Source organism: Strix uralensis, chromosome 33, assembly GCF_047716275.1.
Source record: "Strix uralensis isolate ZFMK-TIS-50842 chromosome 33, bStrUra1, whole genome shotgun sequence".
Classification (NCBI taxonomy): domain Eukaryota; kingdom Metazoa; phylum Chordata; class Aves; order Strigiformes; family Strigidae; genus Strix; species Strix uralensis.
In genome coordinates this window covers 374,171-435,118 of record NC_134004.1, presented here as the reverse complement: position 1 = coordinate 435,118, position 60,948 = coordinate 374,171, and the positions used below count along the sequence as shown (strand labels likewise).

The following is a 60,948-nucleotide window of genomic DNA, read 5'->3' as shown; positions in this document are numbered from 1 at the left end:
TCCCTGAGCCCGGGAGGTATCTCCAGCAGGTACCTTTAATCACAAACTGCTTCCGATGGATTCCGGAGGGAGACTGGGATTGCTGGGAAAGGCCTGAAGGAAACTGCTCTGCTGCCAGATGGCCTTGGCTGGGCACTGGGAGCAGCTTCCCATCCCTACTGCGGCACGGGGTGAGATATTGGTGTGGGGGAAGGAGCCATTTTATGGTTGAATCCCATCGCTGATGGCAGACAGAGCCCAAGGGAAAAACTGCCTGGGCTGCTTCTCCTGCCAGAGCTTAGGGCAGAGTTTGTCTAATTTTTTATGGCATCATAAAATTTTTATGGCATCAGAGTCTAATTAAGACTTTGAATTTACTTCTAGAATTTAAAAACCCAGAGGAAAGGGATAACAAAATCCCTGCCAATGTAACTGTGACAGGTGTATATATTTTCTCCATGTTGGCGATCCAAAACAACAACACAACAGTACTTCAGTCTTGTTAAAAGTGCCAATAGCACGTTGCTCCTGACCTGTGCAGCAGTTCCATTCTCAGCTTGTTGAGGTTCAAACGCTTCCTCTCGAGGCCCCAGGATCACACCCAGCCCTGGCTGGCTGGATGCACAGCGTGTCGCTGCCCGAGCTTCAGCCGCGCACGGACTGAGGGGCAACTTTCACTTCAGACCCTAAAAAACAGGCACTTATTGAACTTGCAGTGAAGGTGAAGCTCAGAACATGGAGTCTGTCCATAAGCTCGGTAGCATTTGTGCACCAAACAAGTGAATTTAGTACTTAAGGTCCAGGCTTCTGCAGTCCCTTCTTTGGACACAAATTGCGTGAGAGAATTTATGGTGTGTGGGCGAGTGGAGTCAGAGGTGGGGGTTTGTGGATGGCTGTGTTGGAAATGAGAAGTAGGAATTCTGCTGGGGTGTCTGAAGAGCTGTTGGGAGGCCTGTGCTGAGAGGGGTCTGGATGGCAGGACTGCTGCATCTGATCTGCCTCCACGAGGAGCTGAGGCTTTACTCACCTGCAGAACAACAGCACAGCCACCCAGAGAAGTGCTGGAGCTTTTGCCTTCAGGCGTTACAGGAGGAAAGTTCACTTCCTTAGGTTGCATTAATTTTCTCTCGCTCAGCCATGTACAATGGAATGCCAAACTGTCCCCATGTCCCCCCACGGTCCCTGTGTCCCACACTGTCCCCACTTCCCCCACGGTCCCCGTGCCCCCCAGGTGATCATCTTCAGCCCAAGCCCAGTGCTCACGGCCACCTCCCCTGGCACCACCACTGTCCCCAGTGTCCAGCCTGTGGTCAAACTGGTGTCAGCGGTGCCCACGGTCCCCAGTGCCACTGTCACCAGCAGCATCTAGAAGTACATCGTGGTGTCCCTGCCCCCCACCAGTGACACCAAGGGGGACACTGGGACCCCCATGGGTGCCCCCACCCCAGGACCCAAACTGTTCCCCTCTGCCACCACCTCCCCCACTGTCCCCCCCAAATCAGAGCCTGGGACAGTCCACAACCACCTCCCTCCTCCACTGGGAAAGCCAACAGGACCCCCCAGGTGGTGGCACAGTGCCCCCAGTCTGCCCAGTGACCCCACTGGGACCCCGCTGCTGGGGACAGGGGGTGACCTGGGGGTCCACCGCTGTCCCTGTGTCCCCCCTGCAGTGTTCCCAAGTGTCCCAGGACCTCTCTATGGGGATGGGGGTGGCCTGGGTGTCCCCCAGTGTCCCCCCCAGTGTCTCCCAGTGTCCTGGGACCCCTCTATGGAGACAGGGGGTGGCCTGGGGGTCCATCAGTGTCCTCATGTTCCCCCCCTGCAGTGTCCCCATATGTTCCTGGGACCCCTCTATGAGGACGGGGGTGATGAGGGGATGTCCCTCAGTGTCTCTGTGGGTCTCCCAGTGTCCCAGGACCCCTCTATGGAGACACAGAGGGTGGCCTGGCTGTCTCCAGAGTGTCCCTGGATGCCCTGCAGTGTCCCCATGTCCCCCCCTCAATGTCCCCAGTGTCCCCCAGTGTGCTGAGACCCCTCTGGAGGGGGATAGGGGGTGACCTGGGTGCCCCCCTGTGATGGTTTAGTCCCTGCCGGGGTCTGAGACCACGCGGCCACTGCCCCTCCCCCACAAAGGGAGTGAAATACAAACCCCGGGGCTGAGATAAGGAGAGGTTTAATACAACAGTGCAACAGTGACACAACAAACAACAACAATAACAATAACAGTAATAGCAATGAAGAGAGCAAGATCTGTACCGATCCAGCAGTAAGGAGAGCGATGGCACAAAACACACGTTCACCGATTCTCCCACGCTCCCGCGCTTCGGTGCGCGGAGGTGACGTCAGCATGGTATTGAATAACCCGGCTGGAGCTTCCCCCCACTGCCGGGGAAACTTAACCCTATCCTGGCTAAACCAGGACACCCCCATGTCCCCAAGGGTCCCGGGACCCCCTTCACGGGCCACCCACCCCAGGGGACCCCCTGTAAATACCTGCGCCCACGCGCTGTTAATAACCCAACAAACTCCCAGTGCCCTCTGGTTCGTCCCAGTTCATCCCAGTGCCCCCCAGAGCTGCCCAGTGCCCAGCAGTTCATCCCAGTGCCCTCCAGTGCTCTACGGTGCATCCCTGTGCCACATCCTGTCAGAGGGCTGTAACACTTTTCCTGTAGATATCAGTAGTTAGGAGCTACAGAGGCAGAAGAGATCCTGGTTCTAACCTGTGTGGATGGTATTAATGCACTTAGAATGCACTTTTCAGCTCAGGTTGAGGGTAAATCCTTGAATTCCATAGAAATCTGGATCATGTCAATTATTTCCTGTAAAAGGGTTTTAGCATGTGCCAGATTTGGTTGTTCAGGTAAACCAGTAAGGTTCAGACCCAGGGTGGATGACCCAGAGCAATCAGGATCCTACAGGCCTGTAGTGGGAATGAGAACTGTATCATCATCTTTAGTTTGATTCTGGCTTCCTGCAGAATACCTGGTTCGTCTGTCTGCGAATAGCCATGTAATGTCAGAGTCTTCAGTGAGGGAGAATATTGGACCTGCACAACTCTATGAGAGTTATAACAAGCAAAGCCATTTATTTTTCCAATAGTACATACTTATGCTCTCGCCAAAGCTCTTACTTCATCATTAGCAAATCAGCAATTAGACAGCTATCAACCTTTTCTCCTACCAGCATCAGACCCCTCTAACACGCGCTGTGCAGACCAATCACCCTCTCGTTCACGCGCTGTTCACGCGGCGGTAACTTCTCACAGCTCAGCACTTTCCCAGAGCTCAGTGTTGCAGCTGGCCGTTGTTTTTCCCCACCACCTTGGCACAACTTGGCAGTTTCTGATCTTTCTCCCAAGGCCTGTTTCTCATCAAAGCCTGGCTGCTTCTCAGGGGCTGTGCAGGGCTGACAGGCCGATGTCACCCACATCTCCCCCTTCTTTGTTTTACAGCTGCACCTGCAAGACTTGTTCCAGAGCTTTATCAATTAAGGTTTAGACAAACTTCAAAAAAACCCACAGTAGACATAAAATAATTCTACAAAAGGCTAAAAATAATACAGCAGTTACAGTTACTAGTTGAAAAGAGTAGGACAGTCTTTTTCACCATCACATTTCCAGGACACTGGGATACACTGGGTTGACTGAGGACCACAGCTGATTTCATTTACCCAGCATGTTCTCACCTGGCACAGTTCAGCACTCTTGTCAGACCCATCCTCGCAGTCCAGATCCCATCACACTGCCATCTGTTAGGCACACACTGACCATGATGCACACAAAATCAGATTCAGTACACGTCTTCTTCACACAAGCACTCTCATCACTGCCATAAAGCATATGACTAAGTGTTACAAAATAAGGAAGGTACAAAATAGCACACTTACTTAATGGGGCACTAACATTCAGATCCACAATTGCTGGGGAACCCTGGATGCAGCGAGAATTCAGAGTGCCCTTCCTCGCAAAGCGGAAATCCTACATGATGCTTCCATCCGTAGGTGAGGCATCCAGAGTCGCTGCAGGCAGGTCCAGCCTCTGAATCAACAGGCCAAAATAACTGGCAATTTTCTTTGAACGGAAACATCTGATCTCATCCTCCTCTTGGGTTCCACCCAGAGCCTGGCCACCACTCAGGGGGGAGAACCAAGGGAGTTTCTAATAAGGTTAAACACTTGAGTTCTTAATTCTTAATATTGCTAAACAAAGAAAGTTGAATACACACATTCTTACAGCATTTCATCCTTATTAATAACTACATTTTGTCTAAGCTACATCCTTCACTAGTGACTAGTAAGCCTATATATTTCATTAAGGAGTTGCAATTACTGTCAGCATTTTCTCTAAAAACAGTTGGCAACCGTAGTGTGATTAAGGACAGAGATAGTGTATTTGGTCCCATTGCAGCAGCAAGCATTACCCATACATTCTGCGTAAACGATCAGTCGAAGAGACCGCAAACTGTCAGCACAGGGGCATCCACAGCACCCACAGCACCCACTGAGTGTCCACCAAAAGCTGCCTCTCACGCCTCAGGTATGGTCACACCCACCTAGTGGTGAAGGGAAGGCAGTGGATGTAGTTTTTCTGGATTCTAGTAAAGGTTTTTGATACTGTCCCCCACAGCATCCTTCTGGACAAGTTGTCCAACTGTGGGGTGAGCAGGTTCACGGTGCACTGGGTGAAGAACTGGCTGAAGGGCAGAGCTCAAAGCCTTGTAGTGACTGAGGCTACATCTGGTTGGAGACAAGCCACCATGGGCGTTCCTCAGGATTCAGTCCTAGGGCCAGCTCTGTTCAGTATCTTATCAACGATCTGGATGGAGGAGTTGAACGTACCATTATCAAGTTTGCCAGTGATACCAAACTGGGAGGTGCTGATTACTCTCTTGAAGGACAGGAGGCCTTGCAGAGGGATCTAGATAGATTGGAGCCCTGGCAAATCATTAATGGGATGAAATTTAACAAATCAAAATGCCCGATTCTGCACTTGGGAGGGCGCTATGGCAGGCACAAGCATAACTGGGAGAGGAGTGGCTGGAGAGCATCCCTGCAGGAAGGGATGCAGGGGCGCGGGCTGACAGCAGGCTCAGTGTGAGCCAGCAGTGTGAGCCAAGCAGCACAGGCCGGCTCCCGCCCCCCCCCAGCTCCCCTGCCAGGCCCTCCCTGGGTCTCTGTGCCGGCCTCCACCCCCCTGTCCCTGGGGCGCTGGGGGAGCCTGCAGTGGCACCATCCCCGCTCCTATCTCGCGGGTCCCTCCTTGGCCTCGAGGGCCGCTGCCTTCCACCCCCCGCAGAGGTTGTCTTTCAGCACCCGACCACTGCCTCCCTCTCAGCCACCACGGGACCCTGGCCTGACCACGGGACCCCTGTGCCACGCTGCAGAGCGCCCCCGCGCAGTGCGGAGGCCTCCTGCTCCCACCTCAGCCCCGGCACCACCAGCCCCGCCGCTTCGGGCCACGCTGGGTTTACTCCAAAGTGAGCAGGTTTAGTCCAAAACTGGCAGTTTAGTCCAAAACCAGCACATTTTTTTACAAAGCCACCGGGTTTATTGCAAAGGGAAGGGGGTTGGTCCAGAGCGACCGCTGCAGCAGTAACTGCGCCCTCAGATCACGCCCCAACGGCCGCTGCGTTGAGCCTGAGGGGCGCCCGGGGGGGGCACGGGTCACCTGTGAGGGGGAAGGCCCCGGAGGTAGTGGACCCAGGAGACACCCCCTGCCCCAGGGCAGGACACCACCATCTCGCTGCTGACAGGGGCTGCGCCAGGGGCCAGGCCACCCTTGAAGGAGACGGAGAGGGAGGGGGTCTGCTTGGAGCGCAAGCTCTCGGGGCCCTGAGGGTGAAGGCCGGGTTCTCCACCCGGTACTGGAAGGCCATGGGCTGCAGGAAGATGTTCTTGAAGGGGATGGAGGTGCTGTCATCAGCCTGGGTGGGGAAGGGGCCCTGGGACTTGGAGGGGAGGGCCAGGCCGAAGAGGGGGATGCTGTATTCCCCACCAAGCAGGGAGGAGAGCTGCAGCGTGGCCCTGGCTTCGCCCAGCTGGCAGGGCTCCAAGGTCACGTCCACGCTCACCTCTGAGCCTCCTGGGCTGGCAGGGGCCACGCCAATGGTTTTCTCTGTCAGGAAGTCGGCGCAGTTGGTCTGCACAGGGGAGAGAAGATACCATGGGGGGGGTGGGTCACAAAAGCAGAGCCAGCACCTTGATACAGAGAAGTGACACAGGAAGAAACAGAAGGTCCCCACCGTCACATTGGCCAGGGTCCCTGTCCCTTGCCTGTCACTGCGCGTGGCCCCCCCACCCCCTGCCTGTGAGGAATGCCCATCAGGACCGTCCAAACATGCCCAGCAGGGACAACCCTGCACTCAAGATCTGGGAGACCTTAAACCCCAGCCCTGGCAGTAACGGGGAAGTCTTGCGTGGGCCACGGGACCTGCAAGAGCAGCTCCAGAAACGGCAGCAGAGAACATCTGCAAGTGAAGACAGGCCGGCTGGGGACAAGCGCAGCATTGGTGGGGAGACCCGCAGGCTCACGTGGCCACCCCAGCTCTGTCAGGCCAAGCCAGAGGGGCAGGATCCCTTGACAGAGAGGGCTGATGCTGGCCGGACGAGCTGCCTCCCAGCAAGGGCCCAGGGCAGGCTGGGGTCACCTGGAGGTGGTAGTTGGTCTTCTGCCGGGCGTAATTCATTATTGTGGTAGTGATGGTCTGACTAGAGCCCAGTGTGGTGTAGAAGTAAAGGGGCTTCTCCGGCCCGCTCACGGTGGCTTTCAGGTGCAGGTTGTAGTAGAAGGAGCCCAAGTCGCTGCTCCAGAGCACCAGGCGCCCGGTGCTCTCACCCACTTTCAGGGGCTGGTACTCAAAGACAAGATCAGCCTGGGAAGAACAAAAGGAGAAGCCACTGGGTCAGGCAGAGATGGGGAAGGCAGGACCTGCAACAGGGGAAATTGGTCCCTGGTGAGCTCCAGCAGTGCTGGAAGGCAGCCCAGGACCCTCCCTTGCTCCAGGTCCCTCTCTCTGGGGCAGAGCCTTGCCACATCTGGGGGACAGTTCACTCAGGGGCCCGTCCCCTGTTGGTGTGCATGCTGGCTTACTGAACTTTCTGCCCACACTGACAATGGAAAAGTACAACCAGCACTCGGGCAGAAGATTAACGATGTCTGAAAACAAGAAATAGTTACCAGAAGGCCAGAAGAAAAGAATGTGCTCGTTAAGGAAGAAACTGATAAAGAAGGGACCTTTTGGAATTGCAAAAGCAGGAACTTATCTACTGGCTGTGTGCGGGTAGTAATGTTTGTGGAAAGTACCAAGGGGAGCTACTTTTAGAATGCACAACAGTCTATAAGGGCTTGCTGCTATTTTTAGAAGGCACAAGAGTATGTAAGGGCTTGCTTGCTAATAAAGCTTTGAGCTTGACTTCCAATCATATTGATTGTCTGTGGTCTTGTCTCCTGTGACCTGCACGGGATTTCGTCCCCACAAACGGTGACCCCGACGTGACCTGCTATCAGTGTGATCAAAGTGATATACGGCCACCGACTCAGTCAACGGTGGGGACAACGCCCTTCTTATAGAAGGTAAACACAAGGCAGGGAGGGAACGGCTGCGGGGTGAAGAAGCAAAGAAACAGACGCGAAAGTGCGCACAAGGTGAGCAGCCAGGGGAAGCGCGGTATCCACGGAAGAAAAGTCAGTCCAGGGGTTTTTAATGAGATTAGCGGACTGGCAGGGTTTATCAACAAACCCAGAAGCGCTGTCTAAATTATTAAAATGGGGACAGCGGACAGGACTTTTTTTCAGACCACAAAATATGTTTGACTTAGGACTTTGGGACTCTTTGGGGGGAGAACTACGACAAGTGATCACTATAAGAAATTCTCAAACACCAAAGGCAGCTCAGACTTGGGGAATAGTTAAAAAGATGTTGGAAACCATGAAAGCTGACACTGCTTCTGATGCTGCTGTAGCTCAAATTTTTCATGCGGCTGCCGAAATGAAGGATTTGGGAAACAGAGAGTTAGGTACTACTGGGACAGAATCGCCCCCACCCATTGCTTTACCAGTTGGGGCCGCTGAATATGCTGAGTCTGTAGACTGTGATAATCTTTTAGACCCTGACACCATAAATCCTAAAAGAGACTCTGGCCTGTGTCCTCCCTTAGCTGGGGATGATCCGTGGGTAAAAGTGAGGCAAGAAGCCTTGGCGCAAGGGGATATGGACATGGTGAGAAAGATTGTTGCTCCTGTAATTTATGAGCCAGACGTCAGCCTCGTTGGGGAGGACTGCATTTTTCTGTTATTGAAGAACTACAGAAAAGCGTTAGTGAGGATGGGCTTCAAAACTCATTTACAGCAGGTATACTGGAGGCAATCGCTCATGGGTATCAATTGGTCCCATGGAACTGGCTGGCACTTTTAAAAACGGTACTAACGCCGGCACAGTATTCTATCTGGAAAACCGAGTGTTGGATCTCTGTACTCAGCATTTGCGCCCCCCCACCTGCAAGTGCGGAGTTGGCGGCGGCTGCCCCGGGCCTCCCCGAGCCCCCCCCGCCACAGGGCGACTGCCTGCGGCCGAGCCCAGCACCGTGCTCTCGTCCCATGCCCCCCCCCACCGCCAAAAGCGGCAGGTGCTGACACTGGGATGCGGCGTCCCTTGTCTGCCACCACCACATAATCAGTAAGCAATGGCTTTCTATATTCTTAATGGTGTTTTGATATTTGTAGTATTTGTCATTTTATGTTGTGTGAGTAATAAGTGTAAGGGCCCCTTTGTGTGGGTGTGTGACTGTTCTGCAGGTGTGAGACGCAGCCCAGCTGCGGAGTGCGGAGTTCTCTGACCCGCAGTTCCGTTATCCCGCGAGGGAAGCGGCCGGGGAGGAACGCAGCGCAGGGCAGACTCTGTACCAGTGGGGGGTAGTGCAGGACGAAGGAACATTCCTTAGGACAGAGCGCCCTAGTGCCTGCCCGCTGGGTCACTGGTGCTGCCTGTTTGTTCGGGCTCAGTGTTGGAAGTGTCACAGGTGAAATATCTCCTCTAGTGGGAGGCAGTAATTCTGTGTTCATTGTTGTCTTGAATTTAGGTGCGTACTCTGTGGGGAGAGTGCACCCTTGTACCATCTGCCTGAGGGGATATTGTCAGAAGATCATCTACAACCTTACAGGGGTTGTTCATTTTACCAGGGGTCACAGATGCTGATTATGAAGGGGAAATAAGAATCATGGCCTGGACCCTGGTACCCCCATGTTCAGTAACAAAAGGGTCAAAATTTGCTCAGCTTGTTTGTTTTACTGCGGCTCCCCCTAATAGTATGCCGAGAAGCCGGGGTGACTCAGGATTTGGATCAGCAGGTACTCCTCAAATATTTTGGGCTCAGACAGTGACTCAAGGTCGACCTCTGATAAAATGTGCCCTCACCAAAGCAGAAGAATCTGTTGAACTGACAGGCATTCTAGATACTGGTGCGGATGTGACCGTAGTATCTGTGAGCAGATTGGCCGTTAGCTCGGGTAACTCGAGTGCTTTTCGGGGTTGGTGGTCATGCTGTAACGTTTCAAAGCAAAGATCTCATTCATGTAAGGGGCCCAGAAAACTGGGTAGCAAATATTCATCCATTTATATTGGAAACCCCTGCTACATCATGGGGTCGTGACTGTACGGCTCAATGGGGAACTCAAATTGGATCAAATTTGTCTTAATCGCCACTGCAGCACAACCCACCCCTAAACCCACCCTGAAACTAACCTGGAAAACAGAATCACCCGTGTGGGTGGCTCAGTGGCCCTCGCCAGTGGAACAGTTGTGTCACCTTAATGATTCAGTTCAGGAACAATTAAGTGCAGGACATATTGTACCTACCACCAGTCCTTGGAACTCCCTGGAGTTCGTTATTTTAAAGAAAAGTGGTAAATGGCGACTTTTACATGATCTCCGACACATTAATGATGCCATGGAGGGTATGGGTACGTTACAGCCAGGAATGCCCTCCCCAACAAGGATTCCCCGAAACTGGCATCTTGTAACAATTGATCTAAAGGATTGGGTTTTTTTACCATTCCCTTGTATCCGGATGATGCACCTAAATTTGCCTTTTCTGTTCCCAGTATTAATGTTAGTGAACCTGCAAGACGGTACCACTGGGTTTTTTACCATAAGGCATGAAAATGGTCCCACGATGTGTCAGTGGTTTGTTGCAAAGGCTTTGAGCCCCATTACAATGCAGGTCCCCCGGGCTGTTATAGATCATTATATGGATGACATCCTCATAGCAGCAGAAACACAGGAGATCATGGAAAAGGCTCTTGCTTTACCCAAAGACTCACTATCTCAAGTGGGGTGACAAATAGCACCTGAGAAGGTACAGAGATCATCACCGTGGCAGTACCTGGGGTGGAGAATTTGTGAACAGACCATTGTCCCACAACAGGTTGAACTTAAAACTGATGTTAAGACTTTAAATGATTTACAGAAACTGCTGGGAGCCATAAATTGGATACAGCTGTTGTTGGGCCTAACTAATGATGATCTGCATAGCTTGTTTGATATTTTGCGAGGAGATCCTTCACTGACATCACCCAGAGTACTTTCAGAGACAGCGAAACAAGATCTCCACCGGGTAGCTAACGCCATCTCAGAAAGACCAGCATCGCGATGTGTGCCCGGCCGGCCGTATCAACTGATGTTATTTAACCCTCCAGGGCAGCCCTACGCTCTGCTGTTTCAGTGGGATGAAACATTTAGTGACCCTCTTGTTATTGTTGAATGGATTTTTTTTCTTTTTTTTTTTGTCACACCAAATGCACAAGACGGTCACTACTCGTCCAGAAATGTTTGCCAAACTGACCATGAAGGGTAGGCAGCGCCTACTGTTCCTTGCTGGTCAGGAACCTGTGTGTATCCTTGTTCCGGTTACTACGCACATGTTACATGGCTAATACAAATGTCTTTGAGCAAGCTCGGCTTTCACATGCATTTTTTCCACCAAAACGCCAGGGCAATACAAAACCAGTTTTCTTTATCAAGGCCTCAGGCTAAAGACATCATCGCCACTTGCCCTGAATGCCAGAGGACTCCCTCTCTTCAACAGCCAGTGGTGTCAGCCCTCGGGCACTCACTCCTCAGAATTACAGCAATCTGACGTCACTCCAGTGCATTTGGAACGTTAAAATACGTACCTGTGTCTGTCGATACCTTTTCTGGAGCTGTGTCTGCGTCCTGCCACGCAGCCGGGAGTCAAGCATCTGCCCGGCATTCCCCATCACCGACCGCACAGGCCCTTGGAGCGCACGCGTGGCACGCTGAAGCGTCTGTTACAACAACAAAAAGGGGGAGATGGAGGGGATCGCTCTGCACCTCACGGAATCCTGTGGCCTGCACGGGATTTCGTCCCCACCAAGCGGACATTTCAAAACTTGTCATTTTCAAATTCAAAATTCCAACATTCCATAACACCAGACATTTCAAATTTGGAATTTGGAAAATTCAAATCTAAAGTTCTGAGGTTTCCAAATTTCAAAATTCAGAAATTTCAAATGTGTCCTGGCACCCCCACACCCCCAGACTCCCTCAGGACCCCCAGACCCTCCAGACCCCTCCACAACCCCCCCTGAACCCCCAGACCCCCCCTAAGACCCCTCCTGGCACCCCCAGAACACTCCCAGGATCCCTAAACCCCCCCCAGACCCTCACCATCACGCCCAGACCCCTCCAGGACCGCCCCAGCACCCCCTGAGGATCCCCAGAGCCCCCCAGACCCCCCGTGGTACCCCCAGACTCCCCCACCAGAACCCCCTGACACCTCAGACCCCCCCAGGCCCTGCCCCAGCTCACCCTGACCAGGGGGACCATGCGCTGCCCCTCCTCCCGCAGCCCCTCCTGCCGCCGCCCCTCGGCCTCCTGGGAAGGGGTGTGTGGGGGGGTTGGTCACCCCCCGAAAGCCCAGGGGGTGTTGGGGGGACATGGGGAGGGTCGGGGGAGCGGGGAACCGCCCCAGAGCGGTGACAGACATCACAGCCGCACCCCGAGCCCTGGTTGTGGGGGGGCACTGCCAGCTCTGCAGTAAAAAAGGTGGGGGGGGGGTCCGGACTTGGGGTCACCCACAAAGCTCGGGGACCCCCCAGGAAGGGCACCCCAGTACAACTCAGCAACACCCCCAGTGCCCCCCAGTATGTCCCAGTGCCCTGCAGTACATCCCAATAATACTCCCAGTGCCCCCAGTATGTCCCAATGACACTCTTAGCACTCCCTAATATATCCCACCATGTCCCAGTGCTCTACAATACGTCCCAGTAACACTCCCAATGCCCCCACTATGTCCCAGTGACCCTCCTAGCGCTCCCCAATATATCCCAGTATGTCCCGGGCCCTGCAGTACGTACTACTAACCCTCCCAGTGCCCACCACTATGTACCAGTGTTTTGCTGATCAGGGATATCAATTAAACTCAGACACCAGAGTGAAAAGAGCAGGCGTATTTTACTAGAAATAACTAAATAATATAACAGAATAATACAGAAAACATACAGTAAGAAAAGACAGAACAGTGCACTTAAACAAACAGGAAAATACAGGGTAATGCGTCAAATCATTACTACCTGAGAGAGAGAATAGTGATTAAGAAAGATCCATCACCACTTGCATACGTTACCATCATGCAGATCCGCAGTCGCTGGGGAGCCCCGGTTACAGCGAGGATTTGGAGAACCTTTCCCTGCAAGTGGGAAATCCTACGCGGTGTGTCCACCCGTAGGTGAGGCTTCCAAAGTCGCTGTGAGCGGGCCCAGCCTTATATACCTGAAATCAGTAAGCCAGAATAGCTGACACCTTTGTTTTAAGCGGAAATATCTGGTTTTCATCTCAGTTAGGTTCCCCCCAGAGCCTGGCCAGGGCTTAAGGGAGAAGCTAAGGGAGTTTCCCTGCTTATCTAGTTAATTTATGAGCAAGGTCACAAGGCCAGACAACTGTTTCCGTGGCCTTGTTATCTTGCTCACACATAAAGAAATATAAGGATACATTCAGGATAGACATGTTTTATGATGTTTAAACTACATCTTCTATGCATATTTCACTAATGACTACATACAGAGTTAGCAGTTTCAGTTCAAGGCCTGTTGCTCAGGCTTCAGTATTTCCACCTTTTACATCAAAATAGGTGGTTTGCTATAACTTAGTATAATACCTATTAGTACAATGATTATTAGTTATAAAATGTACAGGATTCATCTATAGGTCAACTCTGGCTTGGGCTTATTGTCCAAGCCTTAGCACTTCAACCAGTGACCTTCCTAGTGCTCTCCAATATATCCCAGTATGTCCCAGTGACCTTCCTACCACACACCAATATATCCCAGTATGTCCCAGAGCCCTGCACTAAGTCCCAGTAATCGCCCCAGTGCGCCCCACTATGTCCCAGTGCCCACAAGTACATCTCATCTACCTTCCCGGTGCCACCCAGTATGCCCCAGTGACTCTCCTAGCACTCCCCAATATATCCCAGTGCCCTGCAGTACGTACCAGTATCCCTCCCAGTGCCCACCACTATGTCCCAGTGACCATCCTAGCACTCCCCAATATATTCCAGCATCTCCCAGTGCCCCGCAGTATGTCCCAGTAACCCTCCCAGAGCCCCCAGCATGTCCCAGTGCTCCCCAGTATATCCCAATAACTCTTCTAGCACACCCCAGTACGTCCCAGTGCCCTGCAGCAGGTTCCGGCTGTACTTCTCCAGGATGCTGAGCGCCGTCCGCAGCCCCCCCAAACCTTGCGGCCACCCCAAACCCCCACATCCCCCCAAACCCCCTCCCACCACCCCCCATACCCCATTCCCCCGTATTTTGGTTGCCTCCCTCTCAATTTTGGGTGCCCCACCCCGCATTTTGGGTGCCTCTCTCCTGCATTTTGGAGTCTCCCCCCCCACCATACCAGGCACAGGTTGTCACACAGCAGCCGGGCCCCGTCCAGGTGCCGACACTTGTCTTGGGGGGGCCCCCAAAATCGGGTTCAGCTCGGCCAGCGTCGCCTCCCCAGGGTCCCAGGTCAGAGCCGCCTCCAGTGCCACACGCAGCGCTCTGAGATCGGGTGGGGGGCCCTCCCTGTCCCCCGGGGTCCGCGGGGGGGGGCGGGGCGGGGCAGGAACAGGGGTGCATGAGGGTCCGGGGGTACCAGGGAGAACTCGGAGACCCCCGTCCCCAGCGCAGGGCTGGGGGGGGGGGGGTGCCGCGGGGAGGGGGCGCCCAGCGGGGAGCCCCTGCCTACCTCAGGGGCCGGCGGGGAGGAGGGTGGGGAGAAGAGGAGGACGAGGAGGAGGAGCAAGAGGAGGAGGCGGCAGCGCCCGCCCCGACCGGCTCTTCCTCTAAAATGGCGGCGGCAGCGGCAGCTGAGGGGAGGAAAGTGCCTTCCTGCCCTGCGGCTGTCACGCCGCGCCGGCCCTGCCCCCGAACGGGCTGCCCTCACCCGCCATGGCGGCTGCGGCGTCGCTCCGCACCCCCCTCCGCCTCCTGCGCATGCGCCCGATGGCCCCGCCCCCGCCCTGACAATGCCCACACTCGCCATGGCGGACCCCGCTCCCCTCAGGGACACCGTGATGGCGGCGGCGGCGGCCCCTCGGCTCCGGCTTTTCCTCCGGGCCCTGCAGGCTCAGGTGAGGTGGGAAAGCGGGTAGGGGGGGACCTGGGGTGGGGGGAGACCTCGGGGGTGGCATCACACCCCCGTCGCGGCCTCACCCCGCCCGGGGGGGTGTGAACCCGGCGGCTCTGGGGGGGGGCTGGGGTCCTCCCTCCCCTCTTCCCCTTCCCCCTCCTCGCCTTCCCCTTCCCCGTCCTTCCCGGGGGGCACCGGGGGCCGGGACATCCCGGCAAGCGCCCCGACTGCGGGTGGCGCGGATTGAGCCCCCCCGCAGCTGGTCGCTGCCCCCGCGGAGCCGCTGGAGGTGGGGGGGTGCGGGCAGGCGGGCGGCCTCGCGCTGCCCACGCACCAGCAGCGGCAGCAGGGCCAGGCGGGGCCCAGCGTCCCTGGGGGGCAACGGGGGGGGTTAGGGTCAGCCCCCAGGGAGACCCCCCCCACACCTGCCCCGAGGCAGCCCCCACAAATCCCCACCACACAAACCCCCACAGGGATGTTTCACAGACCCACAGAGACCCCCCCTGGCCCCACAGAGACACCCCCCCCAACCCCATAGATCCCCCCTCAGCCCTACAGAGACCCTCCGGCCCCACAGATCCCTCCCCAGCCCCATAGAGACTCCCCTAAGCCCTCCAGATTCCTCCAACCCCACAAAGACCCTCTCCAGTCCCCCAGATCCCTCCCAGCCCTACAGAGACACCCCCAACCCCACAGATCCCACCCCAGCCCCACAGAGACCCCCCCCTCAGCCCCACAGAGACCCCCACCACTCACCAACGGCCATGGCCCCCACCCGGGCAGCCCCACGTGGAGGTGCAGGAACTGGAGGAAGTTTTGCATCAGCCCCAAATCCTCCAGCCGCTCCTCCCCCTCCACACCCACGGGGCGGGGGGGGGGGGGGGGGGGGGGGGGAAGGAATCCGGACCCACAGTAGGGGGTCCAGACTCACGGCTGGCTCTGTTTGCCCCTTGGTGGCTGTAGGGGATGGGGAGGCTGCCTGGCAGGGGAAGGAGAAGGGGGGTTATAGGGGGGTCTGACCCACAGCCCCCACCCGAGCCCCCACCCTGCCCCATGGTACCCCCCAGACCCCCAATCTGCCCCCCCAGACCCTCAGTCTGCACCCCCAGAGCCCCTGTCCTACCCTGTGGCCCCCCCGACCCGCAATGTGCCCTCCCAAAATCCCTGTCCTGCCCCGTGGCCCCCCCAGAGCCCCCAATCTACCCCCCAGCCCCCCCAATCTGCCCCCCCCCTCAACTGCTCTGTCCCCCCTCTACTGGGCACTTGTGGTGGCGAGGGTTTGGTGCATTAGGCCCAGCCTCAGGGGGAGTCTCCAGGCCCAGACGGGCCTCCGCAGCATCTGGGGGGGGGGGGCACGTGATGTCACATGACATCATCAGCACCCACCCCTCCCACCCCCAGGGGCAGAGCCCTCCCTCCGCAGAGCTGCAGCACAGCCATGACGTCGCCACGGAGAGCAACACTTGCAAGGGAGAAGTGGCGGAGGAGCGTGACACCACCGCCGGCCATGACGTCATGATATACTTGGAAGAAAAACCCCACACAGGATATGACTCCTACTAGGTCCTGCCCCTCCTCATCACCGTCTCCACGTGGCTCGTCCTCGAGGTGTGGGGGGATGGGGGTGTTTGGGGAGGACCTACAGGAATGTGGGGGCGTGGGGGACACAGGGGTGTTTGGGTAGGACCTACAGCAATGTGTAGAGATGGAGAATATGGGGGGCTTTGGTAGGACCTACAGGAATATGTAGAGATGGGGAGTATAGGGGAGTTTTGGTAGGCCCTACAGGAATGATAGGGGGTGGGGAATATGGAGTTTTGTGTAGGACCTACAGAAATGTGTAGGAGTGGGGTATATGGGGGTTTTTGGTAGGACCTACAGAAATGGGTGAGGGTGGGGAATATGGGCAGTTTGGGTAGGACCTACAGGAATGTGGGGGACATGGAGAATATGGGAGGTTTGGGTAGGACCTGCAGGAATAGGTGGGGGACATGGGAGTTTGGGTAGGACCTACAGAAATGTGTGGGGTTGGGGCACACAGAGGGGTTTGGGTAGGACCTACAGAAATGCAGGTGGCACCAGTGCAGTGAAGGTAGAACCCAGCTCTTGGGGTCACCACCCCTGAGAGCCCTGTGCAGCCCAGGGACACGGAGGCTGCTGCAGGCACAGAGCAGGAGATGGGCTGGGGCAGCTCTTGGGCTGCGTGGGAGGGGCGGTCGCTGCAGGGAGTTGCAGAGGTTTGGGGTTTTTTGTTGGGGTGTGGGAACAGTTTCCGTGTGTTACAGACACCCAGTGCCCCCTGCTTAGAGTGACAAGCGTTCTCCTTCCCATCAGCTCTTCAGTGATGCATCGAACCAGCAGCTGCTCACCCACAGAATTCAGATTTCCTGGGCCAGGTCGCGGGAGAACTGGAGGTAAGAAAGGCTCCACTTCCTGTGCTGCTCTGGAGTCATTCGCAGCTCTGCTCTCTTTTCCCTCGGGGAAAGCAGAGCCTGGGGCAGAGGGTAAAACTCTGCGGGTGGGCGTGGGAAGCGTGGCCTTGTGCTGGTGACCCCCGGGGTTTGTGTGCTGCTGGTGTCTGGGGTGGAAGGGCTGAGGTGGGGACCCTCTGAAGAGCCCACGCTGGCCCAGACCCAATCTGACAGACCCACAGCAGAGTGCAGCTGTTGCTTTCGTACTTCTCAGCAGCTCTTTGTCCTGCTCCTTCCCAGAGCCTTGACCTGCAGGAGGAGGGTGACAATCTGTCGGGTGAAGAGGAGCTGCCCTGAAGAGAAGCCCCCGTCTGCCTCAGCCCTGCACCCTGGGACTGTTCTTCCCTCTGCTCTGGATGTCTGGGGCTACTCAGAGCTGCCCTTGGCAGAGTGAATCTTCTCAGGCCCCGAGAGCTCTGGTGATGTCGTTACTGCAGGTTTCTTCAAGGCAAAGCTGGCCAGGAGAGAGAAGCCATGTTTGGGCCTGCAGGGCAGGGTCCTGCCAAGATGCTTTAATGGTGCCTACTGGAGAGAACAATCACTAAATAACTTTTTGTGTAAAGCTTTGAGCTCGCATCCTGCTGCCCTTCTGTCAGCAGGCAGCCCAGTTTCTGTCCAGTGCCAGCCCAGCTGCCAGCCCTCGCCATCGCCTTCACAGCCAGCGCTGCCTCTGCCCATCGTGATCTCTGCTGCAGAGTTTCTCTGGGTTTCCTTCCCCGTTCTGTCAGGGAGCAGCCAGGACACTGCTGAGCACGGGGGATTTCTCCTTTCAGTCCCACTAGAGCTGAATCTGGGGGACTCACACCCAGGAGATTTCTCCTGTCGCAGCCTCATGGATGTGGCTGCTGCTGTCCCCGTGTGTGTGTTCCAAGGACTGATGCTGCATCCCAAAGGGCAGATACACAAACACACGCACAGAAACACACGGTTGATGTGAAGGACAGAACAGACTGACACAGACAGGCCAAGGCCTTTACCAGCGCCCCTGGGTTCGTAACCAGCCCGTCCATAGCCAGGAGCACAGGCCAGTCCTTCTCTGCCTTTCCCGATGGGCAGGAGTGGGTGTTTACCAGTGAAACACAAACACCCTTCACTCCCCGGATTCACCGGCACAGCACGTGCAGAGATTGCTCAGCACAGCAGGGACACCAAGCGCCTGGGGTATTGGTGGTGGGATGTCCAGCCCCTCATTCTGGCATCAGGCACAGCTTGGCTCTGTCCAGAGCTGTGTCTGTTGGGTCACGAGAGTCCAGTTTCAAGTTCACTGGGGCACTGTCACGCACACCGGGGTCCCACCAGCAGCCGTCCTGAGACACCCTGTGTTCCAGCTGCTGTCCCCAAGACCTCTGCCCCCCTGTGACCAGTGGCCCCTTCTCCCACCGCACCCTCCCCCTCCCCTCTGACCAGGCTCGGGATCACCCCTCAGAGTGACTCTTTCCCTTTGTGCCTGACTTGGCTGCCTGCAGCCTCATTTTGCAGGTGCCGGGCATGGAATCCTTGCCTTGGACAGGAGACGGAATGGAACCGAAGCATGGTGAGCTGTGGAACATGGCAACTTTATTCAACAGCTAAGACAAACATGGGTGTTTCTGTGCAGTCGGAGGGCGTGGGCAGGACTGAGCAGGCCGTTGGCGCTGAGGCTGCCGTTGGCTCAGCAGGCAGAGCCCCTGCAGGAGATGGTTGTGGTGCACTGCAGCCTGCACTGGATCCTGTCTATCCTGCTGCTCAGGCCTTCCCTCAGGTTCTGCAGGAGCTCCTGCAACCAAGTGAAGAATTCCACCAACTTCTGCAGTAGAAGGGGGCAGGAGCTGAACCCGCCTGATTGTGTTGGTGTTGGCCTTGGTGTCTGAAGGGGGGTTGAGGGGAAGGCTGGCCGTGGCATGACGAGGCTCCTGCGTGGGGCTGGGGACGCCGTGGTGTGGCCACAGGGGACCAGCGGGCACCCTCCAGGGAACCCCATCAGGGTGTCCAAGCTCCCTCCCAGAGCGTTGGCCACTTACGCACAGCTGTCCCAGGCACTGTACACAGGCCAGCACAGGGCCAGCACGATGAGGAGGGGGAACAAACGTGTGACTGCAGCTGCCAGAACTGAGGGCTTGTCACCATCAGTGCAGCAGCCGAGGCAGTGCCCACAGGGCTTGTGGTGCCTGCGGTGCCCTTGGCAACGAGGCTGATGTCACAGCGTCGCTGGTTCTGGGGGCTGGGCACGGTGGTCTCTAGGGACGGGGGGGACAACATGGGGGTTTCCAAGCGGGAGGGGAGGCAGAAGCTGGGATCGGCCACCCCCGACAGACCCCGCTGAATGCTCTGCTTACGGTTCGGGGTGTGCAGGCCCCGTGGCAGGCAGCAGCGCCCGGCCCCAGCACCACCTGCCAACGGCCAGCAGGAAAAAACCCAGTGTGGCACCACAGCCTCTTTGGGGAGTACACCGCCCCCCTGCTCTCTGCAGCCCTCTGCCACCAGGTCCTTCCCAAAACTCATAGAGCAGAGAACAGAACTGCTACAGGCAGCAGCACACATGTGGGACACCGCTGTTCTGGTCGCATGGCCTGTCGTGCTGGGCTGGCAGGACCGGTCCCCCCGGCCCGTTTGCCTGGAAACCCCTCTGACCAGGGGGCTGCAGGGCCCCTCCTGTCCCCGTGGCCGCAGAGAAAGGCGATGCAGGGAGCAGCATGGTCACTGTGGCTGGGCCCAGGCACCAGCAGCCTTTATTTGTCACGTTCCCCCTTGCGAAGGCACTCCTCGCCCCCGCCACCCGTCTCTGGCAGCTCTCCCGCTGAAAAGGGTGGCTGCCGCGATGGCTAAGGCCCCTGCCGCTGGCCTCCCCGGGGCTGCTGGCAGCTTCTTGGCGTGGCTGGCAGTCCCTGGGCCTTCCCACGGCGCTCCAACAGCCTCGTTGTCTCTCCCTTGCTGAAGGACACAGAAGAAAGGGCCTCAGCTCTGTGGCTGGGGAGAAGGGCCCCCAGTGCCTCAAAGCCCGGCTCAGGCCACTAGTCCTTGGAGGCGCGGCCGAGGCCCGCCCGCTGCTCTGTGCGGCCTCTCGTGGGCCCTCGTGCCCCAGCCAGTCTGTAGCCAGAAGAGCGCGGAACAGCCGGGGGTGCAGCCGGGCAGGGCCGAGAGCCGGGGCAGAGCGGGCATTGCAGCTGAGGGCCGGGTGCCCGGCAGTCGCTGCGGGGAGGGCCAGCCCAGGCTGCCTGCGCCTTTGGGAAGGCAGAGCCCAGCCAGCTGAGCCAGCCTTGCATCTCCAGCCCGGACACCTCCAGGGGTGGGAGCTGCCCAAGGCTTTCCCCAGCTGCTGCAGCAGCCGGCACACACTACACTTACACTGCCGCCCGCTCCTCCGGCACTGTCTGCCTTGCAGGGCTTTGGCATCTCGCTGCCTTCTGCAGCCTCTCCTGCAGCTCCTCGGCATAGGCCTTTCTCCGGAGGTGGGGAGGGCAATGGGGCTCCTCAAACAGGTAGCGGCAGGGGCTCTGCAAAGGCAGAAGGACTCTCCTAAAGCCCTGCTGCCAATAGCTGGGGCTGCTCCCAAGGCATCAGCCAGGGCGTGACTTGCACAGGCTTGGCTTAGTCCTCACGGCAGCGGTGCTGCCCCCTCGCAGAGAGGTACGGGCACGAAACAGACCGCCTGTGCCACGGCCAACTGCACGTTTCGGCCTGGGGCCTTAGGGACAGCTGCTCCTGCAGGGCAGCGGGCAGGGCAGCGGGCAGACAGAAGAGCCCTGCCTGGCCCCTTGGCCACAGCACTGCTGCCGTGACCGTGCCGGGGCGCAGGGAGGGGAAATGCCCTTTTCCCGGCGGCTGTGAGGTGCATGCCATACCTGGCCTCGCTCCACGTTCTGCCCCGTTCTCTTGGCACGGTAATGGTGCCACAGCTCCGCTTCCATCTTTTGGCGCTTGAACTCCATCAGCAGCCGGAGCCGTTTTTCTGCCCTCTCGGTGCGGAGGGAGCTCGTTCCCTGGAGGCCATGCACACACCACAAATGCAGCGTTAGTCTCCTCGGGCTCGGGCAGGGCAGGAGGGCTGGGAGAGTTGGCAGCTCTTGCTGCCTCTTCTGCCCCGGTCCAGAGCCCCGAAATGTGCCACAGGGCTGGAAAATCCCTAGGCCATACCATTCCTGAGGGCTGCGCGTCACAGGCAGGGAGCTGCAATCGCGGCAAAGCTGGAGGTCTGGGCTGCTTCAGCTCCTCCTGGAACTTCTGGATTCCTGGCAGGAACCTACAGAGGCACCGCAAGCTGAGCTTGTGGGAGCCCAGTCTGAGGCACTTGCTCTGGGACAGGCTCGCAGCCTGCCCCCGGCCCCGGCCCCACCAGGCAGTTGGGCAGGAGCAGCATGTGTCCGGCAGGACAATGTCTCTGGGGCCTTTCGGCAGTAGCACAGGCACCCTGGCCAAGGGAAACATCTCACTGCCACTACAGCAAGGGCACGGTGTGCCCCCACGCCCCCAGCCACACCAGTCCTCCAGGAGGCTCACCTGGCTGGGCCAGATTCCTTGGCTTTAGCCTGCTCGCCCGCCTTCGCCTGCTGCCTGGCCAGAGAAACCCTCCGCCGAGCCAGGAACACCGGATCCAGCACGCTCACTGCAAGCAGGAGGCAAGAGAAGAGCACAAGAGTGTCTTTGGGACCGTGCGGGCCGGCATGAGCGGCAGAGCTGCTCGGTCGTGCTGTGCAAAGCTCGCCAACAGTCCTTGCCCCCCCTGGGAACCACGGGTCCAGGGCAGTCCTTGTCCCTTGCCCACACTGGACCTGCTCCAGCGCTGAACTCCTACTGAGCCCCCCACCTCCCAGGGCATGGTTTTTCCCCGGCTCTCTCTCGCACCTCTGCCGACACCGGGGACCCCCACTGGGAGGAACTGGGAGGTGCTGGGGAACCCCAGGGCTCCATTGGGCAAGGGCCAAAAGAAAAGTTTTCCTCCTCAGACCCAAATATGTGGCTTGCGAGATCAGCGCAGGCTCGGCCCGGCCTCGCTGGCAGCTCCAGGCAGAGCTGCCGGAAGGCAGCCCCCAGGGCAAAAGGGGTCGCAGAGCCCTCGGCTCCCTTCCTCTGTCAGCACAGAGCCTCTTCCCGAATGGGTCGCCCCATGTGTGCTAGGACGGGCGTGCAGGCTCGCAGAGCTCCTTCTCCTCTCCCACACCCCACACAGGGACCTTGGCTCTCTGCCCTCGCGAGGACGAGAGGAGCCCACAGCCCCCTGCCCGCACTCGGCCGGGACATTACCTCTGCGGGAACCCCCGCCCCAAGGCGCCGACTCTCTCCTGGGCTTCAGAGAAGTCACAGGGACCGATGCTTGGTGCGGGACCTCAACCTCAAGCCTGGAAACAAGAAGGCACCAGCTGGGCAAAAGGGCACCATGCTCCCTCGGGGGCTGACGCCGATAAGCTGCTGGCAGGCATCTGTGGGAGCCACTGCCACATCCTCGGAGGACGCAGCTCCCAGTGAGGCCCCGCGGCCTCTTTCAGCCTCTGCCGCTGCTTCCCTCGCCCTCCTGTCAGAAAGCTGACGACCCCAGCACACGCCCCCCCTCACTGCCCCCCCGCAGACCCTCCCACCTCTCTCTCTCTCTCTCTCAGGGCACATCGTCACTCTCCAAGACGGGGAGGAGCGAGCGAGTGGCGGGTGGACCGGGAAGCTCTCCTGGGAAGGAGCTGGTCGTGCCCGAGTTTCTCAGGAGAGGAGCCTCGGCAAAAGGGTGCCCCCACAGCAGGGGCTCAGCGGCTGCTCCCTTGAGCAGCCAGGGGCTGCAGAAGCCATCCTGCTCACCTTGGCAGCGTGATGACCCCGTCTCGACTGAGACGACTGAAATCGTTTTTGCCCGCGAAGGCCACTATGCGCATCATCTTGGGGTCCTGCAAGGGGACAGGGACATGTCAGCAGATGCCCAGAACACGTGCTGGTGGCACACAAAGGCGGCAAACTGTCTCACTGCTCACAGACACAAAGGCTGCCTCTCAGAAAGCCTCACACCACCCTCTCCCTTGATGTCGTCAGCCCCTCCCTTGAAGAGGCCAAGGTGCTACCGAGACTTGGCCTAGCTCATCGAGAGTGTGTCTCGGACAGGTGGCGAGGCAGATGATGGCAGCCAAGAGAAAGCAGCTGGGGAGAGCTCTGGCAGCATTGCCACAGAGCCGCGAGGAGCAGCCCCAGAGAAATGACAAGCTCACCCCGAGAAGAGCTGCCAGCATGTTCCCTGTCGCATCCAGCTCCAGCAGGCAGTCATCCAAGAAGGTCATGCTGAGCACTTTCCTTCGCACAGCAAGGATGCCAATGCCCTCGAAGGAGAATTCCACCTCCTTGTTGTCTCGGAGGGCCTCGGCGAAGAAAAGCAGGGTCTCGTGTACACACTGCTCCACGATTTCTTTGCGGAAGTGGGTGTCGGCGGCAATCTGCTCAAAGTCCAGCTGAACGAGTGGTGTCTCGTCTAGGAAACAAGGACAGAGCAGCCAACTCACTCCCACCGCAGTTCAGCCCACTCGGAGACTACGTGCCCTCAGTGCCCACCCCTTGGCCAATGCTCTGCCAGAGAGCCCTCCCCTTTCAGCTTTGGCTATGTCCCCGGAACGGACATGATGGGCAGCAGAAGGCAAAGAGAAGCTTTGAGCAACCAGTTGGAGCGTAGGGGGAGCTGGGAGATGAGGCTGGCTCCCCAGGGAGGGTCAGGGTACGGGGTCACTGTATGTGTGCCCATGCTCAGCGCTCTCCAGGTGGGAAGAGCCTTTGCTCGGCCTTGTCCCGGAGGTGTCGGCACCAAGCCAGATGCAGGGGCTGTGCAGGGGCAGCACCCGTCTTCTTACCAGGGATTTCGGTCTTTGCACACTTGAGCTTGTAGAACTTCTTCAGGAGCCTGCGTGGCTGGAACACGGGCCTCTCAACAGGCAAAACCTTGTCCTCTCCCACCGTGGCACACGCTGGGACAAGAGCAAATGTCCCAACTCCGATCTCCACCGCCTGAAAACGCGAGCAAGAGGAGGGAGCGTTGGCAGGGCTGTGCAGAGGCAGGAAGGCTGCCAGGTGACTTACGTGGCTCTGGGGATGGTGCTTTGTGCCCTGCTCTGGAGGCCCAGGGGGCAGGACAGGCCACGGGCAGGAGGCAAGGCTCACCTTCTTCTGCAAGAGCTCCCTCCGGATGTACCGAGACGCGCCAGCCCAGACTTGGCAGATTTCTGGAAAGCAAAGGCAAGGCGTGCCATGCTGAGTCACCAACGGCTGACCACCCAGCACCCCCTACCCACGGAGAGGACAGCGGAGCGCGCTCAAGCTCCCCCTCGCCCTGAGCAAACATTTGCACCGCCGGGGCTGCCCAGCTGCCTTCTTGACTGCCCCAGCTTCCAAGAAGCCCGCCCTGTGCCCAGGCCGGGCCTGTGGAGGAAAGGCAGCCATCAGCTGTGTTCCCTTCGACACAGACAGCGGTGGCTAGAGGCCGGGGCTATCAAAGCCACCCTCCAGGCCCAAGGCACCATCAGGCAGGGCTCTCCTTGCAGCTGCCAGTGCCCTCCAGAAGACCCCCGCTACAGCCCCAACCCCAGCCTGAGGGTTTCCACAGCTCATCTCCGCTTCATCTTGGCTCCGACAGCGCTCCTGCAAGGGTCCCCCGGGCCTTACCACTGCTGGTGAGCTCCCTGAGGGTTGGGAGATCCTTGTGCTCCAAGGGGCTAAAGAGCAGGTACTTAACCATCTTTGCCGCCCTGCACTGCAGCAGCTGGGGAAGAGGTGCTCGTCCTGCTACAAAACCCCTCTCTGCCCCTCTCCTCCTCCTCCTTCTCCTCCTCCTCCTCCTTGTCGCTGCTTCCCCAGGCAGCGTCTCCAAGGCTCTCCCACGGCCTCCCCTCGCCTCCTCCTGGCAGCAGGGCAGCTCCTGCGGAGCAGAGTGCTGGCCAGAGCAGCCCTGGCGTTGCCCAGGCCTGGCCGGGGAGTGTGGCTGGGGGCACAGTGGCGAGAGGGAGATGTCGCTGCGGTGCGGGGGTCCCATTGTGAGACCACGCCGTGTCACAGAGGGCTGCGGGGACCCGCCCCACCCTGCATGGGCAGGGCAGCCCCGCTGGGCACCTCAGGCTGCTGCGCTGACACTCCCGCCTGCGTATCTCAACTCATCCCCTCTCGGTGGCCACGGGGAAACTCCTGGAAGCCCGGAAGGAGCTTGCGTTAATGCTGAAGGTGTTACCCGAAAAGCGGATTCCTGCCCGGCGTGCAATAAACCAGTACTGTATTTATGCAGGCCTGGGTCCTCAGTGGACATTTCCACAGACCAAGCACCCCAACAGCAGGTTTTCATGCTCCTTTTATACACAAAAAGCAGAGGTTAGAACTTTTCCAAACACGCCTATTCGATACTGATTGGTTAGTGATTACCATACCATTATAACACGGATCACCTAATGCTTCTACTCCTACGCATGCTCGGGGGAAGGGTCTTAACCTGGGCGGGGGTCTTTCTGACCTGTGGTTTTTAGGTTTATAACGAAGGTAGTTCACTTTAGGACACTGAAAAGTTCATTTCACTGCCAAGTTAAGTAATTGAATAGTCACTTTGCCAGGTTGTCAAATAACTCATCCGCAGGACAATCCCAGAGATTGTCGTCAAGGTCCAGGACATTCTACCTATTTTCTAGGGTTTGGAGATTGAAGCTTGTTCTTCTTGCTTCAAGACCTCGCGATTGTTCCCAGATGGTCCCTATAGCTACTGACCTCATCATTAGCCATGGCTACTAGCAAATGTGAAGTGCACTCTATCAAAGGGGCTTCGTGCGTTCAGAAGGGGGCTGGAGGGGCCCACCTGTGAGAGACGAGAAACCAGGCCTGCGAGAAACGAAGAAAAACAGCCTGAGAAAGCAACAGTTGAGGCTGATGGAAGAAATGCCTCAAACACTCGCAACACAAAACTCTGAGTCCCAGGGTGGATGGTGTGGAGGTCGAAGCTGAAAAGGCTGCCCGAATAACACAAGATGCAGCTGGAGGAGGGAGCCCTGTGGAGACAGGACGGCTCTGCTCTGGGGCACCTGGACAAATTTCAAGGGCCATCTGTCCGGTGAATGACCTTTGCTTCATTATCCACGAAATGCATATTACAGTTAACACCCCTCAATATGCTAACGAGGGCTAACATGATCATGCTAATTACATCATCCCATGAAACACCTTACCACTCCCCGTACATGCGATACGTAGGTATGTGGGTCGGCCTAGGGGACGGACCCGAGGAAAGTGTGTATAAATCAAGGGGGGGAAAGAAAGGGGCAGGGGGGGGGGCCTGGAGAGTGCAGTGAAGCAAAAAAGACGGCTGCCTCCTGTGCCTCCTGGAGCCCTCGCCGGCGGGATCAGCGCAGACACCCAGACCAGTGATCTGTATTTCCCCATTCCCTCTGTCTCCCTCTTTTCCCTTTCCCATTAAGAAATGCAAGGCACATTGTATTGCTTGCCACAACTTGCTATATACTTAGCCAACTATCGTGTGTTCAATTAGTTCATTGTGGGTAGCTAATAAATGTTTGGACTTGGAGACTTGTTGTCCGCTCCGTTGGGGATTTGTGAATCTGAGTCACTTGTCTCCCTCGTCTGAGCGGGACGTGACACTAAAATTGGCGTAGTCGGCAGGATCCCCTTCGGTGTCGGAAAGTCTTATGAGATACTGGTTCTCTATCCGACCAACTCGGACAGGGAGAACTGGGAATTGGCCCCTCAGCTCTACGCTGGGAGAGGGTCGGAGGGATACCGATTCTCTATCCGATAAGGACAGGGAGAATCGGGAAGTGACCTCTGAGCTCTAAGCCAGGAGAGGTTCGAGCAGTGGCAAGCCATGACTGGGCAGGAAATGTCGGTGCTTGACTGCTCCCCTATTTTTGAGAAACTGAAGGAGTATAAGGCTTGTCCTCCTCCTTTAGTAGAGGTTTGGGCCCACGATAATTGGCATCATCCAGAAGCAGTGGCAAGCTCTATCAGTGCACTTGCGGGGGTGCAAGGGTCGCGACCAGGCAAAGGAAAAGCTGTAGTGTGCGCTGTATTAGGGGCAGCACTGACTGCAGCCCAAAAAGAGAAACGTGTTAAGAAACAACTAGAAGGGGAAATGATCAAATCCTTACAAGATCTGGTAAAAGCTCTCCAGGATCAACTGGTCGAGGAATGTAAAGTTACTGAACAAAAAGCTAAACTCTGGCAACAGCAAACTGAAGTTTTGAAAAGCCAATTAGCTGCTGAGCGTAACACCACTCAGCGACTTCACACGGCTCTGTTAGGTGCCTTGGACCGAGAAAAAATCTCACGGTCCGAAAAAGAGGGGAATGAAAAAGAAACCTGCAACCGGACAGATCTCGGCTCTGTTCCGGATAGTGAACAGGGAGTTACGAATCTGGCAAAAGCAGCAGCCAGACCCTTGTATCCAACAAAGGATTTAGAGATAAGCCGAGAAATTTTTTGACCCCAAAAATGAGGGGGCAAATTTAAGACCATTAATTAAAACGGAGACCACCGAGGGTCAGGGTGGAAGAGCTCCGCAGGTCACCGTTCGAACTACACCATATCCAGCGACTGAGCTTGCGAAAATTCAGGAGAAATATACCAGACGAGCTCAGGAAACTGAGACTGAATACGTGTGGAGGGTGTCTTTGACTGGTGGCGACCGAATTTTGTTAGCAGAAGATGAGGCCCAGGGGTACTGGGGGCCAGGGGTTTTCTTAGTTACTGACGACCACAGAGAGCCGTGGTCGTTAACAAGCTGCTTATTGGGCTGGGGGTCTGGACCCCTTGGAAAGGGGGGATCCAGTATGTATTGAGACCCCAACCATAAATCATTTGACCGAAAGTCTGCAGAAGGCTGCTTGTCTCCAAATAATGCGTGACAGGCGTTTGGTTCCGCAGCAGCCTGCCCCGATGCTATTAATCGCTAACCCCGATCAAATGACTCCCCTGATTCGGGGCTTGCCGGACTTTTTGAAATCACATGCAGCACAATTACAAGATCGTTTGCGGAATGCATTAGCCCCACGAGGGTGGAGACGGGCAGGGGGAGAAGCATGACTTGGGGAGAGATAGCTCAGGACTTAATAAGTTACGGCCGGAGAATGGGCCTTACCGGGGGAACGGGTAAACATAAGCCCTCGGTACGCAGAGTGGAACAGCCCGAAAATCTGTCTCCTTCCCCTCCGCAAGTTTTAAGAGCGAAGAGAAACCGCTGAGGGAATTGGACGGGGGATTCCCCGAGAGTTCATGGGTGGTATGCCTACTACAGTTTTAAAAAAGGCAGCAGCACACCTGTGGGTGTGGCAGAGCCCATCTGGTTCCAGCCGTGCAGGCACGCAGGGATGTGCAGCCACCTCAGCCCGGCAGAGCCGAGCAGTGTCACCCTTCCCGCACACAGCACGGGGCAGCACAGAGGCAGCACCGGCCACGTCAGCCCCAGCAACACCCTCTGGCAGGCGCCGTGTCCTCGCTCTCTAGGCCAGACTCACCCTCTCCAGGTAGAGGTGGGCGTTGTCCATCAGAGCTTTCACCATCCCCATGAGGTAGACGAGCAGCGCCAGGCTGTTCTGCGCCACGTTAACGTGGACCTAGGGGAAAGGGGGACCCCAAAAAGTGTGGGGGGCTGTCACAAGGGCCACCCCACCTTTGGGGACACACCTGGGTCACCCTACGTGTTGGGAACACCCCTGGGGCTCACCCCCTCCCGGATGAAGGTGCCGAAACGTGGAAGCAATTGGTAGAGACCGAGGTCGGCGGCGATGCTCTGGAGGAGAGCTTGATGGGGGCACACATGGGGATGTCACCCCAAGGGACAAGGGGACACCCCAAGTGACGTGGCACGGGGGTGGGGACATGGTGGGGGGGTTTCCAAATCAATGTCTGCTCTTTAACCCAGCATTAATATAAATGAGAAAAAAATTGTCCTGTTTATGATTTTTAGATAACTTGACCTAACTTAGAAGTCACAACTACTTTTTCAAAAATATCTGTGGATGTAAAAAAAGATCTAAGTTGCTACCATCTTAATACAACTTATTTGCATTGCTCTAGTGATACAGAGAAATGATCACTTGTTTTGAGCCTTATTTACTTACTTACAGCAACTTATAGTATTTTTGAATATTGCTGAGAATCCTGCTTGCCCAGACTGTTCTCTGGAATTTTACCAAGGACTGCTGTGTCCATCAAAACAAAGCAGTTCACTGTGAAAATCTACCAAGAACTGCAGTGTTCAGCAAAATATCATGGTTTTGTCCTTGAGGAACGGGTGTGCTCTAATGAGTTGGGCCTCGGTAATGAGTAAAGATAGCCATGTACGGATGGTAGAAGTTCCATTGGTTCCTTTTGAAGATAGGATGAGTAAACCGGCTGAAAACACTCTGGTTATTCAAGAAATTGGCCAAGAGAATCTGCGCACGCTCCGGGGAAAAAACAAGGTGAGAAAGACTACGAGCCTTCCTCCCAAAGACCCCTGAAGACGCCCCCCAGGAGGCAATGGGCAGGTGCAAAGAGAACACAAACTGCTGACCCCAGCCTCTAGAGCTAACCCAGCCTCACTCATGCATATGTGTGTGTGTGTTATGTAATCAATGAATATGTATATCCACACTCGATAAGTTTCTGGTAAAATGTGCTGTTGAGGTGCAAGCTTTGTGGAGAAATCCCCTTGCACCCCAGCGCTGGAGTAAACATACCTGCTGTATAACTCTGAGCTGTAGAGTCTGTTTTCCACAAGTCAATTTCCAGCTTTCATCAGTTTCTTAGAACTAAAGGAACAACATTTTACACCTGCTAAACCAGAATTTCATTCTTCACTTTTTTGTTTTAATTTTCTTGTCTAGATCCTTTTCTGTACTGCTACTCCCTTCTCCCCTTACAATCTTCTGTTACTTTTCCTCTCCTTTTTCCACCTTTTCTGCATTTTCTGTTCCTTTTCCCCCATTCTTCCCTCTCTCCATCCTACTTTTTCATTAGTTATAAAAAACCTTTAAAGGCTGTGAGAAGGGACAGAGGTGAACTGTCAAGAATGGAAAAGTTGCAGCCAAAACTTGGTATTAGCTTCTAATTATTTTCTGTCTCTCTGTTCCTGTTCCCATCTGACCCCATCCCAGGCCCTGAGGAGATGAGGGGCTGTTATAACCGATTCCCAGCAGTGGGGAGGGCAGGAGCCAGGCTCGGTAACGTTCTCAGTCCTTATCTCCACAGATGGGGCACAGCTGGGGGAGGTGAGGGGAATCACACCCAGCACCAAGCAGCCCAATAAGGAGGGGCAGGGAGGGGTGAGAATTGCACCCCCACAAGCTCACCCTCTGACCCAAGGATACAGGGCAGAGCCCCCAGACAACACCAAGAAGTTCTTACCACAGTCTCAAAAAAAGACAAAATGCAAGGAAAAAATTTGCTTAGAAATATTCAGAAAAATCAGCAATATGAGCCTACATTATCAGAAATACAGAGCATAAAACTTTACACTGGGAGAGGCGAGCAGGGACCTGCAGTGACCCTGCAGCCAGCAGGGTGTGCAGCCTTGGTACAGCTCAGGGCACAGACAGCCGGGATGTGTTCCTGCTTTTAATAAAGCTTGGAGAGGAATCACCAAACAACAGCAACATTTATGTGTTCTAAATAAGACCCAACACATCTCATACTTTGAGCTTCAAACCCGTGTCCTCAGAGGTCACGGAGAAACCATTTCACTCTCCTGGCATCGCTCTGGTGGGCTGGGCAGATGTTCAGCCTTTCTCAGGAGACTTATGCCCTGGCCACGAGGGATCCTGTCAGATTTTATAGGCTGTGACACAGCCCAGCACGCCAGAGCACATCTGGTGTCAGTCTATATTATCTGCAGATGGCTCAAAGGAGAAAAGCACACCTCCCATGCACAAGAATTTGACCCACCTGTGGGGCCAGAGCAGCCCCCTCCCAGAAGGTGCTGGGATCTGAAGCTCTCTGTGGGCATGTGGAGCCCAACCACGGCACCTCCTGCCTAGGAACAGCCGCTCTGTTCCACACATCACACAGTGCTCAGAGCTTGGCAAGGGCACACTGACTGGGGTTTTCTGCTCAGCTGTCCAGCTAGTCTGCCTTCTCTGCCACTGACTGCAAATGTTATCAATCTTCCAAATTCTCGAGTTTAAAAATATCTCCTCTGAGGCATAAAGGAGGAGAGACGGGTGACTACAGGAGGTGTTCCCTCAATGGATGCACCAAGGAGACCAAGCACCAGAGACATTTACTCAAACCATTCCCAGGACAAACAAACCCTCTTCTCCTGCAAGGAAACATTCGTGTTGCCAAACACCAGCACACTCTGCTGACGGGGCTGTGGCCGTCTAGATAAGCCTCAGCAAACGCCTCTGACCTTCCCTTAAACAGTCGGGACTAAACTCTGTGAGTCACACTGAACTGCGCCTTGACCAGCTCCACCAAGTCAAGTAGCACCAGTTAAAGAATGAAGCACTGGGTTTTGATTTTTACACAAGGGTATCACAATCTAACCCTCAGCTATTGCATTTATATTGTTCCCTCTCTGCAAGAGAATTCACTGGGTTTCAAAGTACACGTTTTCTAAGATCACAGATCAAATGGTCCTAAACTGCTTCAGATGTCTGGAAGGGAGAGAGTTTTATATTTTTTTTTCTTTAATCACATCTATCTTTCTTTCCTCCTCTTAAGCAAGCCCACCTTTCATGACTAACAGCTTAGGGCCAACACAAGCACTTACAAAGGTTGCTTTGTTATACTCATTCTAACATTTCATAGTACCTTGTTTTCCCTAAACACGGTTATCACCTGGGACTTACCCACATTACATTCTGCAGAGCAAAAGCACTTCCCAAGATAATGAACACATACCATGTTGTCAAACCATGATAAAAAAACCCTATTCCTCTTTAAAAAAAAAAAAAAAAAATCAAAATTCTAATCAAAGTTCTAAAACCTGCAGTATATTCTGCTGGTTTCCATGGTTACTGAGCTCCCAGCTGCACCATCAGTCTGTGTATCTGTCTAACGACGCCCCACAGCCCGCTGACGGCAGGGCAGAGATGGCCATTAACTGCAGTGAGCTCTGAGCCAAGGCTGTAATGCCCAGCCACCACTGCTGGGGGGAAATCAGAAGTGACCCGGATTCATCGATTCACCCGGATTCATTGACCCTACTCCCTTGTTGCTGAGAAGTGTCCAAATGTAGAAATAGAAATCCGATTTCTAATGGAACTGAGATATCTCAGATACACGCTCCAAACATCAGTGTCTTCCCAGAGTCAGCCTTCCAGTTCTTCACGCTGCATTTCTTGGGGCAGCAGTAAACAATGATTAACACAAACTATTTTGTGAACAAAGATTTCTTCTCACCTGATGTAAACATCAGGAAAAAAAAAAACAGTAACCAGAAAAGTGACTGCTCACAGATTAATATTAATGTGTGAATTTACATTAGTGTTTTACATTAATCTTATTCTGTTTAGACAGAGTAAACCAACACATTTGAAAGTATATTTTCACAAGTAGTTTTCAGTGGAAAACTTGATAAAAACTAAAAAGTATCGGAGGCCTGACTTCAGCAGGTCACAGGCCTGACCAACATCCTGGGCTAAGGACAGATTGTCATATTCTATATTGCCAAGACAACTTTCACACCGCCACCTTGTTACTGCCCCAGGTTTTTAATAGAAAGATGCACTTATGAACTAAATCTGCCTTTCTATAGGAAAAGCAAATGAATCTCCAAGAGCCCAAATAAATCCCAACCCTATCACATAAGCCAATATATTAGTTGAAATCCTGAACATAAGAGAAAATGAATTTGCATTACATCGTTTCCAGACTGGATAGAACAATTATTGCAGGCTTGTATGAAAGACTGTACTAATGCTCATTGGGTGTGCAGGCTAAGGAATTATACACCTTCTGAATAATCATACCTGTCCTACAAGGAGCTTTATGATGCTGAGCTACAGGAGACTCATTGACACAACCGGAGGTTTAACAAACTCATGCTATGCCACATGGAATAATCTAGAGACTTAACTCAAGATTAAAGGTAAAGGCCTGATTCTCATTGCCTTCAGAATGCCAACGGAAAGTCTGAGGTCAATTGTACTGTCACTGCACAGAGAGAAATCAGCTGCCTCGTGACCCAAGCAATGTGGAGATTTCCACGGGGCGTGATGCTCTGACTGTGGCTCCTCCTTCCAAGAGGTCTTTTTCCTTTATGCTTGTATTACAAAACACACAGCTGGCTTGGGAATATCTTGCACAGTATATTATTAAAGCCACACATATAAAATTTGCTTGTCCCAAAAACTGTATGGACAATATAAGTACATATACAATTAGCTGGCACTTTAGCTGATTAAAAATAACGCTGGTAACAAACAAGTTTTGAACTGCCAGACAGTTCCAGCCAGTCATCGCTTTCTACATCCTCCACACCTTCACAGCTGGTCACACGCTTCTTTTCATACTCATAGTCACAGACACCTTACACAAAGCCATGAATATTTACATACATGCACAACAACTCACAGCAGCAGCTCCTGAGCTGCCCCAGCAGGAAGCAGCCCCAGACCAGAGAGGCTCTCAGCTCTCCCTGGAGCTGTGCAGTGTGCTGGGGCAGAGCACAAGGTCAGTACGAAAGATGCTGCTCAAGAACACGCTCTTCACTGGTGGCATTTTTGATCTGACCCAGCGTTACCTGACTTCATACACTGATCAGGACATCTCCTGACGAGAAGCAGTACTATCTTACCCAAGAAAATAACCACCTGTAACCAGTTTACCAGAAAATCTATTTAAACTATCCATGAAACAGTGTGATTCTTCCAGCTCTTGTAACAGGCCGGTACACAAAACAGTTCAGTTAACAGGCAAAAGTCCTCTCCAGCAGATGGAGATTTGCCTGTTCTTTAGAGTTCAGCTACCTGTTACTAATTAAACAATTAATTTGTTGTTTTTAAAATAGGTTAAGTACAGCAAGACACACAAACAAACAAAAATAATCAAGCAAACAAACAAACAAAAACATTAATGGGGAAAAACACCGGGTCTTACCTTCCCCAGCGCGGCAGCGCTGCCCGCGGCCCCGACCGAGCGCGGCGGAGGCGGCGCGTCCCCAGCGCGCACCCGCGGGCGGGCGCTGCCCGGAGCGGCCCCGAGGGCGGACGCGGGCCCCGCTCAGACGGGCCCCCTCGGCGCGGAGCCCGGCGCCGGCCCCGCGCGTCGCTCCGCGCCCCCCCCCGCGCCCGCGCACAGACCAGCCGCCCCCCCCCGGCGGGCGCGAGCGCAGCCTGACCGTGGGGCGGGAGGCGCCGGGGGAGCCCCGGAGCGGTCCGGGCTGTCCCTGTCTGCCGCCAGCTCGGGCGGGGCCGGCCGCTGCTCCCCCGCCTCGGGGCCGCGGCGCCGGGGCACGCCGGGACGGGCTGCGCGGGGTGGGCTGGCTCCCCCCGCGCCGGCGCCCGCCCCCCCCGCGCCCCGCGGCCGGCAGCTGCCCCGCCCCTCCCGCGGGCGTGTGTGTCCGCGTGTCGGGGGGCGGGAGCACGCGCGGTCCGGGTGTGCGTGCGCGGGTGTGACTGTGTCAGGGGGTCGCTGGGTGTCCGCGTGGGACTGTGCCTGCGCGTGGGGGGGCTGTGGGAGCGCGGACGGGGGCTGCGGCGGGTGAGAAAGTGCGTGTGCGACGGCGCGAGTGGGGTGCGGGGCCGTGTGGGGTCTGTGGGGGTTCGGGTGTTGCCGCGCCCACGGGAGCGCGCACGGGTGTCGCGCCCCTGTGCGTGCGTGTGCGCGCGTGTCTCAGTGTGCGCCTGCGCGGGTGCGTGCGCACGCGCTGTCTCTGCGCGGGGCTCTGCGCCCGCCCGGCCCCGGTGCCCGTGTGCCCCCGCCCCTGCGCGACTGTGCCGCTGCGCCTGCGGCGGGGGGTGGCGGCCGCGTCTCCCGGGGCCGGTCGCGCGTGGCCGTGGCCGTGTCTCGGCTCCGGGCGGGGCCGGGACTCCGCGGGCGGGGGCGCGTCCGCGCACGGTCCCCGCGCCGCTGCCGCCGGGCGCTCTCCAGGGTGCTGAAGCGGTGCTGCCCGCTCTGCCCGTCCCTGCCCACCTGTCCTGATCCGATATCGGGGAGGGTTCTTAAACGATCCCAAGAGCGAGATTAAGACACAAACGCGGTCAGATGCCGTACAGCCTTGTGAACTTTATTGTACACACAACTGATAACAGCGATAGGACAGAGAGACAAGAAAGGAAAAAAAGTCAGAATCCCTAAGCAAGCAAACGGTAGAGATGCAACGAGACTAATGACCACCACCACGAATCCAGCGACGTCCTGTTGGCTCGGTCTCGGTGCAGGTGATGGTGCTCCAAGCTCCGCCAAAGTCTCAGCTCCGAGGAAGGATGAGATGACAGGGGTGAACAGCGTGCTCACGAAAAAGGAGTGCCCTGTCCTTTTATTGTCCCAGTTCCCACGATCTCCCCGAAGAGTCCACCCGTTTCCTCGGAGCTCATTGCAATACGTGCCGCCCCGTGGTCCCGGGCCGGCCTGCACGTCTTCCTCATCCCGATTTATCTTCGGGCGGATGTTGTGGTCCCGTCGGCGGCAATTCGTCTTCTTCAGAGCGTATTCCTCCGTCAGCAGGATGCCGAGGACAGGAAATGGGGGTGGTGCGACAGCAATGTTTGAGACAGATAACACAGTCCCTTACACCACCCCGTGGCTCAACACTGCTGTCTTCGTGGTGGCGTGAAAGATAACCGTAGAGAGAGAAAAAGAGAAAGGCCAGAAAAAGTGCAAAATACAACAAACAAGATTTCCAGCAGATTTTTCATCAATAACAAACATGAACATCTTTAACTAACAAACATATAACCAATAACATCTTTAACAAATATATCATGCTCAAAACTAACTAACGTTATAAAACCAAAACATCTTATAAACCAATTCTAAGGCTCCGACAAATCGGCAGAAGAACACGACGGCAGTTTACATGATTGACATTCACAGGGACAAAAAAGAAGTATTATAATAACAATTAAGATAATGGTTAACAAGACAAAGGCTGCAAAGTGAATTAAAATTAATCCCATCATTTGTTCCATTTTTCCCGCAGTTCTAACAAAATATCACAAAGTGTCTGAGGCCCTGGCAGTCCACGCGTCTGCTGCTCTGGTCTGCTGGAGTTGGGGTCAGCATGCGCGGCGGGAAAATCCCTTTCCACACCCCTTTTATCCCAAGGCGCGTGGTCACTTGGACCTAGAAACTTCTATCCCAGATTTAAACAAAGGTAACCAAACACCACCACTATTCGTACAATGTTAACAATATTCTAAATAAACATATAAAAAGGTAACTAACACTACCAACTAACAGTTTTTTAACCAACCAAACAAGATGTGTCCCAGGCTGAGCCAAGGGATGTGCTCCCGGTCTTTGGGGACAGGGAGGGGAAAAAAGGTGGTTGTTACGTGTGGTTTAGGCATAAAAGCGTCTATCCTAAATTTAAACAAAGACAAATAAAAACAATTAAAAGATATCTTCAGGCTTTGATTGGCGAGCAACCCGAATCTGCTTCACACCATCAGACCATCAAGTGAAACAGTAGATATGAGTTGGTGTTAGATACAACATGTTGGATTAACTGAACAAAGCAAGGAATAACACACGGTAAAAACATCAAGGCAGCAAATGCACATAGGAGATAAAATAAAAGCTGCTTTACCCATGGTGCTCCGGGTAACCAAGACCATAAATCACCACTCCAGCCGTTCCATGTTTGAACGGGGACATGGGATAGTTTCCTAAGGTCTGTGGTCAGCTGAAGGACTACTTCACCTACATCGTCCATTTCCAAACAACAATTAGATACATTTAGTTTTCCACATACTCCTCCCTCTCCAGCTAGTAAATAATCCAAAACCATGCGGTGTTGAAGGATTGCAGAGCTCTTCCTCGCAGGACCGCGTGAAAGCCTTCCTCTCTTGCTCTGGAGCACACGAAGGTGCTGTTGGTACCACGCAGGACGATGGGGGGACCCGAGAGCCCCCCGCCCGCACCGGCCCGTCCCCGCGAAGCCCAAGGGGCAGCACCTTGCCAGGCGGTGATGGTGCGCAGCTCCTGGGCGTGCTGGCTGAGCTTTGCCTTCCGGCCCTGCATGGAGCTGGTGCTCCTGCCTCGGCCTTTCAGCCCCGCCGCGCGTGTGGCAGCCGTCGCAGCTCCTCGGCGCGCTGGAGACAGCCCGGGCTGCGACCACGGGTGGAGCCGAGCTCCCCGTGCCCGGGAACCGTCACCGGGGCACAGAACAGGCGAACTCATAATCAGTTACCGAGCTCTGCGGAGCAGCCAAAGGCAGGGTGGGCAGGGATATCCCCGCTCTCCTTCCCATCGCCGTGGCTACGGCAGCTGCAACCCGCCCAGCCGGGGGAGCCCCCCAAGCCCCACCAGAAACAGGGCGAGGAGGATTTCAGGGAAAAGAGCTGCACACCTGTATCCAAACACAGCACCGGCGCTCTCCTGGGAGCTGCCAGCTTGTTTCAAATGCCCAGAGGCATCTCCCTAGATACGCACCTTTGGAAATGTCAGCGCATCAGTCAGGAAACGGTGGTGCAGGGAGTTACGCTCCAGTTGAAACGGTCAAGAGCAAACCAGCTGCCAGCACTGATGTTTATTTTGATGCGCGCCGTACACTCTTGTGAACTACAAATAGGACAGGAAATGCAAGCGTGTACATGTGTTTGTCCATCAATCAAACCAAGCTCCCTCTGCCGGAGAAAATCCCGGACGTTTGATTTGCAGAAAAAGACTTTGGAAGGAAACTGCCTTCCTAGCACCACGCTCGCAAACCAGCTTAGATTAAGTTTCTGAAACTCAAGATCCTCAACCTGCAGCCACCCTGTTGTGCTCCAGGTGCTGAACGCAGAAACCAAGGAAACAACTCCCCACCTGGGTTAGTCTTCCCAGGAAGACCATTTTGGCAAAGACGACGTGCAAGCCAGCAGAAGTCAGTGCTAACTGCAGAGCTGCGTGGGAAAGTGCCTGTTTGCCCCTTCCCCACCTGCCTTCTGCCAGAGTGGGAGCTACACACAAGTCTTCCAAGCACCCAAATTAACAGTTTTGGTCTGTAGCCCATTCAGTGATAGACATCAACCAGCTTTTCAGAACTATTAGATGAGAGGCCACAAGATCATCGTAAGAATATTGAAATTAAAGTCAAAAGGAAATTGCCTGGTTTCTACCATAATCAATCTTCGTTGACTGTAAGATAATGTAAACACAGAATCACAGAATCATCTAGGTTGGAAAGGACCTTGAAGATCATCTAGTCCAATCGTTAACCTAGCACTGACAGTTTCCAACTACACCAGATCCCTCAGCGCTATGTCGACCCAACTCTTAAACACCTCCAGGGATGGGGACTCCACCACCTCCCTGGGCAGCCCATTCCAACGCCTAAAAACCAGTCCCTTAGGGAAACAGACTGAGACAGATATCCAAGAGCCCTGCAGAACACCCCTCAAGACCCAAAGCCCCACTTCCCAAAATCACAGGCCAAAGACGAGCCAGAAATGACTCAGCGCTTCACCTTCTCAAGGGGCACAAAGCACAGTTCCATACACACAACCACACAAGCTGCTTTTCCAGCAAAGCCTCGTGCTTCACACCTGGGTCTCTTCCGCACGCTTGTTTACAGCAGATGATGTGTAACAACACCCCTCTTAAAAACCACCAGCCCACTGTTGTTCCGGCAGTGCTGACCCTCACAGGGACCCAGCCTCAGTGAGCCGGGTCAGAATGACCCCCCACATGGGGAGCACTTGTGGGCACAGATGCAGACCCAGACTGCCTGGCCATGAGCCGCTGGCACTGAGGCTCCGGCCAGGCCAGTGGCAAAAAGGAGCATCATTTCCTCATGCCAAAGCTTAACTGAGCTATTACAACCTGATAGAGCATGTGGTAAATGGGCTGATGGAAAGGAAAGGAGGAAAAGGGTTCCCGAAGCCCCCAAGCCCCACAAGGCAGGAAAAGTCAGAAAGCAGGCAGCATTCCTGAGAGTCAGGCCAGCTGTAAGTAAGCCCAGCTCATGGGCTCAGAAAAGCAGAGCTGGAACTCGTACTGAGCGCCAAGATCTGCTCAGCTAAGCTTCCATCACTCATTGCCACCCAGACTGAGAAGGCTGAAGGGGTTCAGTTCTTCCTGCAGTCAGGGCCAAATAACGGGCACTTGTCACCACACATCTGCACTTGGGACTTGTCCACATCTGACTGACACAACCACTGCAACAACACAGCGCAACACCCAAAGTCTGTCCTAACACTTGATAACCACGCCTAGAGGGCACAGCTCATGGAACAGCAGGGCCAACCCTGAAACAGAGATCTGCCCAGGGCATGGGGGAGAACGGGGAGGAAGATGCAGGGCTGGAAGCACTGGGTTCCTGAAGCTAACAGCAGCACGGATGCAATCTAGACAAAAAGATCTGCCTGCTGCATTCCCATTGAGTAATTAGTGGGAGGTTTAGCTTTCTGTATTTGTAAGGTTGTCCTGTACCTTACTAGAGGGGTATGTCTCGTGCAGATCTGCAGTAGGGGATGTCTCAATTCACTCAGCCCTGGCAAATCAAAGCTGTCTCCTAATGACAGAAAGCAGAGCTGAGCTGAGAGATGGGACCACTGTGAAAGCCACTGCCTGACATCCAGGACAGAAGAGCAGAGGTCTCCAGTCTCCATCACAAGGAGCCTCTCCCAAAGTGCCTCCTACCTTCTGGTCAGTAAAGCCGTAACTTACAGACCGGTGACAGCTTTGAGAAAGGGTCCGAAACCTCCACTGCAAACAGCAGATGAGCCCCAAATGTCTTCAGCACAGGGTTGGTGTGGTGGTGCAATCCTTACCCCCCCCCCCGCCCCTCTTTGTTGGGCTGCTTGGTGCTAGGTGCGATTCCACCCACATCCCCCGAGCTATACACCAGTCTGTGGAGATAAGGACTGACAATGTTAACGAGCCTGGCTCCTGCCCCTCCCGATTGCTCGGAAATGGTTAAAATGGCCCATCAACTCCTAAGGGCCTGGCACACCTGTGCCTGGGATGTGGTCAAATGGGAACAATAACAGAGTCGCACATTAATCAAATTCTTTTGTAACTGCTGGAAGGCACCAGAAGGCATTTGACAAAAGTCAATTATCTTGGACCCTATAAATGGCGACCACCAGGGAGACCCTTTGAGCTCTCCTGGATCGCAGTGGGCCTGTGACCAGCATCTCCCCTGAGCTGGGACGCCTCTCAGGTACCAAACCCTTAAGGTGTCGTCTGCTCCAGACGGAAGGCCAGGGCGAAGTCCCCCGCTTGAGTCTCAATTATCGCCCGTTGAGGAATGCCAAGGCATTGTGAGTATTTGCTCTAAACTCAAGAGGGAAATTTTCTTTGAGCTAGCTTCTCTTTACTCTGTGTGTGTGTGTGTGTGTGTGTGTGGGTACGTACCCTTGTTTCTGTGTGTGTATGTCTGTTCTGTGTTCATTCTACTGAATCCAAACACCTTTGTTTCTGTATGTTTGTCCATTTTGTTATGTGCATGCATGTGTATATATGTATATATAGGTACCGTTAAGTAAGTTAGTGTGAATCTTGTCATTTTAGAATCTGAATAAGTCGCTTTTCTTTCTTTTAGTATCTCTGAATTATTTTATAATAATAAATTGCTGTTAGTTATTAATAAACCTAGATTTCTTACTAAATATTACCGTGTCAATACTTTAATCCGCGACAAATTGGCGTAGTCGGCAGGATGACAAGCAAAATCACCAAATACTTACAAAAACACGGTATCCAACCAAATCCCACCTTCCCAGAGGATTGGGCTTATAATAATTGGCACAACTGGGAAGAGGTAGAAAAACAGTTAACTATTGCTCGAGGTGCAACTAAATTTGGAAAAAATAAAGGTATGATTTGTAAAATGTTGGGAGTGTGCCTGGAAGCTGCCTGTCATGAACGAGAGAAAGTTAATCGTAAAATACAAAATTTACAAGATGAGATTACAGGGCACAAATCCACCAATCTGCTGTTATCGATTAAAATAGAGCAGCTGCAACAGCAATTTAAGGAATCCCAACTGAAACAACAAAAACTGGGGGAACGTGTTGAAATGATGCTAATGCAGTCTCCGAACCCCCCTGATATTGTTCAAATCAAAAAATTAATTGTGTCCCCTGAAGACTGGGATGGTAACATTTGGAGTGATACACATAATGACGACTCAGACGAAAATAATTATTTGCAGCCGCCTGAGTCTCCCCCTCTTGCAGTCAGACCAATTATTAAAACAGAGGAAACAACAGGACCTCGGGGTGGTGTGAGAAGTCGCATCAGCAAAACAACCCCTTTTGATCCAATTCAAATAGCCCATTTACAAGATCGTTACGGCCGTAAGCCTGGAGAAACTGAAACTGAATACCTATGGAGAGTTTCTCTAAATGGGGGAGATAGAATTTTACTAGATGGCAATGAAGCCAGTGGATATTGGGGTCCTGGTGTCTTTTTGGATGCTGGTCCCAACCCCCCGAATGATCCCCACTCACTAACAAGCAGAGTGGCATATTGGGCTGGTGGCATTGATGCCTTAGAGAGAGGAGAACCTCTGTTAATACCTATCAAATCTCTAAATGACCTCTCTGCAGCTTTTACAAAAGCTGCCTGTATTCAAGCCATGCATCAGCGTAAACCTACTGATGTTCCTCTTTCGGCAACTGTAGCTCCTGCTATACTTAAAGTACTGATAAAAGGAGCCCCTGCCATGCTCAAACCTTTCCTCATTGCAAAACGGGATGAGATCCAGAGAGACTTAAATTATAATGAATTGGTAAATCTAACACAAACTGTTGGAAATAGTGGGGAAGAAGAATTAGAACCAAGAGTATTACCCACTTGGGCAACTTTAGTACATGAAACTGTAAATCATGCCCGAGAAATGGGATGGGATAAAATTCCCAATGAAACAAAAAATATAGGTCGCACTGTTAGGCAAATTAAACAATTGCATCAAAATAATTCTCAGGAACAAAAACCCTCTGACCGACAACGTAGGGGTCAGGAGTGGAGAAATGAACTGTGGAAGCAAGCATTGTCACTAGGAATTCCTAGAGCCGCGATTCAGAGACAGCCTACCGGCGTCATTCTGAGTCTGATTCAGGCATTTCAAAAAGGTATCGCTCCAAATGCTCCAACCCCCCCCCTCCTCCCTTCGCCAGCTCCCAGAGAAAAAAAAGATAACCCTTTCCTCCCTCAAGAGGATCAGTTGCAAAGCACAGGATCAAAAAACTGATAAGGTCCGGACGGCAACTGGGCCTGCCAGTCCGGCAAGTAGAAGCTTATCAGTGGATAAATGAGAACGGCCCTTACATTTTAATTCCAGTTGGTCCTCAAAATCAATTAATAAAATTTTTGATTGATACTGGTGCACAAATTTCAATAATTACACAGCGAGATGCCAATAAGCTAGGCATACGACCTGGCCGGCGAAAGGTTAAAATTACCGGAGTCACAGGAATTAGCACTGTGTGCCAGACAGCAAAAGTTAATTTACTGCTCCCTGGCGAAAAACGTGTAACATCTCTTCGCTTTGCGATCAAGGAGCATTATGAAAATATCCTGGGTTTTGATGCACTGAACGGCCGGACCTGGCGTTTGCCAGACGGTAGTCTGTGGTCTTTTGGTTCAATTGCCAACCCCAGCCATAATAAAAATCAACAAACTGCCACAGTGCGTGTACTCCGTGCAGCTCCAGCACTTCCCGAATCAAAAATTACTAATGTCCCACAGTATCCAATTTCTGCTACAGCACGAACTGGAATTTCTGAAGTGATTGCGGACTTAGAAAAACGGCAGATTATTTCCCGAACTCACTCCCCATACAATTCTCCTGTCTGGCCAGTCCGCAAACCAGATGGGAGGTGGCGTTTAACAGTCGATTATCGGCGTTTAAATGCCAGTACAGCCCCATTGACAGCGGCAGTTCCCAACATTGCAGCTTTAACTGCTACACTGCAAGCCGCTGCACATCCTTGGATGGCAGTGCTAGATGTAAAAGACATGTTTTTCATGGTCCCTTTAAGGGAAAAAGATAAAGAAAAATTCGCATTTACATGGGAAGGTATCCAATATACCTTTAACAGGCTCCCACAGGGATATAAACACTCACCCACAATTGCCCATGCTGCACTTGCTGAACTTTTACAGACAGTTTCACTCCCTGCAGATGTAAAACTGTATCAGTATATAGATGATGTTCTAATCGGAGGACCCTCTCCTGACAAGGTGGGAGAAGTGGCAGCAACAGTTTGGCAAACATTGCATGAAGCAAAAATTGAAATTCCACCTGAAAAATGTCAGGGACCAAGTAAAGAAGTAAAATTCCTGGGCACTTGGTGGATTGCTGGAAGTGCAGCAATCCCACCAGATACTCTAAATAAAATAGAACAATCAGAAATGCCCCAATCTAAAAAAGAATTACAACAGCTAATGGGCACTTTAGGATATTGGAGAAAACATGTGCCTGGATTCTCCATCATTGCCCGCCCACTTTATTCACTTTTACGAAAAGGAAAATCGTGGAGATGGGATTCAGAACATGAAGAAGCAATTAAAACTCTAATACTGGAATTAAAAACATATCAGTCCCTAGGACCTGTTCATCCTCGTGACCCTATTATAGCAGAATGGGGTTTTGCAGAACATGGTACTTATTGTAACTTATTTCAAATTGGCCCTGATGGGCCAAAGAGACCTTTACTGTTTAGCTCAACTGCATTTAAAGAGACTGAACAAAGATACTCAGAGTGGGAAAAGGGTCTTTTGTCTCTAGTCCGTGCAGTTAAACAAGTTGAGAAAATACGTCAAGAACAAGCTGTTCAGACCAGAGGTCCCTTTAATTTATTAGACACAATCCTAAAAGGGACTGCTCCCCCAGAGGGAATTGCACAAAAACCTACAATTAGGAAATGGTATGCCTATCTTGTGGGTGTGGCAGATGAAATGCAATTAAGTGAAGGACACACAAAAGTTTCTAAATTGCAAATGCCTATTAATACTGATCCCCTAGCATTACAACAACCGTTCAAACCTTCACCAATTTTAGATGCACCTCCCTTCACTGAAAATTCACCAACCGAGGGTGTCTGGTTTTCTGATGCCTCGGCAAAAAGAGTGGATGGTAAATGGCAATATAAAGCTGTTGCATTAGAAATCAAAACAGGCAAACAAGTTATTGAAGAGGGTGAAGGCAGTGCTCAAGTAGGAGAGTTAAGAGCAGTTGTTTTGGCAGCACAAAATGAAGCAAAAGCCATTTATGTAGACTCTTATGCTGTCTGGGCAGGTGCCACACAGTGGCTTTGTCAATGGGAAGCCCTAAACTGGGAGATAAATAAATCACCAATCTGGAGAACTGAAGACTGGCAATTACTATTAACCATAGCCAGAAAAACACCATTCCAAATAGGATGGGTAAAAGCTCATGCTAATGACCATAAACCAGCTACAAATTGGAACCAAAGGGTGGATGAATTGACAAAAATTAGGCAAATAGACATTGAAGATTCCTCAGACCCCACATGGTATCGACTAGGAGAATGGTTACATCAAAAATTAGGCCACACAGGTCGAGAAGCACTTTACTTTTCAGCCCAAAGCCGGGGATGGCCTCTCAGTAGGAAAACATGTGAAACCATCCTCACTGAGTGCCCCCAGTGTAAATTAAAATTGCAGATGGACCACCCTGCCAAAGCACCACCTTTACACATTAAAGAGGGGAAAACTTTGTGGTCTACTTGGCAAATTGATTACATTGGTCCTTTAAAATCCTCTGCTGGGTACAAATATATCTTAACAGGTGTAGAAATAATATCTGGACTCCTTACAGCTACCAAGTGCCAAAAGGCTAATGCACAGAATACTATCCGAGGCCTTTCCTCATGGTTCTCAATTCTACCTGTCCCTGATTCTATCCAAAGTGACAATGGCTCACACTTTACTAGTAAAGAAGTACAGGAATGGGCAAAGCAAAAAGAAATAAAGTGGGTATTCCACACACCTTATTACCCACAATCTAATGGTATAGTTGAACGAGCCAATGGACTGCTGAAAAAATATCTTAAACCACATGAAGGACAATGGGACAGACGTCTTTCTGAAATTTTACAGCAGTTAAATAATCGGTATGGTCCCTATGGAAGTCCAATTACTCGAGCCTTCTTAACACTTTCTTCAGAAACAAACCTAAATAATGAGCACACCTGGTCCTCAATGAAAGCAGGACAGCCTGTGATGGCAAAAATACCATCTGTAGGAACAATACCAGTAACCCTGGTCAAACCACGAGGATTTCTAGCATGGGATGCTATTGATAATAATGGAATAAAACATAAAATCAGTACTAGATGGATTTATCCAGCATCCTAAGGGGTAACCTGTTCAGCTTCCTTCCCCCCCCCCCCTCCGAGACCGTTCTCTTTTCTTTCCTTTTCAGAAATAACCGACTCCACCAACGACAATGTGGAAGCAGACACCATACCCAGCAAGTCCACCAGTAGCACTGTGGGAACAACCCTCATCTTCAATATGAGACTCTTCACAGCATTGCACCTACCCTTTCTCTCCCTCACCATCATACCTCGATTGCTACAACAATGGTGTCTATACGGCTCTTCTTCTCTCTTCCTTTTTCTGCTCATGAGAGTAAAGACACTTACAATGGCTCACACATCAAATCCTTGGGATCTTGCATTACTGGAATACACTGGAAGCATCAAAACACTACAAGGCAGGTTTAATTGGTCAACTTTCCCCACTACACAGAAGGTGACAGGATTATTGCATTTGTCCTCACTATATGCAATGCTTCAGTGTACAACATACACCCAATCCTTGCATTAGGACTAAATCACAATGGAAACATACTCTGTCCCTCAGAACATAAAGTATGGGCCCACCAGAAGGAGGGAAAATGGCAAACAATTGATGTAAATGCATGTACTGTGCGAGAACAACGAGGCTTCATTTGTGAAGGAAATACTCTTGAGGCTCAAGACATTTGTCTTGATACTGAACAAAACATTTGTCACTTTGAGATCCACCCAAATGAAACCCCTGAAAGCGTAGTCATATATGTTGGAAAAGGATGTGTTTGCATGCGAACACGATGTGATTCCTTATTAATAGATGGTACTGTCCATACGACTCCTCCAACATCCTGACTTAATCGACCTCCTGCAACAAGCACAGAAAACTGGACAAAAGACTCTTATCACGGTCCAACATGATATAGAAGAAATACATCAGGTGTTAACAAGAGTCAAAAGGGATGGAGAACATCAGTGGTGGGAAAGCTCATCTGGATGGTCACCCACCGCAACAGGACTGTTTAATTCTATGTTCCACCCGGTCATGATTTTCTTAATTCTAATTCTAATATGTTTACTGCTCATAATTGTATTGTATATTAAGGTTTGGAGGATGGTTAGACAGATTACTCAGTTACAGAAGTATCCCCGTATGTACACCATCCCAAAATAATTTTTTTTTTCTTTTTGAAGCTAATCAAACACAAAATTTCCTTCAACTGTAATTGGATTATGGCATCCTCTGTTTATAGGCATAGAGGCAAGAGGCAACCACACTGCCACTCTATGGACAAGATAAATTGACTTTAGTCACGGGGTGGATTGTGGTGGTGCAATCCTTACCCCCCCCCCCCGCCCCTCTTTGTTGGGCTGCTTGGTGCTAGGTGCTATTCCACCCACATCCCCCGAGCTATACACCAGTCTGTGGAGATAAGGACTGACAATGTTAACGAGCCTGGCTCCTGCCCCTCCCGATTGCTCGGAAATGGTTAAAATGGCCCATCAACTCCTAAGGGCCTGGCACACCTGTGCCTGGGATGTGGTCAAATGGGAACAATAACAGAGTCGCACATTAATCAAATTCTTTTGTAACTGCTGGAAGGCACCAGAAGGCATTTGACAAAAGTCAATTATCTTGGACCCTATAAATGGCGACCACCAGGGAGACCCTTTGAGCTCTCCTGGATCGCAGTGGGCCTGTGACCAGCATCTCCCCTGAGCTGGGACGCCTCTCAGGTACCAAACCCTTAAGGTGTCGTCTGCTCCAGACGGAAGGCCAGGGCGAAGTCCCCCGCTTGAGTCTCAATTATCGCCCGTTGAGGAATGCCAAGGCATTGTGAGTATTTGCTCTAAACTCAAGAGGGAAATTTTCTTTGAGCTAGCTTCTCTTTACTCTGTGTGTGTGTGTGTGTGTGTGTGTGGGTACGTACCCTTGTTTCTGTGTGTGTATGTCTGTTCTGTGTTCATTCCACTGAATCCAAACACCTTTGTTTCTGTATGTTTGTCCATTTTGTTATGTGCATGCATGTATATATGTATATATAGGTACCGTTAAGTAAGTTAGTGTGAATCTTGTCATTTTAGAATCTGAATAAGTCGCTTTTCTTTCTTTTAGTATCTCTGAATTATTTTATAATAATAAATTGCTGTTAGTTATTAATAAACCTAGATTTCTTACTAAATATTACCGTGTCAATACTTTAATCCGCGACAGTTGGCTGGATTATTCACAGCCAGGGAACCAGCTAAATGCAGTTTAACTCATTTGCCTGCTTAATCCAGAGCACTTTTAAATCCCCATACACTGATCCAAGTTGCCAGAGGTATTTTAACCCCTGAGACCCCAAGATGGTAAACACTGGTTAAGAAAGCAATTTTAAATACACAAATCGAATTTCCTTCAGTGTTGAAGTAACTGTGAATGAACTCCCCATCCATCCTGGCTACCAGCTCTTGCTACAAGGAGAATTCATTTGGCTCCATCTTGCTTAAAATACTGAGCTGAATCAGCAGATCCTGTCCTGGAGGAACAGGTGACCCTGCCCTGAACCTCTGTGCATCATGCAGCCCCAATCTGCTGCTGCAGATTAAGGGCCAGAAGCAAAACGGAAATAGGACAAAGAATAAACGACAAACTGCTGGATTTGGAGGCCTGGTAGCCCCCTCCCAAAAGACACGTCCAAAGACACCTGGGCTAAAGGATTGTTCCTTCAAGTACAAGAGGTAATACAGGAAACCCTCTTGTTTCCTCCTGGATTTGGTCACCAGAGAGCTGCCCACCAGCCCCTGCCCAGAAAAGCACACATCCTAATTAAAAGCAACACGTAAAAGCCCAAAGCAACAAAAGTAGAGATTCATTGGTGGCATTTGGCAAGTGACAAAGATACAGTGACTTTTGGTAACAGTTCTTTGAAGGGAAAGCCAGAGTTGATAGGCATCCCCGCTGGAAGGCTCTTACAGAGGAGAGTGTTAAACAGCGTCAACTGGCAGGTTGAAGCATTGTCTGGGAAATGTCAAACACTGTCAAGATACCACAGAGCTCTCTGCAGCCAAGCCCCAGCGAGGGACTCCTGCGGGCTCATCTCTGAGAACACAGACTGATGGGCCACCAGACCTGCCGACAGAAAACACCTTATCAGCAGCTGGTGCAGAGAGTACAGCGCCCTCAAAACCACCAGACCAGCCAGGTCAGCCCACCCAGACACCCAGCATCTCCCCGCAGTACCTGCAGCCACACCTGCAGCCCAGCCCTGCTGTCAGGATCCTCTCGGACTGGTCGGGTCAGCGCTCCCAGCCTTCCAAACCCCGGCCTTCTGGGAGCTGCACTCAGCCCAGTCCAGGGAAAAAAGATGAGACACCCCTTAATTCTAGTTGGAGACTTCCAGGAATTCTCTCACCTCAGGGAAAAGGAAATGGAAGGAATATTTTTGTTCAGTTTTTCCAAAGCAAAATAAAACCCAACCACTGCAGCAGCGAGACAGCTGTCACAGCAGTGGAGATCTTCAAAGCCCTGAAATAAATAGTCTTGCCTCTGGCTTCCAGCTGCATGGGATTGCTTTATAGCACCTTACACAAAACCCACAATAAACTACCTCCGACAAGTTACCAAAGAAACAGCATTAAGGTTGTCCACGGGATCAGGCATTGACTTCTAAACCCGCCATTCTTTGGTACCTTCAGCAAACCGCCAGCTCTGATTCAGCCCTCGCTTGGTTTCTGAAAGGGTGACAAAAGCAGCTTCAGCAAGATCAGAGTCAGACCACAAAATCTGCTTCCTTTAGAGATCAGGCCCTGCTGCCTCTGAGCAGCTCAGATCCCCCAACAGCCACTGGGCCTGCAGGAACTGAACAGCTCGAGTCTGACCAGGGGACGAGGCAAAGCCTGGGGAAGAAGGCCAGCTGTGAAACAGTCTGACAGAGAAGAGGGGAGAGAGAAAATGTGGGGCTTCCGAAGGAGATTAAAAGAATCAGGGCTTCGTGAACCCAATCCATGAACTAGAGGTTCTGTATCTGTACAGATGTTACTGTACTCGGAATGGCAGAACACTAAAATCCACTGCCCAGGGGAACAGAGAAGCTTTGGAGATGAGCACAGAGCACAGCGCTGCCAACTCTTTAACAGCCGGCAGAGCACACCTCCTCCCGGCGGGGGCAGCTCTAACTGCCACACTGCTGCCCAGGGAGGACAGGGGAGGAGAGTCAGGACAGCTGCAAAAAGTTCAGGAGACTTCTCAAAGGGGAAAAAAAGGAAACAGAAAATAACCAAGATCTTTTTACCAGGCTGTATGTGACACGAGCCATCAAAACATGAGAGTGGGTGATGGACAGCTGGGGAGAACAGTCAGGATTTGACAAAACAGTTCAGGCAGCATGAAATCAGAATGAAAATTAACATTTGTGAAAAAAAATCACTTAGTATTTTCCTTTGCCCGAGAGGTACCTCTGTGTCACAGGGTAAATATCCCATTCCGCTGCCCAGATGCAGATTTATTCCAACAGAGAATTATTCCAGTAACCAAGAGCTTTTCTACACAATAACCTCTGCAGCCTGGGGCAATGCAGCCGTGCATTCGAGTACATGCACACCCAGTGTGTGCAGGCTGGCAGCTGAAACCTTTGCATACTTCTCTCTTCATTGCTGCTGAAACATTTTGAGTCCCCAGCCCTACACTCTGGTTCTGCAACAATTCCCCACACAGTCAAACTACAGTTTCAGGCACATCCCATTGCCTGCCCAGGGTGGAATCCCCAAAGTGCGACTGTTCCCAATTCCATTTTTCCTGTAGAAAACAATGGGATAGAGAGGGATGTGTGCAGGCACTTCAGCAATGCACATGGCCAAACCACACAGGAACAGCTGGTGTGAGGTGGAAGATGGTGAGACAGAGGCGAGACCTCTGGGGTTGTCAGCTGCCAATTCAACACCTGGGAATGACAGAAGTAGTAGAGGAAATTCTAACTGCTTTTAATATGCCAAGAAATAACTGCTACTTGCCTGAGGTTTAGAGTGGAAAATCCCTTTATAACACAAAATTAAACTTCATGATGTCCTGGTGACCCTGTGTGACCCCTCTTCAAACAGATCACCATTCTGAAACCTCTCAGCTGCTTCTCCTGTGACACTGAACACCTGACAACTCTTTCACTGCCAGTGGTCCTGCTGCCTCTCCTGATCCATCACATTTTCATCTCCACCTTCAGATGCCTGCTGCTCACCACGGCCAGTGAAGGATGAAGGAAAACAGGACCATGACAACAGTAACCAGAGCAGGGTATGAAAGAACTGACAGCAGAGCTCTGAAACAGAAGGCACAGACAGCAAGGCATTACTGTGCACAAGCTTTCACAGTGCAGACGCAGTATAGACGGGGTAAGAATCTGCTCCCCAGCTCTGGAAAACCCAATCCCCTCAGCAGCAGCACTACTGACACCTGCAAGCTTCCTTCCTTAAGTTCTAAGGACAGAGGAGCATCCCCTGGATCCAGATGCAGCCCCGCTCTGAGTACTGCCATTCTGAGGTGTTGCATTTTTCATATCGATCAGCAATAACTTATAAAACAAGATTTCAGTTAACTGTCCTAAAACCTCAATCCCCAAGAGGAATTGCCTCAAAAGGTCGATCAGAGACGAGCCGGCTCCACCTGCTGCATGGCCTCCCCTGACCACCACACACAAAGCTCAAGACCTCCCCAGCCTGTCCCAGCCAGCGCCCCAGGAAGGTGCTGTCAGACCTCTCCGCTCCCCGGCCAGCTCCCCGGCACAGGGCACACGCCGGCTGCAGGCTGCCAGACAGCCTTAGGGACAGGAAAACTCACGTTTTCCCCAAAGACCAGGTTCTGCTCCGAACTTGAGCTACCGCCGCGAGCCCACAGCACCCTGCCTCTCCGCAGCACCCGAGGGGTGCAAACCCCGACCCGGAGCAGACACCAGCCCTGTCCCACCTGCTTCACACGGCATCCCTGCAGCCACAGGCACCTCCTGAAAGGGGGGAACCTGCGAGAGCAGTTTTTAAATGTGTTTCCACAAAGACCAGGCAGTTACAGAAAAGAGATTTCACAGGGACAAAACCAGGGAGAAGGAGGAGGAGGAAGTCGGTCTGCCTGGCTACATGAAATGGGGATGAGAACAAGCAGAGATGCAGGGCACAGCAGAACTGAACAGGAGCTTGAAGGTGACAGGAGGAAAAAACAGGCAAGATGAACTACACAGGTGTTCTGGACAGGAAACTTACTTTGTTTAAATCTTGATTAATTCTTCCTCATCAATTATTCTGATGATTAATTCTATTTTCACATGGGCATTTTGTCAACATTTAAGAAGATGCACAGGAGACCCCAGGAGAAGCCCCAACACTCACCTAGGAACGAGGTGACGATCTGCAGACTGACAGCACATCGGGCAGGACAAGCTGGCAAAGAAACACGGTGGCAACCGGTTACATCACGTTTCCAGCAATCCACAGCCACAGGCAGTGAAAAGCGACTATTTCATGCAGAGCTGGTGCAGAGCAGAGAGGTGGAGGTGGAGCAGCAGCTGACGGGGGAGGCTGAAGCAGTGCCACCCACGGCAGGAGCTCTGCCGGCTGTTTGCAGCCTCAGAGCAGGTGGTGCTGCCGGATTTCCCAACCAGAAGCACTCCCAGGATCCCAGCACACAGAAACTTGTCCTTTAATTACTTTTCAATTACTTCTTGTACCTTCATTGCATGAGATTTCTGCTCTGCCTGCAGATGTCAAGAGATTCTTTTCTGAAAGCCGAGCAGGTCGTTCCAGCTTGAAACAAACAGGATTTGTCTTTTGGCAAAGGTGCAAATTAGAAGCTCAGCACAGAAACTGAACTTTGTCCAGAAAGCCAGAGGAGCAGGAGGGCTCTGCAAAGGGGCTGGGCTCCAGCACACCCCCCTGCTCACCCCCCACATCTCTCCCAGCACCTCCGAGCTGGGAAAAACTGTCCCACAGCCAGAAGGCAAGAGCCCGCCTGGGCCAGCTCTCGCCCTCCGGCTTAATGCCGGTTTGTGATCAGCACCTCTTGGCTCTGGTGACTGGCACCCTCTGAAGCACCACTCTGAGGGGTTTCATCAGACTGAACCCACCCAGCCCAAATCACCACAGAGAGCAGAAAATATTAAATGCGTCACTTCTTTCACACTTGAAGTAAAAATAAAGGGCTAAAATTCACTTTCCCTGGGGTAACCTGACAGATAAACCCCGCAGACACAACAGACCCTTACAGACAGCAAAACCCACCAAGTTCAAGGTAAAAGGACAAGCACAGTCACACATCAGAACGTCTGAACAGCCCCAACTGTGACAACAAACCTTGTTTTGAAAAAAAAAATCAGAACCATGAAACAGTTTGGGTTTTCAGAGGAAAGCTTTCCCTTCCCCGGCGATCCCACCACCCCCTCCAGGGAAACCGGCCCCAGCCCCTGCGCTCACCCACTGCTAGGCCGGGGACACCACCACTAGCACTGGGGCTGGGGCTGGGGCTGGGGCTGGGGCCACCTTTGCAGGCGAAAAATTCCTTCAGCCATCCAGAACAAAGCGAGTGTTTGAAAAGGAGGAATTCCCACTTGCTGTGTTGACCAGATCTCTGCAGGGAACATCCCTCACTGCAGACCACAGAGCCCTGGCAGACTGTAGGCAGGAAGCAGGCCCTGTGGGGGCCAGGGGGACCCCTGGGGGGGCTCCAGCACGTCGTCCCCCCCAGCACCTGCCCACTCTTCTGCCTGTGCCGTGAGGGGGGATTGGGGCCCTGGGGGGATTATTGGGGGGGTGTTATGGGGGTTCTGTGGGAGTTGTGGGGGTTATTGGGGTCCTGGGAGGTTATTTGGGTCCTAGAGGGAGTGTAATGAAATCGGGGGGGGGGTGTCCTGGAGGGGTTTGGGAGGGTTATTGGGGTCCTTGAGGGGGGATCTTGAGGGAGATATTGGTGTCTGAGGTGGGGGGATTGGGGACGTCGTGGAGGGGGTTCTGGGGGAGATATTGGGGTCCTGGGGGTGTCTTGAGGGAGGTATTGGGGTCTGGGGGAGGGTCTTGGTGCTTGGGGGGTGTTATTGGGGTCATGGGGGAGTTGAGGGGGTTATTAGTGTCTGGGGGCGGGGGGGGAGGTGTCTAATGGGCTCCTGGGGGCGGTTTCTGGGGGAGATATTGGGGTCCTGTGGGACAGTAATGGGTTGCAAGAAGGGTCCAGAGGGGGCTACCGGGGTACTGGGACGGATCTTGTGGGGGATAAACCCCCCCATAACAATTCAAAATACCTCTTATATCCCCCATATCCCCCCAAACCACCCCATATCCAACCAAATCACCCCAAAACCCCCCATATCCTTCCAAAATAACCCTTATATCCCCCATATCGCCCCAAACACACCCATATCCCCCCAAATCTCCCCCACATATCCCTTCCAATCCCCCTATATACCACCAAATCACCCCCAAAACCCCCCATATGCCCCCAAATCTCCCTCATATACCCCCAACCCCAGCATATACCCCCATATCACCACAACCCCCCATATACACCCAAATCACCCCTAAAATTCCCCATACACCCCCATATCCCCCCAAAACCCCCATAAAACCCAAATCACCCCAAAACACCCCCATATCCCCTCAACCACCCCCATATCACCCCCAAACTTACTATACCCCCTAAACCTCCTCTATATCCCCAAATCAACCCAACCCCCCCCATATCCCCTAAATGACCCCCCAATCCTCCCCATATGCCCCCAACCCCCCCCATTCTCACCAAATCCCCCCTAAATCCCCCATATCTCCCCAAAGAACCCAAATCACCTCAAAACCTTCCCATATCACCCCAACTCCCCATATCCTTCCAAAATACCACTTCTATCCCCCATATACCCCAAACACCCCCATATCACCCCCAAATCAACACCCGATATCCCCCCAAACCTCCCCATATCCCACCAAATCACCCCCAAAACCACCCATATCACCCCAAATCACCCACCATATCCCCCCAACCCCTCCCATATCCCCCCATATCCTGCCAAACCCCCCATATATCCCAGATCACCCCCAAAACCTCCCCATATGGCCCCAAACCCACCCATATCCCCACAACTCACCTCAAAAACCCCTTATATACCCTAAATCAACCCCAAAACCTCCCCATATGGCCACAAACCCACCCATATCCCCCCAAATCACCCCCAAAACTACTCATATCTCCCCAAATCACCCCGCAATATCCCTCCAAACCCCCATATCCCCCCAAATCACCCCCAAAACTACTCATATCTCCCCAAATCACCCCGCAATATCCCTCCAAACCCCCATATCTCCCCAAATCACCCCTAACCCCCCCCTTATGCCCCCAAATCACACCATATCTCCACCAAACACCCCCCATATCCCCCCAAATCACCCCCAAACCCCCATAACCCCCCAAATCACCCCAAAACTTCCCCATATCCCCTATATCACCCTCAAACATCCTCTATATCCCCCAGATCACCCCCAAACCTCCCCACATCCCCTAAATCCCCCCCAAAATCTCCCCATATGCCCTCAAATCCCTCATATCCACCCAACCCCCCCAAAACCCTCCATATCTCCCCATATCCCCACAAATCATCTCAAAACCTGCCCATTACACACCAAAACCCCCATATCCTTCTAAAGTCCCCTTATATCCCCCATATCTTCCCAAACCCCCCACATATCCCAGCAAATCACCCCAAAAACTACCCATATCCCCCCAAATCACCCCCCACATCCCCCCAAACCCCCATAACCCCCAAATAAACCTAAAACACCCCCATATCCCCCCATATCCCCCATATGACCCCAAAACCACCCATATCCCCACAAATCACCCCAAAATTCCCCATATCCCCTAAATCACCCCAAAAGCCTCCATATCCCCCCATATGCCCCCAAATCACCACCCCATATCCACCCAAACACCCCCATATGCCACCAAATCACCCCAAAACACCCTATATCCCCTAAATCAACCCCAAAACTTCCCCATATCCCCCCAAACGTCCATATCTCCCCAAATCCGCCCTGATCACCTCAAAACCTCCCCATATCACCCCAAAACACCCATATTCTTCAAAATACCCCTTATATCCCCCATATCCCTGCAAATCATCCCCCATATCCCAACTCCCCATATCACACCATATCACCCCAAACCCTCCCATAGCCCCAAATCACCTCCATAACTCCCTCAACCACTCCCATATCCCCCAAAATAACCCCAAAACCCCCCATATCCCCCCAAATCACTCCAAAACTTTCCCATATAGCCCCATATCCCCCATATCACCGCAAAGCATTCCATAACCCCCCAGATCACCCCAAAATCTCTCCATAGCCCATAACACCCCCATATCACCACCAAACCCACTATACCCCCCAAACCTCCTCTATATCCCCCAAATCACCCCAAAACCTCCCCATATCCCCTAAATGACCCCCAAAACCTCCCCATATGCCCCCAAATCCCCCCATATTCCCCCAGGCCACCAAACTCTCCATATCTCCCCATATCCCCACAAATCATCTCAAAACCTGCCCATTACACCCTAACCCCCCCATATCCTTCTAAAGTCCCCCCTATATCCCCCATATCTCCCAACCCCCACATATCCCAGCAAATCACCCCCCAAAAACCCCATATCCCCCCAAATCACCCCCCACATCCCCCAAAACCCCCATAATCCCCCAAATAAACCTAAACCAGCCCCATATCCCCCCATATCCCCCATATGACCCCAAAGCCACCCATATCCCAACAAATCACCCCAAAATTCCCCATATCCCCTAAATCACCCCCAAAACTACTCATATAGCCCCAAATCACCCCGCAAAAGTGTTAAAGCCAGGCTTTAACTGTTTTTCAAAGCTTGGCATAATTTGCCCAATCCAATAATCCTGTTCAAATCCACCTTTTTTTTTAAGAAGTATTCTTCCATACTTGGTGCTAAACCCTCTTACAAACAGCTTTGAAACTTCCACATTGTCCATCACAGCTTCCCCTGAAGCCCCGACTCGTCAGAGTCGATATCTCACAGGTTTTTCAGGAGATTTTACTATTCCAGCTATTGCCATCTCAAGTCTTACTTCCAATGTGTCTCTCAGCTTATCAAATGGAGGAATTCCAGGCAAACAGAATTTTCCATTGTATTGCCATTTAAATTTAACTTAAGCTGTATGTGATGACCAGGGAAAGGAACGCAGAGAAACTCTTTTTGGGCATCAGTTCCCTGTAATGAGCAACTCTCCACAAATCTCTGACAGTGAGAACTGTGTTTCCGCCATAACCAGGGCATTTTCTGTGCAAACTGTGCCTCTGCTGTCGAGCTTCCTGACATGGATTACTGATGGCTTCTTCTCATCTGCCACACTTCTATGTCTTCTCTAGACCACTTGTGCTTGCAATGGAACAGGTACAAGCCATAGAAGAGTGGCTCATTTCTACGTCCAAGGAACAGGGGAACGGTTACATTTTCCATCTGCACAAGTGCCAGTGCCAGCCAGGCCCCGACATGGGCAAGCACCATGGAGACAGGTGGCCCACTGTCACATCACTGTGCGGTGGGCTGTGACGTCAGCGAGCGATGGAATGTGACCTCACTCTCTGCCTGCACCCGGCCCAGTCTGGCTCCTGCCTGGACTCCTGCCGAGCGTGTCTGCGAGGTCTGGAGGGTCGAGCGAGGCTGCTCCAGGTGCTGGGTTGTGCTCTGGGGGCTGCCGGCGGCAGCTCTCGGTGCCCGTCCCGGAGCCATCCCCTGTGTTTCCCCGGCCCTGCCTGGGTCAGGCAGCCGGGCACCGCTGGGCGCGCTCGTGGCAGCGGAGGTGAGCTGTGCGGGGGAGCGTCCCCCCGGGGCGGCCCTGGGACAGGTGATTGGACTTGGGGAGCCGGGAGGGTGTCCTTCGCCAGGGGCCTGGGCATTTCTTCCTCCCCTCCCTCCCCTCGCTGGGACAGCCAGTGACCGGGGCCACTCTCACTTTGGCAGCACAAGACACCCTTTGGTGGCGCCGGCGCCAGTGAGCGGGAGCAGCTCCTCGTCCTCAGCACTCCCCACCCCGCTGCAGCGCGTGAACGTGGCCATGGAGTCAGAGCAGATCTGCCCCATCTGCCGCGATGAGCGAGATGATGCCGCTTATGTGATGCCCTGCTGCCACTGGTTCTGCCTGGGCTGCATCCTGCGGTGGGCAGATGTGAAGGCAGAGTGCCCGCTCTGCAGGGGACCGGTAGAATCGGTGCGGTTCGCTGTGCAGGGAGGCAATGGCTATCGAGAGTGTGCCATCACACTCCTCCAAGGGTCGCCCGAAGCCAGCAGCCAGGCCGACACAGCTCCCAGCCGCCTGGCCGAAAACAGCCCCCATCACCCCGTGGCTTCCCCTCCATCCTCTCCGCAGGGGACACTGTCCCCAGATGAGCAGGGGGCTGCAGAGCCAGAGGCTGTGGGTGGCATCCTGCCCGAGGGCTGGGCAGGATTCTTCCAAACGCAAGAGTATTTCCTCGATCCCGTGCTGTTCTGGCTGCACCGGGAGCTGGAGGCGATCTATGGGTCCCAGTGGTGGCAGGTACAGCGTGCAGAGGGCAACATCCTGCACGCCCTGTGCGTCCACGGCCCGGCTGCGGAGGCCATGGTCCGGGAGCTGCAGCCTGTCCTCGGGGAACACGCAGCCCCTCTGGTCCGTGGCATCATCGACACCATCGAGAGCTGCAGCGAGGACATCTGGACCCTGCCGTGCTCCCCGGCTCTGGGGGAGGAGGACGACAGCTCCGAGGGCAGCTCCAGCGCCACCAACTCTGGCTGCAGCAGCTCCCGCTGCGGGACTGCTAACACCTACGCGACCTCCTCCAGCAGCCCTGAGAGATCTGACAGGGAGGAGGAAGCCGTTCTCCGTGGGGAGGCCGGGACCATCCCGGCAGAGCAGGAGCAGCCCCAGGAGGAGCCGGGGCAGGCGGTGGCGGCAGGTCCCTCTGCTCCCAGGCAGCGCAGGAACTGCTCGAGCGGGAGGCCCAGGCGTCCCCTGAAGAGGAGGGCCCCCGGCCCCCAGGACTCTCCCCAACCCTGCAAGAGGCCGCCCCGCCGGCAGCACTAGCAGGGCTGCAGCAGGGCTTTATTCAAGTCCAAGAAAATAAATTCCTGTTTCCCTGACCCTGTCTCCAGGTGCTGCTTTCTCCCCCTTCTCCTGGTGCCTTTCCCTGCCCCACCCTGTGCCCCACCGTGGTGGCCCCCGCCTGCTGCTGACTGCCCACGGGCACTGGAGCAGCGGGGAGAGGCTGCAGGGCGTCACTCTGTCCATACTCTTCATTCCTTCCCCAGACGCCTCCAGCTCACGGCAGGGGCCTCTCCCAAAACATCGCTGCCTCAGTCACCATCAGGTTGGGCTTTTCTTCAGTAGTAATTGTCTCATCCACCTGAAATGAATCTCTTTATAAGTTCTGTCTTATAAACAGTATGGATGCTGGGGCAGTACTCCAGGTCGGCCCACAGGAATGTTTCAGAGCAGCAGGATCTCGGGAAACGGTTTCTGCACACCCGTGCCTTTCTCTGGGTTGCGCAGCAGAGGGAGGCACGAGGCCCGTGATGTGATGAACAGGCCCTTCCCTCATCCTTGAGGAACCACTGGGAAGACAGCAAAGAGATCACTGTATGAAGGACAGAACATTCTTCCAGCGTGCTGGCAAAATCTGAGCTCTGTCCTTCTGCAGTGTCTCTGCAGGGCCCCGTGGGGAGGCTCAGGGCTGCCACACGCAGCTCCGTGGGCTTGGACGGGGCCGTGGGCTGTCCCCTCGTCTGGCCTCCTGGCCTCAAGCAGGGTCAGATCTGCTCGTGTTCTTGCAAGGTGTTGTTAAATCCTCAAAAGTCTCCACCTCTCCTGTAAGCACCCTCTGCCAGTGCCTCATCAGCCTTTACACCAGAAAGTTTGCCCTGAGCTCTAACCTGCAGCATCCCTGCTGCTGTTGAAATCTGCTGTTTCCCGTCTTGCTCATGGCTGACGTTCAGCAGAGCTGCTGCTCCTCAGCTTTCTGGCTGTCTTTGTGCTGTGTTCCATCTCTTTGGTCCTCTGCTGCAGAAATGCAGAGCCCAGTTCCTCCAAAGGCTGGATGGCTCCGTTGGCTCCAAACTTCTCCTACGTGTCCATGGTACTTCCTAGATTGCTGGTCATTCAGCCCGTGAGCTCGCTCCTGTGGAGCCGAGTGCCCAGCGGCCTCCTCAGTGCTGGGCAGAGCTGAGGGGTGGCTGCTCGTGCCTTGGAGGCTCTGCACCGGTTCGGACATCCCATGGACCTTTGCTGTCATTTAATGAGACACGGTGTACACCCAGCTCCTGATTCCCTGCAGCTCCCAGGCCTGTTCCTGCAGGGCTGCTCCCTGGCCAGCTGTTCCCACCCCGTGTCACTGCTTGTTTTGGCGTTGCAGTCACTGTGCTGGGTGTCCCTGGTCTCGTTTCCTGCAGGCAACATCCCTTCACATCGGTGTGTGCTTTGAAGATGGCAAGTGCTGTCCATCGTGCCTGATGATAAAGAAATCTGGCTGCACTTAGTGGTGAACATGACTCGGTCAGAAACTGAGCTCAAGGTATAAAGCTGTGTGGTGTGTACGGTTTGATTCAGTAAGTGTAAAAATTTGCTCTGCTCACAGATTAAGGGCACCGAAGGTCCATGTATCTTCCCCAATTCAGCAGCTTAGCTGTGAAAGCAACACCTCCTCCCTTGGTTTTACATCTTCTCAGCTCCTCTCTTCGATGTGGCACAAGCACAGCATGATGAACCCAGTCACAGGCTGTACATCGACTGGATTTCACAGCGGAGCGGTTCATAGCAGCAGTTTGTAACGTCCACGCTCACCCTCTGACTGCCTTAGCCCGTTGCTTCTCTCGACAGTGAGTTTGGCAGCCTGGCTTTTCCTGAACAGCTGGGCTGCTGATGGATTTATCCAAATCTGGGTGTTTCTTTCTCCACGTGCTGAAAGCAGTGGAAGAGGTTGTTGGTGCTGTCTGTGCTCATGGAGCTCCTGCAGGGAAAACGTGTCGGATGTGTTTTCACGCTCGTGATGGGTGAGCCCTGAATCGTATCAACTTTAAATTGGGTAGTGTCTGTCCTGGGTTGCTCTTCTGCTCCTCCTTAAGGGATTATACAAAGCTTTTGCTCTGTGGGGAAGTTCCAGAATTTATCAGGAACATTTCTGTATTAAACAAGCCTTGTTTTTGTCAGTATGATCAACTGTAGCAAGCAGTATACGGGGCTTTTCTGCCAGCGGCACTACTTACTTTTGATAAGTATGTGTCATTAAACACATCATTTGACAAATCGCCTTGCTGATCTTAGATTAATAGGAACAATAGTGATAAAAATGTGACTTTTTTCATACAGTCCTTCTCATCCATAGAGGGCAAAGCACTTTATAAAGGACAGTAAGGTTTGTTATGTGCCTTTGTAGATGGGGAAATGACTATAGAAAGATTAAATGACTTAAAGACACATTTCATGTAAGAAACCGAGCTTGTCATGGACAGTGACTGTGAGCCAGCAATGTGCACTCGCAGC

General features: G+C 53.3%; 2 protein-coding genes and 2 long non-coding RNA genes across 15 annotated transcripts; 2 read left to right on the top strand and 2 right to left on the bottom strand.

The window, feature by feature from the left end:
• Positions 1-2,136: 2,136 nt before the first annotated feature.
• Positions 2,137-14,092, bottom strand: LOC141936620 (hydrocephalus-inducing protein-like). 12 transcript variants are annotated; one of them, XM_074853751.1, is made up of 6 exons: positions 11,802-12,289; positions 11,147-11,278; positions 6,624-6,848; positions 6,048-6,116; positions 4,816-4,911; positions 2,137-4,529 (listed from the first exon to the last, which is right to left on the bottom strand). In XM_074853751.1, the coding sequence occupies exons 1-5, from the start codon at positions 11,817-11,819 to the stop codon at positions 4,858-4,860; spliced, it is 498 nt and encodes a 165-aa protein (XP_074709852.1). In that variant the 5' UTR covers positions 11,820-12,289; the 3' UTR covers positions 2,137-4,529; positions 4,816-4,857. The 12 variants fall into 12 exon arrangements, 8 of the variants coding, with proteins under 8 accessions (XP_074709852.1, XP_074709853.1, XP_074709851.1 ...); XM_074853752.1 differs by having other exon boundaries at positions 2,137-3,803; XR_012626766.1 differs by having other exon boundaries at positions 2,137-3,444; positions 3,664-6,116; positions 11,802-11,912.
• On the top strand, positions 7,494-10,925 carry LOC141936624 (uncharacterized). The gene is made up of 2 exons (XR_012626770.1): positions 7,494-7,621; positions 10,441-10,925. It is a non-coding gene; the product is annotated as an uncharacterized LOC141936624 (long non-coding RNA).
• Positions 14,093-14,496: 404 nt separating the features above from the next.
• Positions 14,497-18,893, top strand: LOC141936623 (uncharacterized). Its single transcript, XR_012626769.1, has 4 exons — positions 14,497-14,610; positions 16,011-16,217; positions 16,944-17,023; positions 17,321-18,893. It is a non-coding gene; the product is annotated as an uncharacterized LOC141936623 (long non-coding RNA).
• Positions 18,894-19,756: 863 nt separating this feature from the next.
• Positions 19,757-35,577, bottom strand: LOC141936535 (uncharacterized). The gene is made up of 13 exons (XM_074853583.1): positions 35,447-35,577; positions 35,123-35,150; positions 34,329-34,797; positions 24,182-24,243; positions 23,875-24,028; positions 23,245-23,501; positions 22,844-22,929; positions 22,301-22,395; positions 21,557-21,662; positions 21,194-21,299; positions 20,902-21,039; positions 20,405-20,553; positions 19,757-19,990 (listed from the first exon to the last, which is right to left on the bottom strand). Exons 1-13 carry the CDS (start codon positions 35,575-35,577, stop codon positions 19,882-19,884), a joined length of 1,890 nt encoding a protein of 629 aa, XP_074709684.1. The 3' UTR covers positions 19,757-19,881.
• Positions 35,578-60,948: the final 25,371 nt, after the last annotated feature.

Bases quoted from the DNA above. Each gene is read 5' to 3' on its own strand.
- LOC141936620 (XM_074853746.1), bottom strand. The intron at 6,849-11,146 runs GTACGTATTTTA...TGTTCTTCCCAG, and splicing joins AAAGGTATCGACAGACACAG to GCTGATCTTGTCTTTGAGTA. The intron at 6,117-6,623 runs GTGACCCCAGCC...TCCCCTGTGCAG, and splicing joins AGACCAACTACCACCTCCAG to ACCAACTGCGCCGACTTCCT.
- LOC141936535 (XM_074853583.1), bottom strand. From the start codon at position 35,577: ATGAGGAAGACGTGCAGGCCGGCCCGGGACCACGGGGCGGCACGTATT. The intron at 21,663-22,300 runs GTAATGTCCCGG...TCCTGCTTGCAG, and splicing joins GGGCGGGGGTTCCCGCAGAG to TGAGCGTGCTGGATCCGGTG. The intron at 21,040-21,193 runs GTATGGCCTAGG...CATGGCCTCCAG, and splicing joins ACGCGCAGCCCTCAGGAATG to GGAACGAGCTCCCTCCGCAC.